Here is a 72089-nt window from a genome sequence, read left to right on the forward strand (position 1 = left end):
AGTACTTACCTCCACGTTCTGTGTCTGACTGTCCCCAGGCTTTGTTTATGATAGTATATTTGTCTGAATTAATAAGTGTTGGAAAGTCAGTGTTATTAACCCAGTTAGGAGTTTATGATCTTCACATTAAAACTGTCATGCAAATCTCCTCCTCCATGATCCATGCCTAGATCTGAGTCCCCCTTTTTATGACTCCCCCTTTTTTTGGATTGCAGCTATATCTTCTCCAGTATTTCCTACATACCAGAGATGTCAGCTACACTAAACCATCCTAAATCTGTGACCCAACAGCCAGTTCCTCCAGCAGGGAACCCTGGGTCATCCCTTAGCCTCAGGAAAACTGAATTATTCCTTGAATGCCATGGGATGCAGCAGAAGTACGCCCATCACTCTTTCAAATTATAAAATGCTACATGTCTGTGGGTAAGAGCTTTGCCTGTGGCAGTTCAAGAACACCTGTAGGATGTATGTATAATGGAAAGATCAGAGGTAATTCCTCCAGATTCCCCAGAATGCATCAGATGAGCTGTCTTTATGCAAAGGCAAGAGCCACAAATCATCCTGATAAAAATAGTTTCTGGCACACATGGGAATCAGAACATCTCTGTGATAATGTGCCACCCAGGTCCACAGCAGTGCTCCATTCCTATTGGGCAAACAGAAATCATTCTTCAGGGAGAAGACATCTCCTTTACAATGTTTTGCCAGGTGAAGGAAGATGTAATAAGTTCTTTGAAAGCCCATTGAATCGCCAAGGAATTAAAGAAAGTAGAGCTTTCTGTATGGTTACAAACTCTGTAGAGTTTTATGGTTGTTTTTTTTTTAACTGAGTGTAAAAGATGTGCTTAAATTGAGACAAAGACATTTCTTCACACAGCAAACCCACGTGGGACATAACTGCTTGCCTTCATAAACAAAGTGAGATGCAAAGGGCTCAAAGGAGTACGACAAGTTGTCATTCAAACAGTAAGATGAAACAGCCCTCCATTCAGCTGTTTCTCACTCTAAAAACTGTGGAAGAAATAAGTTCTTCAGCATGTCCACAACTTCTCAGATCCGCAGATTCCCTCTTATAGAGGGTGGCTGTGTCTTTATTTATAGCAGAAGTTGACTATAGCCTACTGCCATGTTCCTTCTGTCATGTGCTTCTGGAAGCTGGTCCCCACTGCCCTATCTGGAGACACACCCCTGCTGAGATGACAGCCAGGAGTCATTAAATCATACACCATGGTATTTCAGATGCATTTGCAGAAACTCTGACAGCTACCAAAGTTTTCAGCTCAGTTTGCAAATATGGGAGAGGGAGAATTTGCCTTTTCCCTTTTTAATATGACCCTTTACTTCTTCTCCCTTTAAATACTGTGTGTCTCACTTCTGGCTTAAATCAAAATAATTTCAGCATCCCACCTTTCTTGTTATCCAAACTGCACTGCATGAAAGAGCCTGTAGCGTTCTGCATTTTCTCTCTGTGGGAAAACCTCACCATTGGGCTATCACTGTTTTAACATGGGAGAGATCTGCTCTGCTCATGTCAGCTGAAAAGGTCAGTCCATCTAAGAAGTAAGTGCCTCCACAAGGTTATCTGTGTGTCCATCCCCATCAAAATTTAAGCCTTTAAATCACAGATTCTATATTTCTGTGGGTTTTTTTTTCTTTTTAAATTAATCTCTGACACTACCATTCAACTCTTCAGTGGATCTGAAACACAGCAGGTCAGTGTATGTATATTATTTTACACCAGGTGAAGAACTGACCCCCTGATTCTTCCCCCACTGACTTCTCATGTTGTAGTACCTGTGCTCACAAGATACCAAATGCACCTAAGAGTCCTTTAAGCAATAGTTTATACAACTCATATGAATAAAAATATTGCTTTTTATACCATTTAAGTCTTAAGCATTACTCCATATCCCTTCTTTGGAAGTGCTCTGGAGAGTGGCAGCAAGAAAACAAATGACACATGTTTTCGCTCTGCTGACCCAAATGGAAATTGATTTATGGCTCAGATGTACAGTCAAGACACCTCAAAACTCCCCTGACGTCTACAATGGACTAAAATCCTGATCTGACTTGAGCTGCTCATATTCAGCTGGAGGGTTAGGCTGCAGAGCTTATTCAGATCCTCATGCTGGATTCCCTCCAAACCCAGCTGACCTCTCTTTTTAAGGCTGGGTTGCAGCTGCAAACAGAATGTGCAGAGCCCTCTCTGAAAATAGTTGTCTTTGTTGTGACTCAGATGTTTAGATCTTTTTTCAGTAGCACCCTTATTTGATTGACTGATGTGCCTGAAAACTATTTCTGAATCTGGGTTATTTCTATTTCTGATGTAAGATTCTAGATGCTGTGTAATTGTTAAGTCCATTCTTTTATTTGATAATATTTTTTTAATCTAAAATTGGGACCAAACTGTTCTGTTGTGTAAAGTCTGTATTTGTGTCAGAAATATTGATGGTCACTACCAGACTAAGGGCGTCTTCCTCATGTATTAAATTACATTGCTTAGAAGCATAACAAGTCAACACCATGCTCTCCTGCACTGTTACTTAGAGATTTTTTTTAGGTCCCTTCTTCTTTTCCTGTTAGAAAAACACAAGGCTGTTCAGTAACTCTTTCCATCTCGGCTGACAAAGAAAGAAAGGATGATCTGAATTTGCCTGCTCTTACACATTGATGTCTTGATCAGCTTTGGGAAAGTTGGTCAAACTTTTTCATTCTCTTTAGAAATGCTGGATTCAAGAACGAAATATAAAATTGACCACAAAGGCTTGTAAAAATCATTGTGTATCAGTAAATACATGAAATTTCAACAATAATACATGGAGGTTCCTGAAGAAACTTTGATACTTAAAGATTAACAGCGTGGGAAGATCAGTGATATTTGCTATCCAAGAGCTCCTGAAGTCATGGAGGACTGCATGTGGACCTGGGTTCATGTACACGTGTGCACCTATTCATGAAACTTTGAAATAGCTATAAAGGCAGTTTCAATGGGCCTGCTTTAATTGGAAAAGAAAAGCTGGAAAGATCAAACTCAAAAATTACCCTCAACCACATGAGCTGACTAATCAAAATAATGTGCTGCATGAGCCTGAAAGTTGGAAGAAAAAAAAATAAATGTCTGGGTTTATACGCACCTTTTTTTGGCACTCAAAACACATCTCAGAGAAGCTACCTTTCACTCAGACACAGACACAGGTGCCATGTTAATAATTACTGTGCTTTCATAAAGATCATTTGGAACCAAGAGCAATTCAATTTTTAAAGAGTAGGTGGTGTTCCCCTTGTCAGAGCTTTACAGCACATGATTTTTTTATATTATCTCTGTATTCTCACAAGGATTAGCAAACATCCTTCTAAAGTAAAGATAAACACTTTGGTTTGTGTACACTGTGTTTATGTTGGAGTTGTACTTTTAGCTGTTGCTACAGAAACTGATGCTAAGATGTGGTAAATTTATTCTTTGAGAAATGAGTCTCCCTTCACACACATGCAAAGACAGGGGCTAGAAGAGAGAGAATTACATTATCTACAGTGATTAGAAAGATCAGTGTAAGTATTTTTTCATATTAAATAGACCATTACCTTTCTTGATACTTTTTTTCCAATAATTTTTAAGAGGGTAATTCTGGAAGATATGTTAAAGCAAGTTTTGAAGTGTAGTAGTTATTTATTTTTATTTTAATTAATATGAGTGCATGAATATTCTTTGTATTAGGCTTGCAGCAATGCCCAGCTGTTCCCTCAAGAAGCAGTGTCTTTGTTAGGCGCACTGTTGAAATTTATCATAATTTCCTGCTCCAAATATCTTGCAGTATAACATGATTAAAAAAGGACCAGAATACGGAAAGCCATTAGAGCAACAATAGGCATATAGTTAGTTCCTCTTCTTACCCTCAAAAATCAAGCAGAAAATAGCACAAGAGAAAAAAAAAGACTTGAATATGCGGATTTTTTGTGTGTGTGTCATAAACAAGGAGAAAGCCCTCAGGAATGTTAGAGGAGATACTATATTTTTTGCTTAATTTGTGTCTGTTTCTCAAAACCTAGAGGTATAGCCACTGTACTCAGCAACATCTCAAAATATGAGTTGACTAATTTCTTTGGGGCAAGGCAATGAGGTATGCAGTAAATGACTATACAAGGTTTCATTCATGAAGTAGCAGCTAACTCTTTAAGCCTAAGGTACTTCTCTTCAATTAAGGAAAGCTAGATTTCTTAATACAAGCTACAAGCTCCGCCACAGTGCATAATAGATCAACATGGCACACAGTAATTAGAACCTTGACTAAATAATGACAAGAGGTTATAGGATCTATTTCAGTCTCCAGTCCCATAGAGGAAATAATTATAAGATATTCTTTTACTCTTACTTTTCTGGAGGAATTTTTTTTCCAACAGTATCAGATGTTTATGTTACCTTTTATTTTTTGTGGTCTTACTTCACCAATTTTCATACCATTTAATGATCAAACAGAAAACTCACTTTTATCAACTTATAAATTTAAACATATCCCAAATAAAATGCAGACAAGCAACACCAGCATAGTAATTATCTAAAAAAAAATTCCTTGCACCCTGCTAGGAACAAAAATAGCCTTCATACAAATCTGTGAGTTAAGTAATAAAATCTGATGGGGTGGGGGTGGGGAGCTTGTTCTGCAGTGAGACAGACTACTGAATTGGAACATGGTGAAAAACTTACTCATCAAGAGCAAAGGAGATTAGAAGCATCTTTCATATTGACCAAGCCTACCTACATCCAGCCATAATAAATGTTTCAGTAGCAGAGACTGACCATAATAGTATTTTTGGAGGCTTAATGCCAAACCTGAAACAGGGTTCTGTAGGACTTTGTCCAATTTCTTAATTTAAAAAATGCAGCATTCATTTAAAATTATATTTTTAGCTGCAGCAGAACAGCTTTGTTGCACTGAACCATTTTTTTTTCCTAACTTTCCTAAATGCTTGATAAACTTCCAGGTTTATTAAAATAATTTTACAGAAGCATGAAGTGACTATAAATCTCCCTTCAACTCCTTGATAGAGGTTGCTTTAGTGTAGGTCTTCTACTTTGTGAAGTTCTACTCCAAGAAGTTGTTTGTTGGTTTAAAATGTAATTTTTGCCGTGCCATTAAGCACAGCTTACTCTCTTCTGCTTCGGGGCTAAACAAGGAGAGACCCCAACAGCACAATGGCCCCATAGTATGGACCAACCATTTCCTTCCCACTCCTTCTCCTTTCCTCCACCCTCAGCTTCTTGAGGAGAGGAGAGGATAAAGGAGCTGAGATTTTTCAGCCTAGAGCAGAGATGGCTTCAGCAGAACAGCATCTTCCCAGTGTCTACAGGGAGGTTAGCAGGGTGATGGAGACAGGTTCTTCAAAATAGTGCATGGTGGGAAGAAGAGACACCATGGACATGAGTTGTAACATGAGAGTTTCAGCTGGAATTTAAGGAGAAAAGTTTTCATTGTGAAAAGGCAGAGGCATAGGTTTCCCAGAGAGGGGGTAGAGTGTCCATCCTTGCTAGCTCCTACACGAGCACTGAAAATTTATCTGCCCTTACATAAGCGCTGTTTAAACTGAGTGCTGTGCAAAAGATTGCAAACCCTTCTAGATGAGGTGATTTTGGGGCAAAATGCATTCAACACTATGACTTCTCCTGGAAGTTCTCTCAGGGAGAAAAAAAAAAAGCATAAGAATAAGGAACACTTATGAGAGAATAAATAAGTACAACTCTAAAGTGGAATTTCTGGGTTTCCCATTACAGGTGAATGTGCATGTGATACTGAACTAGAGAAGCTGGCTCATTGCCACTTCCATGGTCTGTCTCTGGCTTGCAAAGCACCAGGCACATGTTCAAAACAGTTTTTCTTCATTCATGCTGTGACAAAAACTGAAGAGTAGGTGCATGGCAAGCAGAACACTGTGGACTTCCCTGGTTCTCCATCCTGACTAAATGGGAAGAACCTGACTGAGAGACATTCTGCCACCGTCTATATTATATTCACTCTCTTGGTTATTATCTCAGACTCTGCTTTATACCTCAGTCCTCACAACCAGGAGGCATTTCATGAGCATTGACTTTGAGAGATTTATGATGTTTCCAAGTACTTGCACCTTATTCAGCTCAGGGAAGCTAAAGAAGCCATATTTTGTTTGTAGAGGTTTTTTTAAATGTTGATAATCTGTAGGCTTATAACTAAATGAGATATCATCTTTCCAGATAGGCATAAAATTTACTTTTTTTCTGAATAATTTCTTCTTACAGGTAAAAAGAGATATTACTCAATAATAAAACATATAATTTACAATGAGTACACATTTCTCAGTCTTTTAATGTGGTAATATTATATTTTAAAGTGGAAATACACATCTCTGAGGACTCTAAGGACAATTTTTGTCCAACAATAACTTGAGTGGGAATGGGCACTATCGACTCATTATGTAGATAAGTCTTCAGGAAATATTGAAAAATCTCCATTAGAGAAGGGCTCTGAGTTTTACTTGCAGAGCTGTTTCCTGAGGTAGCTGCCTTAGGCACTGGGCTCGCTCCTTTTCCTATATGGAGCATTCGGCCTTCTAGTGAGTGCTTCATCAGGGATCTAAAACTTAAGGACTAGCAAAGTAGTCAATGAACCTTTGTTTCTGCAGTGGTTACTGTGATCTCATTCTGTACTTTGGAGCATCTGTCTGCTTTGCATCACTCTGCTGATACGTCCTTGAATGAATATGAGGATGAGGTTGAGCTCCCTCAACCAAATCTGGTCAGGAACTGCTAAATACCATGACGTTGAAAAAGCATGAGCTGGTCCACACTGCCAGAGATGCCATCATGTGAGCAGCCTCATGGCTGCTCATGGACACCTGGAGTCCATGACAGCACCATCTAAGAGGAATTTAAGCTGGCATGTAACCATCATTTGCCACCATGGGCCTCAGGCAAAGCAGCTGGGACACAGGTGAGTATGGAGACACTGCCATAAGCTGCATTTTCTCTTAAGTTGCGTTTTCCATTACCCTCCTCTCTTTCTCTCCCTAGAAGTCATTCATGCTAAGGCTAATGGCTAATGTTTCACCCATCAAGCCCAAAATTCGTATGAAAACCTGCTGAATCAGTGGCTCACACCACCACAGCTTATGGGACTGCTCTGTCCAGGGAAGAGACCACTGGTGACACCCACCTGCACACACCCACAGACCCTGAGGGCTCCCTGTTCTGGTGTTTTCTGCTAGTGACACCATCATTTACTATTGTACACTACAAATTGCTTTAAAAAGAGCAATGGTTAAGCAACACCTTAACATAAGTGTGGCTAGGGATGACTGAACAAAATGCTTTTCAAAGGATAAGAAGTATGCCAGTGCTTGCTTTTCCAAGCCACTGAGCCTGTTTATAGGAAACCTGAGGTGGATTTGCAGTAAGAAAACCAAGACGGAATATGATTCTTAGCCAAGTAAAAATGTATGAATAGCTTCCATGGGGGCTTAATGTAAGCTTTTTTATGAGAGTGCATAAAGTGGCAGGAGCAGATGAACACTTAAGAAACAAAGATCTCACTCACATTCTGATGTTCCTATTCATGAATGTCCAATTGAAAACAAAAATACTTCATGTAGGACAGTGTCTTAGACCATGAAGGGTTTTTTCAAATTTTCTTTAAGGAGTCAGGTTGCCTTCTTCAGTTTTTGCTGTAATAAAAGGTGACATTTTACATCATACTGCAGTAGCATCTAAAACTAATTTATTCCATTACCTCAACGTTTGCATGTTCTTACATTTTTAAGGAGCTAAAATATTTTTTTAAACCCAGTGAAAAAGAATTAAAATGGTGCAATTCTCAAGACAGAAAAACTGATCCTTTCATGTTATCCAGCCACACCAGTGACATGAATCTTACCTTTACATTTAGGTGACTATTGTGCCTATGATTTCTAAATAAAGGACCCTACTTTTATAACCTTCACAAGTGAAGTGTGACCTGCTTTTGTCCCTAGTTTTCAGTTCCTTGTGAGTGAGCTGAAATTCCTCAAGGGAAGAGCATTTTACCTGGGATAAGTTGAAGTAGGCCAGCAACAGTCAAGAAAACATCTGGCTAGACCCAGTAGTCAACAAACATTAGGTACTGCAATAGAATGGAATATGAAGAACATGTCACCCCTAATTTATGAGGACTGTTTTATCACCCATCTGTCTAAGCCAAGTCTCAGAGATACTCTCATAAGAATCTTTTGTAGCACCAGACTCTCCTTTGAGACCAACATTGTCATCTGCTGTCCGGGAGCTTCCACTCTATATATTACTGTGAGAGCCCTGGTTAGGCTGAGTGGAGGTGAGCGCCAGTTTCAACACTTAAATCACAGTTCTGTTCTGGGCTCTCCGTCCTACCCCTACAGGGAAAGACACAGGCCCTTGAAAGCCTGCAGAGGGCAAAACTATTTGCAGAATCAAGTGCTTAAATGTAAGTTCATCAGGTAACTGAAATACATATGCTGATGAAACAACAATGTTGATTGGCCTAAAAACCACCCTGTACCATACCTACTCAGTATTCTGGAAGTGTATTTTGGTTTCTCACACTCAATCAGGCTAAAGGGTGGCCTTTTGCACCCTCTTAAATGAGTTTGTTACTTCATTAACTTTACTAAGTGCAATAGGATAAGATTTCCAATGCAGATAGTATTTCATGGCTCTAGCAAATTGAAATTGCAACAAAATGGCAAATAAAACTCTATCTTGTGACAAGAAAAATATTAACTGGTATCATATCTGAACATTAGCATTTAAATGTATTACTGTCTTCATAAATGTTTCTCAGGTCTCTTGAGAGTTAAAATTGTGCTTGATATATCAGCATGGAACTACTTGAATATGTTTATCTTATGTTTCATACAATTATTATTTTATCTTTAAAAATACTGGAAGATGCTGTATGTAAACGCCAAAACAAAAAGCTCCATTATTTTTACTCCAAAATGGATATATTTGCCTTACCTGAAGGCCTGTGCGAAAAAGATGACAGAATACATGATTTTAGTTACTGATACCAATGATCAGCTATTATTCCTACTGGCATGTTCAGGCTTTTCTCTACGGTGGAGCAAAGCTGAAATGCGGTGACTGAAGACACAAACACAGCCCAAGTGCCTTGCATGTTGCTTCAGTAATTTAGTTTCCTCTTCTGCAAATCCCTTTCCATATATGCAGTGCAAGGATCCAGATGTCCCTGCTCTCTTCAGTGACACTCAGTGTGCAGCTCCCCAGGGAATGGCTATTCATAGCTCCCCATGCTGCTCACTGCAGAGACCTGACAATGATGCACTGATTGCCTTGAGGAAAACTGACAATTTAAAGCAAAACCACAGACACAGACAGACGCTTAGACACATGTGGGTAGCAGTGACATGGACAGAAACAGACTTGTCAGGATTCAAAGTTGGTGACAGACTTCAAAGGCTCAGTCTCACTGAATCATCAACACTGCACATACTGAAGCCTTTATTTAGCTGTTTTGGTGAAAGAATTAGCTCTTGCTTGATAATCATCTAAGATGCTAAACTTGTCCTCTGTAGTATTTTTTATTCTAAAGAAATTTAAGTGTGTTTGTTTGGATATGTTCATCTCCGAAGTGTCTCCTTGGCTTCTGAAGGCTGTCTACATGTTATTAACTGTGATCTGGAAAGTGTGGCTAGGCACAGTCCTGAGCTGGCAGTACTGATGAATTGTTTCCGCTAAGAGACCATTTCCATAGGTGCATTCTTCAGGGTTGTTTCCAGAGATTGTAGGAAGCATATGTGTGTTTCTCCATCCACCCAGGGGACCCGTTGTAACTCCCCCGATACCTCTGGTAAGAGCATGCAGGGAGCAGCTAGGACCATTTCAGGCCACCTTCTGTGACTTGGACTGCCTCAAAGAAGAAAGTCAGGATATGTAGCTATGTCCTGCTGCAGCTTGCAAGGCCTGTTCCTTGGCATGCACACATGCTGCAAACAACAGCAACTCTACCAAGGTTTCAAATACAGAATATGGAAATATTTCATTTTTGTACTGTCACTTTCCATGCAACTATTCTTTTTTTTGTCTGTGAAACCTTAAATGATTTAGAGAGGTTTCCTTTATTTGCATGTTTCCTTTGAGGGGTTTTTATCTTCTCTCATTGACTAACCAGGTTAAATGCCATGTTTCTATTGTGAAAACTTCTCTCTCTCTCTTTCCAAAACCAACATCCCAGTTTTTACAACATCCAAAAGTTGCAACCCCCACCACCAATAGCTTTTTATCCTCTTGCAATTGAGATGAATTTTATACTGAACTTGGAATTTTAAAAGGCAAAGTATTTTTTTAGGACATTCTTAGAACAAATGTACGGTGTTCAGTTGCTGCTTTATGGCCAATGCCAGTGTACAGGGCTAAAAGGTGACCTGTGACACATGGTTGTGGAGAGCAGCAGATATTATTTGCATCCATCCCTGGCCTCTCTCAGCTTTAGGGTTTGATAAGCAGGACCTAGATAGTCCTGCTTATAGTGTGTCCTGGTGTGTAGTATTGTGGTGTCACCAGACCACAGAGAATGGGCGTTGCTACTTCTCACTGTACAGACCAAAGTGATAAACCATAGTTATACCATGAATTAGGAAATTCAAATGCAAAAGCAGAAGTTTGAAAGAGTGTGAATTCCACTATAAATAGGTCCTAGTTTTCCTAGTTAATTTTCAGCTGTGGATATGTAAAGTGTTCTGAGTGTGAATTGTCTGCTAGCTTTTCTGATCAGTCAGAGCAGTGAGCCCTAATAACAGCTGAATTTAAAGTAGACAACCCTGAGGAAATTAGATAATAGATAAATAATATAGATAACTAGATAAATAATCTTGAGGTGGAACAACTGAAAATAAATGATAGCATAATCCAGGATCTACATTCTACAAGATATATCATATCTTCCTCTTCATTAATTTAAGAGAAGTCAGAAGTACAATACATTCCCTTTTATCCAAAATTTTTAGCCCAGGGCTTATAGTCTGAAAATATCCTGTGAACTTGCAAAAATTCTTGTTTGGGCAATTTCATTTCATTCTTTCGCGTTCTTTCCCTAACACTGCTGCAGAGTTTGGCTACAGGGAAAGAGCAGTCTCATTTGTGCTTCAGTGGTTTACCCATTACTTCCTTTGCCTTTGTACATTCCCATGCAGAATAGTAATCTCCAAAGAATCAGAATAGGTCCTCTCATCTCATTCATTCTGACTTTTCTCTGACTGCTGTGGTTTAGCACTCCCCTTCAGAGGCAGAGGTCAATTAAATGCAGTTTACAATCTCCATTTATAATTTCTAAAATTTGGGGTTTTTTTCTTTTTTAAATTCTTTGTTCTTTTCAGTATTCTTCCTTCTACTTTTCCATTTAGTGTTCATGTCTAATCTCACCCACCACTCTGATGACTTCAACCATCTTTTCATTACCAAGGGAGTCTCAGTTACTCACCTTTATATGCCATATTTGCTACTCTTTCTTTGTTTACCAAGAAAATCTGTGACTTGATCCTTACTCATGGCTGTTCTATGCTCTTGGCTTCCTGCTCATGGCTTCCATGCTTCTTCATGCCTAGCCTTTTGGTGTCATCTTTGACTTTTTAGTTTTCTTCAGAAAAACCTATTGCTATCTCCAGATTTACCCTAGTTCTTCTACAATCCTCACCCATGACTACCCTCTAGCCTGTTGGCCATGTGTTCCAGAAATGCTCTTCTGGATCATTGTCTTTCCTTTTGCTATTGCAGTCAGGGCTTCCTCCACTGACTTTCCATCCCTCAGGAACTGCCTTCTCTACCTGAGTGATGCTGCATTTCAAGCTATCTCTCACTTAATACATATTTATCCTGTGTGGGTTCTCCCCCTCTAATAAATATAGAGAAACTAATGGCCAGATATCCATGTCGTTTTGATCAAAACAACTGGTGTTTCCTGAATCTTGATGCAACAGTCCATGGTTTTAACACAATTTTATGCCATTATTACCTTCTTCCAACAGCTCTTGAGGAGCTGTTCTCCAGTTCCAAGCAGAAAACATGCAAAGTATGGTTTATATATACACCTAGGTGTACACAACACACAGGCCTCTGGAAGAGGCAGTTCAAAACTAAACCAAGCCACCTCTACAGCTCTCCCTAAAACTATTGCACAATTAAATGTTTAGGACTATGTCAGAATTTTATTAAGTACGGTATCAGACACTATAAACAAGAGATGGAAACTGAAGATAAAAAGCGCAACTTGGAGAACTTGTACAATCAGCTTGATAGAAAAAAAAATAAAATGGAGGTCTTACTTAAGCGCAGAAAGTATAAGGAAGAACATTTCCTCAAATTATCAGAAATGTTGAAAGACTTTTCATCAGCAAAGGATGAAAAAAATAGTGCCTAGTACCTCAAGAGGCCACACAGGTATCTCTGTATAGTAACCTACCTCCTCATTAGGAACAACCAGCAATGAAAAAGGAAACCAATGGCTGTATGCTGAAAATGTTGAATACAACTGCTCTGTCATTAAAAGAAAATGGAAATTTTGTCTGTGGAGCTATTGGCAAAATATGTAGCCACAAGTAGTCATATACTGAGGAAATTCTAACTTTTTCTGGCTATGTATTGTTCTATCTCTTATTTGCTTTCTGACCAGAATTGCTATGCTGATGAAGTGTGACAAAAGATCATGTTTCATGCAGGGAAACAAAAGGAATTCTTGATCATGTAGAGGAACGTCCCCTGAAGAACTTTTGGGTTGGATGGGATTCTAAGCAGCCTGACCTGATTGCAGGTGCCACTTCTCATTGGATTAGATGACCTTTGAGGGTCCCTGCCAACCCAGACCATTCTATGATCCTATGAATATTTTTCTGGGAGCGCCAGAGGCCCTGATTAAGTTAGGCTTAATTTTCTGAGTAGAAATTCAGTCAGTAAATATTTCACTGTAAATAGTAATTCCATTCTTATACTACTTGTAAGACCAGTGTGGTCCACTGGAACAAACAATAATGACCAAAGCTGCAACGTCTCCATGCTTGTTATCCTCCTCCCCATATTTCCACAAAATCTCTGACACACACCAATGTGACCAGACAGATTTTCACATATCTTTGAGAAAAGGATGCAAGATCAGATCTGTGAAATGTTGCTCAGTCCAAAGGAGATCTAACAATTAGCATATATAAGGCACTTCTTGAATGCATTCCTACTGTATAGTTGAAGTTTCTGTCCCATTTAAGTTACAGTATAATATAGACATGAAATATGCCCACAGTTGGTACATCTGAACTGGTATTACTCCAGATGAATATTGATTTCAGGACTTATTAAAAAATAGGTGATTATATGAACAATATCCCTACAACTTGTGAGTTTTAGTTGCCATTATAAAGACACTGTGTCTTTTAACAGTGCTGTATGAGACCCACTATTTGCTGAATGTGCTTGTTATGTAGGTCCACCAGGTCAGGTAAAGCCAAATGATTACTTTGACAACATTGTTGTTAGTCAAGAAGACAATGCTGATAAAGGAATGCTTTTGTGTCATTCATAGGAGGGAGAGAAAGAAAAACCAAAACAAAGTGGGGGAAAAAATCTCAAATTGACACAAACAACGCTTTGGGAGGCAAAGAGATGTGAATATTCCATAGAAAGCAAGATTCATTCAGCCCACATCTTGGAAAGGCTCATGTCTAAGTTGCTGAGAGCTGAAATTAAAGGAAATGTCAGATATCACTTCTCCTGTTGACTTGGAACAGCTGAATTGTACATCCCCATATCTGGGAAGGAGAAGCAGACAGGGAGCTTGAGATTAAGAAGAGTAGCAAGATGTCAAGGGAATAAAGAACATAGCTATGCACTGAGACAAAAATGTTAAGGACCACAGAGGCTCAGTGTACTGGGATTAACTGTTTCAGGTGGGTAGGAATTTAGCAAGAAAGAGCTCCACTAGACATGTGGTGGTATGGCTTTAAATTTCAGTCAACATAACTGAAGTATGTGCCTAACTACTTTCCCAAACAGGATTTAATTTTTTTTTAAATAAATGGTGATTTTACTAAATGTACCCACTCTTCTGGAAAATACACTTTACATTTCAATATTTTATCTTGACAAGAAAAATATTTGAGGGTTTAAAGAAAAGATTGGTCAACATCTGTGTGTGTTCACATTGTGTATTAATATGCATCAGTCAGATCAATGTTGCAGTGCTGTGCTAATGTCTGGAATTCATATTAAAATGGTGTCAGGAAGCCTGGAGTTGGAACAGTATTGATGGCAAATGGATATAGGTCATTTGGACCAGAAGACTCAGATTTGCCACGCTAGTAAAGCTAAGGGAAATCAATAAAGGAGCAATCATAAGAAAAAAAATCACACTACTAAAAAAAAGGAAGAAGAGTGCAAACTGAAGTACAGTTACTAAAATTAAGCTTCAGTTTTCTTACAATCATTCTTAATAATTTGAAATTTTTTTCAAGGTTTCACAGAAAGGAAAGTATTTGCAAACATCTCTTTGATCTCATTAACTGCAATGGATTTCAGTCTTGCTGGAAAACAAGTTGCAGAATAAAATTCCCATTCTGTCTCAGCACTCATTCCCTTCATCCTCCTGATCATTTCACTCCTTTAGAAATGCCTTCCAATCCAGAAATCTTTTTTGATTAGATCTGTTCCTACAGGATGCAGGACACAGGAGCTCTGATAGAGGGACCCAACACCTATCTGTCTGATATAATAGCACTGTACTTATTTTTAAAAAACAGGTACTGGTCAGGAGGTGGGCTGGAACAGGGTGTAGAAAAGAAAGTAGGAAATCAAGAAATATAAGCATCAAAATATAACAGCTTGTGTTAAGTGAGATTCACTCAGAGCCTGACAAACTGAATCTCATTTCTCACCATTCTTAATCAGCTCTTCACTCCTCTTCCTGATTCCACAGACTCCTTTACAATACAAAGCATTTCTGTTTATCAGTAACTTTAGTGAAGATCTTTTCATAAAACTTTTAGCGGAGTACAACTTTTGCTATAAGAAAGTCTGACAGATGTTTTACTAAAATCACCACCAAATATAGCTTCAGTGCCTCATCATTTTGTTTGTATTGGAAAAGGAAAACATTTAGCTTGACTCATAAGATGTATTTGGTTTGCATCTATTTTGCTTACCATATTTGCTGTTGCTCTGCTCAAGAGACTGAGTTGAGAGCTTTATATTCTTCTTCAGTTCACTGGAAGGCTTGCCTCATTAGAGGTTATGTATGGAGTCATCTAAACTACATTAGCCACCTTAAAGTTAAGACTTTAGCTTAGACTGGTTGTCTAAACTCACTCAATAGTCAAAATATGACCTCTTCCATGTACCCTAAATGCTGTCCCTATAAGTATATCCTGGAACTGATAGACCAAGACATCTGTTGTGTCTCTACCTATAGCAGCTTAAACTAGAGACAGCAGTTTTATCAGTTAAACTTAAATAACAAGCATGTCCACTATGAAAAGCCTAAGATAATATAGGGTCACTTAATTTGAAATATGATGTAGTAAACATTTTGTTGTATGTGTGCAATAGACAGTCAGGATACTCTAGTATTGCTGTAGCAGTGCTGTAAGGCTGAACTGAACACAGTATGGACTCCGCCTATTTAGTTAAAACAAAATCCACACTGCAAGAGCACATAGTGAGCACTAGCCATATCTACAGCAAACTGGAATCCAGGTAACACAGAAATAGTCACTGAAATTGCTCCAGATTTGAACAATGTCCTCAACTGCAGTTCCAAGCAGCCTGAACGGAGCCATGCCATGACAGCTGCACTGAGTAGGTGAGGGAAGACCCAAGGGCTGTTCAAGCAACATAGTCAAAAGAGCAAGAGTTGTACCTGTGAATGAAGCCAAATTTGTTATTTTCATATACACCTTCCTCTGACTTCATTTCTCTGGCCTTATTGTGTGATTCACATTAACTTCTAACAAGTATGACAGAACCACAATGTCCAAAGGTTTTGGTCAGAAGGCTGCTACGTATGGTCTCTACAGCTCTAACCGCATTGCCCTACAAAAGCATTAGTGGATTTTCTTGAGATGGAGGAAGAGACAGATATCTGTAATTAGTAAATAATATCAATTTAACTGGGTGAAGGGATGCTTGCTTCCATTATTTCATCTCATGCTTATAGGCTTTAAGACGGAGATGAAAGATGAATGTGACAGAACAGAAAGATCTTACAACAAGAAAGCAAAGCTGTTAACATAAACAGGATCTCTGCTCTAGAATACAAAGATCTACCATAATTGTCAAAGGTACTTGAGAAGCTGCATATGCTTCAATGCATCACAAACAGTTTAAATTATTCATGGGAGGGACAAAACAGTTCAGAAATGTGGGAGTGTCTTAGTTTACACCTAGAAGTCATTCTCCATCCAACACAAAGGCACACTTGATCAGCCTTTTTGCGGCAATCTCACTAGAAGTGGCTTTATGATTGAGCACATGCCAAAAGCTGTTTGTCCAGTTTTCTGCACATGCCAGTTGATGCAAAAAGAAGAGGACAAAGACTTTGCTACGTAAAAGGCAAGACATCATGGTATTACTGAAGAAAGCATCTGCCAGGCATGAACCAGGACTTTCAGAAGCAGGCTGTGTTCAACATCTCACAAGCCAGTATAGATCATATAGCAGTCAAAATACCATCAAAGACTCTAAAACAAATAAACATACACCTTACCTTCAGAAGATTTTCCTGTGGTTTCATTATCACCTACAACAGAGCCAATGTTTCAGGAGCAGAGAAGGATGACTAATTCATACGTCATGTTCTGCATGCTGTCGTAACCTGCCTGTCTTAACTGCAAGCACTTCCTTGAGAATGAAGCTAATGTTGTTATTTAGTACTAATATTATTCAATCTCTTGGCAGAGGCTTGCACAATCTGCTCTTATTTCAGTCACTCAACAAAGGCTTGAAAAAAGATGCAAGAGGAAGTAATTTACCCATTCACAGATTAAAACTGAAAGTGCCAACTTAACATATTTTGACATTTGCCAGGCAGGAGAGTTTGGTAGAGCATCAGAGAACCCCTGACTATACACGGGTTCTTAAGCACAGGGAAAGACACATATCCCAGCCTACTGCCTTTCAGGAGACCACCCACACTATCACTAACACATTTTGCTGACAGGTACTAGGGAAAAGGGCATTGTTAGGGCAATATCAAGATGCACCTTCCCCTAGGTTGGTTCTTCTCTCCCATAAGGAGTAAGAAAGGCTGCTGATTATTTGCCAGAGGACACTGAGACATAATAAAGGTGAGATTCAGGTGGCCAAGGGCAGATGTGAGCTAGCATTTCTCTGCAAGTGGATCTCTGATACCCACACTCAGTTGTAGACCTACCGCAGCCCTCTGGGTGACTAGAGAGGAATCACTTAGTATGGTATTCATCTTATCCAAATTTAGACTCCTGCAGTATAAACATCTACATAGAAGCAAGTCACCCTGTGCTCTTTTTTTAGTCAACAGATAGAAATAGATACTTCTAGGGTGCAATTAATCTCATCCTAAAGAAGACATCTTCCAGATGATTTATGCCTTAAAAGTACCTGGTTTTCCCTGACTATAAAGGGAGTCTGAGGTGATTTTTGCCATATGGACACCTCAGACATGAACAAATAATATATCTAGCAGAGCCATAAAGCCATTGATATTTCACACAGCCTGCAGTTAGTATAAATGTTTGGTCAATAATAACTCGAGCTGAACTCAGACAGTTGACCTAGAGGTGAATGGCTCTGTATTCCATTACTAAGTCTCTGAATCATCCAGTGTCTCTTTTCTTTTTAAGTAAAGTTTCTCCCTGGGTTTTAGATGTCACTTAATGGAATGTGGATATTAAATGTATGTAAATCCATAACATTTTTGGATAGAGCTGCATTCTGCTATGTCCCATTATAAACACAATCCCATCCTCCTCTTTGGAGCTGTCAGTCTGTCAGGCAGAGGAGCCTGTGGACTACCAAGGCAAATCCTTGTACTTTCAACAGACTGTTGTTGCCAAAATGAAAGTTCCCAATGAAAATAGTTTTTGTGTGGAGACTATCAGAGAGACCCTCTTAAGCCATGTTTTTTATATCCTGGGATGATAGGAATTCCTTTACCAAAAGTACTGCAGCTTGGTTTTTTCCTCAGGTTGTTAATTTCCATTTTATTCCTATCCTTATTCTCAGAATTCTCATTTTTTCATAGAAGTATCTTCTATCATTTTCACTTTTGTTTCACATTATTTTTCTGCACTTTTTTTTACATTTTTCATTGGAATTTCCACCTCAGTTATAAAATATTATCAGGGTTTTTTGTTGTTTCGTTTTTTTTTTAAGAATTCTTGTTGCACTTTTGCCTTCAACCTAGCAGTAAACTGCCGGGGCAGAATATCATTATTATTAATTTCAGTTTAAAGACATTAATGCACCTGTACCTTCACTTAATCTTCAAATGCCAGGCACTGTTACTTCCCAGGTGTCACTTAGTGGAATGTGGATAAAAATCTCTGTTAAATTCACAGTACCTGTGTGTTAAACTGCTTTGCAATTTAAACATAATTCTACTACAATACACAGCCTGCGTTTGTTAGCATGATCTAGATAACCATCTTCACCAGCATCCAACAAACAGATCCAGAATTCCATCTGGTCTGATGGCTCTTTCAATGACCCACTTCAGATGAAGAATTTTGCCATATTCAAGACACTTTTCAAGCCCAATTTTTTTTAAAGGAGTTGCACAACAGACCTTGCTTTTTGAAGCTTTCTCTGCACTTCCACTGGGAAGATTGTGTAGCCTAGACTGTGCATAGAACACAGTGTTTCTCTTCTTCTGAGGACCAGATGTTATCTGAAACATTACACAAAGAAATTATATAATCTCGTTTGTGCTGTAAGCTCCTATGTAAGTTTTAGGCAGAATGATATTATCAGTGACAGCAATTCTTCAAATGCAGATTCTTCAAATTCCTCAAATCCACATCTTCAGGGTTTTCAGCAATTGCCTGAATTAAACAGAAACCAGTATCTCAAGCAGGTTACTTCTGCAAACCAGAAGAGTACAATTGAAAAATGGTGCTTTGGAACTGCCCATCTCCAGGCATCTCTCTGAAGTGCAGAATTTTCCTAGAGAATTACTTCCAATTAGACATTATCTTCAATGGACCTGGAAGTCATATAAGAACTGTGATTTCCTGGCTAAAATACACCTCTAGATCTATTCTTAACAAATAGACTAATTCTTAGTTTCTCTCCATTTGTTTCTTCAGAGATACAGACACTTCCAGAACTAGAGCAAGTTTGAATTTTTCTGATGTAGTACTGACATTCATGTAATGCAAATCTTGGGGACTAGAGCAAGAATTATTTTTCCTTGCATTTGTATTTTAAGCATATTAAAGTCTCTAGGCAAGTTTCTACAGACACACCCAGATCCTCTTGCTGGACCAAACCTGTTCAAGCTGTGGTACTGATTCTTGCCCATCCTGTTGTGGTGAACTTCTCGCCCACCTCCCACACTCTGGCTCACTTTCTGGGGAAGGATGTGGAGCAACTGACTGGTCCATGCTGTGTGTCATCAGGATGTGGGAGTAGGAGTAACATCACACTGTGTAGCTCAGCCTCTCCACATGCAGTAGGATGGCTGCTGTCTCTCTGATATAATAACCCAGGAAATCAGGTTGTCTTGGCTCTATGCTCCCAGAACTATTTGTTTTCTTCGATTTACAGGCATTTAGAGTTTCTGTAGCTAAATCCAAATGCAAAGACCAATTACTCATGCTATTATATTCACCATAGTTGCCATAAAAATGCAAGTAAAACACATATCTGCATCTTTTTGAGATATAAATGACATTTTTGAAACTGGATAACTGCTCACCACCAATATTGGATACAAAGAGGAAAATGAACGAACTTTTCCCTGTCCCACATGTCCAAAACATGATACACCTGTCAGATTGTTTATTTTATTAGCATACTATAAATCCTAAAGAATAATAGGGAACGTGGGCCAGATCCCCACTGCTTTCAGCTGAGATGTGCCAGTTTGCCTCAGTGCAGGAGGTTCAAAAATACTTCATTTCCATTAACTTGCAAACCAGTGTTTCCTTATGGAAACATTCCCTATCTTATATAGTTACACACGGTCCAGGTGTAACCCATTTCCTATTTGCCCTTGAGCACTTCTGGAATGTGATAACATAACAGTTGACTATATTATCACCTTTTATTTCCCTCCATTTTGTCATTCCCTTACTGTTGCTCAGAAGACGAACCAGAAACTGTAGAGGTGAAGCTGTGCAATGAAAAAGCTTGAACACTTTCTACCTTCCATTTTTCCTTGCATTCCTCCTTCCACTTTTCCTCCCTGATTTCCTTCCTTCTAGATACTCATCCAGGAAGAGAAATACAGTTTTTATAATAGAAAATCTGGTATTGTACTAAGCTTTGAAGATCTACTAACATGAACACTATTTAAGTAGGGGTACATATGTATAAGTATAGGTACATATATATAAACACAATTGTTCATGCCTAAGAGTGACCAAGGAAATTTTTGCATTTGGCTTTTACAAATAGCTATGATTAATGTCACCATTTTTGAATGGCCTGCTTTTTTTTCTACTCTCATGTCCCCAGTCAAAAACACATCTGTGGACTTCAACAGAGATGCTTATCTGGATCAAAGCTGTTCACCTTACATGTTAGTTATCACAAGGGAACGTTTGCAAGAAACACAAAAGCAGTCTTTATTGCACCGAAATCTCCCACAGTTATTCTGCCAAAATCTAGTCTCTAGATTAAAAATAAAACGGAACAGATTAAAAATACAAAGTGTCCTTTGGATTATTTTTTATAAAAAGTGTTCTTCAAATTTTATATTTTATATTTTATATTTTATATTTTTTCTCATAGCAGATCATGTACTGATCCTGAATTGCCACATCATGGAGCAGACATGTCTTCCATTGCTGAATGCAGTTTTTCCCTGTCAGACACATCCAAAAAGAGATGACCTAGGAAAAGTGTAACATAAATTCACTCTGGAGACAACACTCCTGTTCATATTTTCAGTTTTGCTCTTCTTTTCTCAGAGCAGTTTGCAAAAGCTGAAATATTTTTATACACACTCAGAATGAATAATGTCCATCCTCATGCTGACAATGGAGAATGAAGATTGAATGGACAGAAGTTTACAAGCCAAGCTCACAAGAAAATTTTTTTAAATTCAGAATAAGAAATGAGAAATTAAAATATGCTATGCAGGTAAAGACTCTTCCACAGCAGTGTCTTACCATGGGCAAGAGAAGTGTCATTGCTTTAAGTGTCCAGTAACTGCTTTATTGGACATTTGTATTTCCAGAAGGCAATTTCTGACTTGCATTGCATATTAGCTAGGGCATTATGTTAAATCCTATGGCATGCAACTACTGACTTCTGAAAGGTTCCCCAAATTTATTCATTCTTTTCAACTGTGATGTTTCTGTAAGTGTGCACTTCGAAAGAAAAACTTTATTAAATCAATTCAAAATATGGTAATACTTCCAAAAGAGATCAGAGACTAAATTAGGCACACTTAAAATTTAGCAATTCTCATTACAAATCAATTTAGGGAAAGAAAAATTTAACCGATCCAAATTTCACAAATTCAAAATGTCTGAAATTAATTTAAATACCTTTGGTGTTTCTGAGATTTTATTAGAATCTCCAAATCATTTATGTTTCACATTTCTTTGTGATTAAATTATAGACACTATGTAATAATTTCATTTTGATTTACTAAACCAGTTGACATCATTGTAGGAAAGAAAAGCAGAAAGGCAATGAATTCATGAATGGAAAACGGTGCAATGTGGACAAAGGTTGACTTTCACTCAGCAGTTTGGGCATGGCACCTTCCTCAGTGGATGGCTGGATAAAAAAAACAAAAAAAAACAACAAAAGAAACAAACAAAACCCCAAAACAAAACAAAACCCCAAACAAACAAAACAAACAAAAAAACACTAAAAAACCCCAACCAAACAAAAACCAAAACACAATAACAAACAAACAAATAAAAACACAAATAAAAAACTTTATTTCCCAAATTCTGATAACTAATGTCATGTGGGTTTTTTTCCTTTACAGTCTTGGAAATTTGATGCCTGAAAAAGGGAAGTCTGAATATGCATTACTTTAAGCCAAGCAGAGTTCACCAAGTGCTCCAAACAGTCATAAAGAGTAATATATAGCCATATTAAAAGACTGATGGCAAATCTTCCTCAGCCTTACAAGCCGTACCTTCTGCTCTTCCTGTTGAGCTCTTCCAGGTTCTTTTCAATTTGCCTAAGACATTTCCAAAATGTCATTGCTCCAGTTTACATTGTCTTGGCTGCTAGGATAGATCCCAAGTATCCACCAAAGCCTCACTGGGCAGAAAGACTACTATATCTTGTATCTTCCTCACAGCAGCCTGATAGTGCTTCCCAGAATAAGATTTTCTGTTTCTGCATCACCCTCACATTTCTGACCCACCCCATATGACATCCATTCTCCGTTTCTACTGTATGTCTGCTCCATGGTCTTTTATGTTTCATCTCACTGATTTTGGATCATCTACCTAATTCATAAGGACACTTTAAATTCTGATCATGTACTACAAACTGCTCGTAATGTGTTCAGCAAATGTATCAAGTTCTTTTTTAAACTGAAAGTCAAGACTTCAGCAAGAAATGCTCTCTACCTTCCACTCCTGTAAGACTACACTTGGAGCCACACCTAACCAGCAAACTACTTATGCCTCTGAAAGCCTCTGAAGTTTTTGAAAGGAGCATTTCAAACAGGTGCTCAATCAGCTTAAGTTGACCACTCTAGGTGTATTTCCTCAGCTTTGCAGGAGACCTGTGTGGGATAAGCCTGTCTAAATCAGGGAGACATCCCATATACTGCTTTTCTCTTATTCTCTAAATCAAATGCTTTCAGAGAAGGAATTAATATTGATTTAACACAGTGTATTTTTTGCATGCTTAGGTGGGCTATTTTAATTTTTTGGATCTTCCTGCAATTTATTTATGGTTTCTTTAATGAATTAATTCAGAACATTTCCAGGAGCTCCTATAAGGGATTAATTATAACTTCCTGATTTTTTTCAGAAGAGCCATATTTGCATCTTTTCCTATTACTGTGAAGAGTCACAAATGGTTCAGAGATTACACAGGATTGTTTATCAGGTTTTGACTGTCAGAATACATCTATCTACTCTTTACCATGTTCTCTTCCTTTATTTTACCTGAGCTCATGTCTTCTCAATAAAGTTAGGCAGAACCAAACTTTAAATAGTTTAGACTTCTTTACACCATGTCGTCTTGCTCTCCTTTCCTGTTACATAGGATGTATACTGTTCTGTTACTATTTGAACAGAAACACCTTGAAAATATAACTCCAAGCAGGATTATAAGAAGATTTTTGGCAAGAAAAACTTTCTCGCCTGATTACCCTGTAAATATTCAGGAGAAATCTTTAGTAAACATTTAACCAGTGGTACAGCAGCAACAGCAGAGGCAGAATGTGGCCTTCAGCTGAGGCACCATCAGATCTGTGAGGCTGTTTTGAACAGAGGCATTTCTGAACCTGCCAGCAAAGTGAGTGATTTGCCACAAGATCAAGGAAGAGCAGCTCAGCATTTGACAGCATTCATTATTTGATGCTTCAAAATGATTTCTGCAGAGATTGAAGAGTTTTGAAAAACACTGAAAAGAGATTTTTCATTTTAGCCTCTGCTATTTATTGCAAGAGGTATGGGGAGACACAACTGTGTTGAGGAGAACCTTTGTGATATGTGTGTCCTGTTCTCAAGGCCTACATCAAAACATCAGCTGTTTAACAAGGACTTTAAAACATTTCCAATTAGTAGTAATCTTTACCTGTTATAATTCCCTTTTTTAAACACTTCATTCATCTCATTTCTGTTTCCTCCTGTATTTCACAGGCCTAATCAGATCATCAAAAGAAAGGAAGGTGACTCAGTTCCACTGTGGAAAGAACGAGCCCGTAGGGGCTTGCTAGGGGAGTCTGCATGTCCCCACAGTGCTGTGCCCATGTTAGCACAGAGATGCTCCTCACATCCCTGGGCACCCTGCTGTATCCCACCCTTCTCTCAGCAGGCAGCATCCTCACATACATAGAGCCAGAGCATTTCCTCCCAAGGTTTACTCTGCCAACCGCCTCTACATGTGCCCCGGGCCCTCCCTCATTCCCACTGGCAAGCCCTGCCAAACACTGCCTGGAGAAGGGACCTCCTTCTCCCGAACACAGACTAGGCATGGCACTTGGGGCTGGCACATGGCATCCCCACAGGACCACGTCCTGCTGGTGAGCAGCTGTGGCAAGGCCCATTGCCAGGTGTGGGAAGGCACATCACCCTTTTCAGAGGAGAAATAAAGTACTTTTGGCAGCAGGTTCCCCCGTGGTGACCAGCCCCATGTCCCTTCTGTGTGGCGGGCAGATGGTGGCCGTGCAGGCGCACAGCCAGCACCACAAGACCCCACAGCCCCAGCCCCATATGCCCCACTCAGCTGCTGTCACCCCTTGTCAGAGCAGGAGTCATTTTTCAAGTACCGTTAGCACAGGTGAGACAAATGCACCAAAGGACAAACTGAGTTTTTCTGCATTAGTAGCCACGAGGTCAGAAGCTCCTGAAGTGACAGAGATGGGTGACTCTGACTCGCTGCCTGGTGGCAAACAGCACTGAGGGTGTCATGGCTTTCTGTACAGATAAATGGTGCAACGGGGACGTACTAGGAGAAAGAGGAAATGGATTTGAGGTTTTCCTTAAGTGTAGATCACTTTAAAAATGTTTCCCTACAAATCTGCCGAGCTCAAACACTCCAAACTGTAAGCTTGAGCTCAAATGTGAGATGAAGCTGCTTTGCCAGTTCTTAACATAGCTCGACACCTGCGCCCTCCCTGCTGCTGCTGCTGCTGCTAAAGCCTGGAGTTACACAGTGCTGAGGTCTGGCATGGGAAAAGGAGGCTTGGACTGTACCAATTAATGCATGAGGGAGTACTCAAAAGAAGATAAAGTGGGCATGTAAGTCTCTACCCACTTACAGTCTAAAGCCAAAATAAAGACAGTGAGCCAAAGACCACCTTGAAGGCTGCTACATCCCCACAGCAACACCAGTATTGTGCTGGACTCCTGGGGGCCAGGTTGGCAGCCCAAGCAAACAGCTCGCCTCTTTTGTCCCTCTTGTTAGCAGGAAAGTGAGCACCACATTATAGGGCCTCATCTTGTGGGACTGATCACAGGTCACCTCTCAAGCAGAGAGGGACACTGCTGGGGAAGTGTCTTTGTCTTGCTCATGGCATATCTGCTAGGATGGAGCAAAGCCATGTCTACTGCCTGGGCATGTGGGAACAGAGCTCGCCACTGCAAGGTCTGAACATGAGCTGGAGCAGGTCAGGAGTGAGCAGCAAGCAAAGGAGATAAGGGCATGACAAGACTGGCAGATTTGGATCATCTGGGCTACAGGGTACAAGGGTGTGTCCAGAAGCTGGAGCTACAGTTGGAGCTATTGTTCTAGAGTTGTTTAGAAAAGGTATACTTCGGGACTCCTGGAAACTAAGTAAAAAATTGAAAAGGCGTTTCTTTTTCATTTTAAGTAATTGAACATGGATTATGCTTAGAGACACCTATTCTGGAAATCAAAAAGAGATTTTAGGAGCCATGCTACCAGTACTAACAGCCTGACCTAGAGCAAGGTAGCCACAGAAAGAGTCAAGATGTTTTCCCAGGCCACTCACATTGACTCAGACGTGGTTTTCTCAGTAATATGAGCAAAGGCTTCTGTAACATTTTCAGGCATAACCTTTGCTCTTACCCTTAATGCCCCTTGTCCAAATGAGGCCACACTGGTCATCAGTACTCAGGATCACATAAAATAAAGCCATAAAAGGGAGCTATGATTTTTTGCACACATTCATTACACCATTTTAACATCTAGAATATGGATACAAAAATCACCATTTTTTCTTTAGTCAATTGTCCAGCTTTGGTGATCTAGGATTTCCTAAAACTTGTTCATAAGGGTTTTATTTTCACCTTAAGTTGTGCTAGTTACATTTAATCTAATTTTAATGTAGATAAGCTAATAGAGCTTTGATCATGTAAATCCTCTTGGAAAAAGACTAATTTTAAGGTTCCAGAAAACTGTTGACATGCTATGGTCATGAATTAGCCCATGAATTTGTTAGAGAATGGCACTAATAATGCCAGGGTCATGGACTTGATCCCTGTACAGCCCATTCTCTGAGGAGAGGATCCTTCCAACTCAGACTTTTCTGTGATTTTCTCTCAAGGCTATAATACAAAGCAAGGTGCATTAGCTAAGTGTAATCTTAGGTTTAGAAGTCATTCCTCAAGCCTTCAAGAGATGTGAATCAGTGAGTTTTCTAACTGTGAAAAATGGTTTTCATAGATCACTGGCTTTATGGATGGGATTTAAGATGCAAGGCAGATGGATGGGATATTTGACCTCCCTTATTCCCTTCTAAATTTGACTGGACTCTGTTAGGGCACTGCATATGTGTTGGTGCTACCTCTTAGACACTGATACTATTCCCAGAGGGGCTCTTGCTTGGCATGTCAAACAAGATAATGTGATTACATATTTCTTTCACTGAGTGAAGGTGGTTTTCAAGTCAAAGGCGAAGAAAGCTGTAGATTTTCAAAGTCAAGGTCATGTGTCTGATATTCTATCTACTGTGTAAGTTAGTTGGTAAACTCAGCATATATTTATGAAAAAAAATATATAGATTATTACCTATTGCTCTTAAAATATATCTGAAAGTGTTTTGAAACTTCATGGTTGATAAGTAAGATATCTTTTCTGCTAAGGCATATCAGATGCCTTTGCTATATATACACTTTCATTCTACAGTAAGATAGAAGGAAAAATCTATTTGTAGTTCAAAGAATATCCTGAATATCCTAAATATCCTATGTTCTCTCATGTAGCTACTGAGTCTCTTCTGAGCTGTTTTTTGGGTTGCTTTGTTGGTTTTTTTTGTTTGTTTGGTTGGTTTTTTTTTTTGTTGTTGTTGTTATTGTTTGTTTTGGTTTGGGTTTTTTGGGTTTTTTTTTGTTTTTAGGGTTTTGGTTTGGGGTTTTTTTGGGGCTTTTTTTTGTTTTTTTTTGTTTTGTTTTGGGTTTTGGTTTTTGTTTTTGTTTTGTTTTGTTTTGTTTTGTTTTGTTTTGTTTTTTTGTTTTTTTTTTTTCTTTTTTTGTTATTTGGCAAAAAACAAAACAGAAGTTATTTGAAAGTGAGTCACTTTGGTGGAAATTAATGGTTTAGGTCTGAGTCTCCTGAATAAAATCTTGCTGTATAGGTATGTGCAAACTCATTCATCCCAGCAATCTGGAACATTAAAGACTTGATTTTCTGGTAATCCTGGGATTCAAAGGCGCTGCACCAAATAAATATTTTCAAGCATAACAATATTATGAAGACTCTCAAAAGCCGCTTAAATAGTTATATTTTTTAACTCTGTATGCTCATTGCGCAGTTTTGTGTGTTCATGAATAACTCACAAAGAAGAAACAAAAAGATTATTCCTGCTCATAAAGCTTGACGTGTGCAATCAAGAAACAGAAAGACCACACCATTAAGCTGGCCAACCATGTGGCACAAGCAGTAATCAAACCATAGTGAATATTCAGAGAAGTGATTTTTCCATTAGCCCACAAGCGAAAAAAAATGCAACAGCGGTATTTAAAGATTTGGAAAAGTCAGTTAGTTTACTGACAATTTATAAACAGGAAAAAATAGGGTGATATCTTAATTTATCAACTAAATTGTTACCTTCAAAGAATGTCACCTAGCCATTTGTTCAGCCCGTCATATCTTTGAAGCACAGACTACTGGTACTGTGCCCCTTCCCAGGCCTGAGGACACCTGAGACCACAAAATAGCCACTGTTCTCTCTGTCTGTAAGTGGAAGGATCTGTTACTGCTCAGGGTCCTCTTGGATTCCTGCCTCACCAAAGAAGCTTGAAACCAAACAATGCTCTTTAGATTTGGAGAACTTGATCCTTGAGCACATGGTGCAGCAGCCCCTGTCGGTACCTGTCCCCCTTCAGGCAGCCAATAATGCTCTGCTGGCTTAAGAATCTTTGTGTGAGTTTTGCCAAGTGGCTTGAGATCACTGGATGGAACAGACTGTGCAAGTATAATAGACTGTCTTTCAAATTGTTACTTGTGGGTGTCATAACAATGCTGAATTGATCATTAGACGAATAAACTTTTACCTGCAAATCGTGGAATACAAGAGAATCAGTTTAATTAAAATGAAGGTGAGTGACTGATGCTTAACTGATGTATCAATAGAGTAAATTGTGTTTAATGGAGATGTATTTGACCTTTCATAATTTATAAAGTAGCATATAGATATTAAAATGTAGAGGAAGTTTTAAACTTCAGTGTATGAAAAGGGATTTCAGTAATTACAAGTTTAAAGCTATGAATATAATTTTAATTTAAAAGTTCTTTTTATGCTGAATTTAGATATATTGAAAGATTTCTTTTTAATAAAACATCCTTTTTGATCAGAAATTCCTGGAGAATTTAAGATGATTGTCTGTTTACTTGGATGTCAGATGTAAGGCTGAGTCTTCTAAACACTTAGGCATGTGCCGAACTTGACATCAGCAAGACCACCCCTGTGCATGAAGCTAACTATGTGCAAAGATATTTGTAGGACTGGCATCTAGCAGTCTCTTGTAAACTCCAATCTCATCCTTTGGAAAGGTTTTCATCTCAAGTGGAAAAAAGGAGTTGAAGGTGGAGAGCAGTGATGTGAAAGAACAGCATAATGTTATTCTTGCATAATTTGAAACAAATACAAATAACAGAGTATTTTCTATTTTTTTTCCTCTTTATATCGTCAGGGTAGGTATCAGCTGTAACTCTGAGAGTTGCTTTGGGATCATCTCATGACCTTGGCCCATTGGCACAGATTTTGGTGCTGTTCTGAAGCCACTGAGGACTTGAATCTTCTTTCCAAACTAGCCAAGGAAGGATTCCCACTGAAATTAACAGCATCTGAAGAACAGATAAACCAAGTAAGGAAAGAATTATATCCACACATACCAGATTAAAGATTTGTGGCCACTTCTAGGCAGAAGTTAAATAAGAAACAGAGCTGTGATGGGCTGTGTGGAATGCTCAGTAACTCTCACAAATTGAAATCTACCTTGGAGAGAATGAACTGGCAAGGGTTTTAAGAACTTTTCCCTAAAAAGTTGTTCATGACAGACTTATTACTCATCTGAGAGCTCTTTGCCCCTCTAAAGTGGAATGACTCTTAGACTTTTCATGTACTTCCCCCACAGAAGATCTTCTTAACACAATAATTGCAAATTCAGTAATTTCCCTTTATCACTCCTTTTAAGTTTCAGTTTCTCCTTTTTGCATTCAGGGCCCTGTAGAACTTCACAGGTCTGTTGGCATGTTCCCATTCTCCCTAGTTGCTCTGTCAAAGATGTCAGCTTTTGGATAGCTTAATTTCTCTTCCAAATGCTCTGTGTCCTCTAGGCTGCTCCCTGCACACACAGGGCAACTTCCTAATCTTGGTGCCTCAGGAAGTGAGACCTTCCTGCTCAGCACAGAAGGCTGTCTCCCATCTCCACTACATGCAGGATAAACCTAACAACTTGCACAGCTAGTCCTCATCTATATTTAGATGTACAGTGTCATCCCAGTTTTTCTAAAACCTAGATTTCCATTTTCCAGCAGTACATGTATCATCATCAAACACAAGAATGACAATCACAGAGTAACATAGATTCACACATATGCACAAAGCAGACATACTGAGTAATTTTTTAGGTGAATTATTTCAATTTGGTATCAGCAGCTCCTTTGCCTCCTCTGAATTTTCAAATTTTTCCAAAGATGTACACAGTCACTAGTGAAAGATCAGAGTACTGGCACTGGCAAGGAAGGAGCATCTCTTTGCAATGTTCAGAGCGTGCAGAGCACATTTGTGTACCAGCAAAACTGCTTCTCACTCCATCCTCGGTTTTACCCTTTCATATGCATTGTCTTGCACAGAAACCCACAATACATTCATAAAGAGTGGCCACACCTCAGCTTTTCACAGCAACGGCCTCCTGTTCCCTTCTCTCCTGTTCTTGGACTACTAATCCTAAATTCCAGCAGGCACCATCTGGAAAATTTTTCCCAGGATGCTGAGTTCTAGCTGTTATGATTAACATGTTACACCTCTGGACTTCTCAGGGTACAGGAAATCTGATACATGAAAGCAAAATGGTTATTAGAATGTCATTTACCAAGTCATAATTTCATTTAAGGTATATATGGGAGAGTCCTCTCATATCATTCCCAGTCAGATATAATGGAGCACTGTTACACTTGGCATTTTCATGAGCCACATTTTAAACAGAGCCAGTTACCTCTCACTCTTTTTCCAAAAAGAAGCACAAAACAAGCAGGTATTAAAAGAAAAACATAAGAGACTTGGAAAGCCTCTGTGGTTCATAAAGACAGAGGAGATGAAGCAGAAAAATATGAGAAAAACTTTCAGAGAAACAGTGACCATGATATGGAAGAGAAATTTTGGAAAATTTTGACCAAAATCCTAAGTGACAAAATATTGAAAGTGACAGAGAAATCGAGACTGAATGTACACAGTCCTTTTTATTTTTTACCTAGCTATAAATATTCTATAGTCGAATTTTATGTCATTTCCAAAACCGTGCATGTTTGTTTCAGCTATGGTACACCTCTGCAGTGATGATCAGGTGCCCAGTTGATCATCTGCTCTGGGGAAGAGCATCTTTATTTAGGCTATTGTGATAACTCAGTTACCTGTAGAAAAACTATTAGTGATTGACAGCGGATAGTAGATTCATTTGAATCTGTTTTGCAAATGACATTCCCAAATAGGTTTGCAGATACACTGTATTTAGCTATCTAATAATCTTGTGTTTCTTGGGACTAGATTACACTTAAGCACATTGTTTCTTAGGAGTCAGGTAAGAAAACCTTCTTCATAACTTAGACATGGTTTAAAAGACAAAACAGAATACTAAATAAGAATTTTGCTATAACAATAGCCTATAAAATGTGATTTCTTGTATTTGCATTTATCAAACACCACTGTTAGCAGCCAAATAAAGAATTTGACCTCTATCAAAATGTTTGGTTTATGCTGAGTTTAAATAATTTATTTCAGACACCTGGAATCTGTTGGTAGCAATTCATAAGGCTCATGAGTCACTGTTGATATTTTAATGGTGTGTGGGTTTTTTGGTTTATTCACTCTGTTCCCTTTGCCATGTACAGTGTATTTTCTTGTTCAGTTTTCAGAAAGAGTAAATCCTTGGAAATTAAATGCTTTTGATTTTTTAGCTTAAAGAATAAAGCAGTTATTGTCATTTCAAAATGACCAGAAAATAAAGTTCAAAATAAATACTAAGACTGTTCATAATAAAGAAGGCAGTATTATCCCAGTCCCAGAGGAATGTCCCTCCTTCAGGCCTCACAGATCTAGGTCCAAACTGGAAACCACACTAGCTGAATTTGTGAGGCAAGGACTGCATAGAGGTAATGAGAGTCACCACATAACAGAAAAGAAACAGCTTAGAAAACTGCAGCACTGGGGCATTAACATGATTCTCAGCTGTACAGCCAGATTTTCATTTGATGTCTACTGGAAAAGTTGCAGTGCAGCTAAGCTGACTTATCCTCACTGAAGATCTCTTGCTTTAGAGCGCTGGGCTACCCTGGTGACTTACAGCTACATCCTTATACATATAGGAGGATTTGTTCTACACAAGTTATTGACGGATATTTCATTAACATAAGAAAGAAAGATATGTTGATCTATTGGATGTAACCTCTAAAGTCTGGCTCAGAGTGGTTACTGGAATTCCTGGGGTTTTTTTGTGCTTCATGTCCATTCTACTCAACAGTTGCTACTCTTGCAGAGGAAAAGAGCACAGTCTTGCCATAACATTACCTTCCTTAGCACAGAAGTCAGGAAGGAGACTTTGGACTCCTATAGAACCTCTTACAAGAGTTGCTGTGTACAGTAATCCTTTTCAAGAACTGTTTTCTTACATCTGAAAGTGAATCACACTGCTCATGTCCTGACTGTTTGGACTAGCTTGGCGCACAAATATTTGAGTGGGAGTCTTGTGGGTATAAATGCTCAGGAAAATTCACTTGAGTAACTGGAGGACAAGTTGTGCTACAAAGATATACAGATGCATGTTGGGCTTCTAAACCTGTGAAATGTGAACAACTCATGCCCTGAATGCTACTTCCAAAAGAGGAAGTCAAGTTTTTTCAGGTTGACTTTTTACTTTCTGTCAAAAGGAAAAGCCTCTTCTTAACAGCTGGATCCCCTGACCAAGGACCTGGAAAACCTCAAGCACCATCTCTGCCTATATGAGCCCAGGGCCTGACAGAAAGCTAGAAGATACTGCTGCCACCACTGGGACAGTATGCTTCCCTCTCCACACTGATAGTGTCCAAATAAATTTGAGGCATTGGTGGCCTGGAGATGGTACATGTGAGGAGGATCCTCTTTATGAGGATCTCTACTCATATCTATGAGTCTAAGAGGAAACTTCTGATGTAGAAACATCAATGACCAAAACGACGGAGATTTTTTCATTCACTAAAAAGTGTTTTCTGTCCCTCCAAATCAAGTGCATGTCAGATCATTCAGATATTTCACTGGCTGACCAGTCCAAATCTTTTCAGCCACGCTGATCGCTGCAGTTGGTCATCAGGTGGTGCATTAGAGCTGTCACCTCCTGAAGCCTTTCTATCATTTGTGCTGTCCCAGCACAGTCCTACGGCCTTTCCTTTGGGGAACATGGCTAGAGCCTCTTTGGCTCTGGGAGGTCCTGTGACATTCTAGACACAGTCCAAATAGAGACTACCTTAGCAGCTAGAAGGAGGAACAGGAGAATACTCTCTAAGTCTTTACTGAAAACAATATCATGAATGTCTATTACTATAGCTCCAAGAGTGCTCACAAAGTGCTAAAATAATAATATTCATTCCTGGAGAAAGGGCAACAACCACTTGTTCCTGTAACTCCCTCCCTGGAGCAGCTATTCCAGTCATCCATATACCTTGATTGTATATCTTTCAATTATTTGCATTATTTGGTTTAGATTTCTCTGATATGACTTGGTATTTGCAGGCTGAATTTCTGAAAATAATGTTTTAATCAGGGAAACATGCAGGACATCTTCACTGTAGTTCAACCATTTGTCAAGGAACAGAGTTCTAGACCAATGTGCTTCAAATATTTGATAAGGCAGTGTAACACACTCCACTTCAAAGTAGTACATCAGTAGATCTCAAAACTTGTCTTTTCAGGTAGCTTTTACCCCAGTGGACTGCCTGAGGATATAAAATAATGATCTTGCACTCACCCAGTGAGCCAGGATGCCCAGCTGGGACAGCCCACTTGTCCTCAATACTACCCTACTTCTCCAAGGCTTGACTGATTGTTTATCTTGGAGGAGAAGTGCTAGCTGGATTGTGTAAGACATTGTAAAAGCTCTATCAGCTAATTTTTTGGAGTTTCATTTTCTGATAAAAAGTTATGTTTTGGGCTGGCAACTCCCATAAGCCAGAGCCGGGAGTGCACGCAATTTTCCCTCTGTCTCTGCCCAACATGCCATGGGTGAGAAGCTCTCCCATTACACTGCCTGGGTGACACCACCCATCTGCTATGTCTATCTGCCAAGTGTGTAAAACAAGGTTATTTCATGTATCTTAACACCGATAATAAGTTCAAGTGGGTGATGGTGTGGGGGAAGCTGTTTTCAGTTTGTGGCTGTTAAGAAGTGGTTTTGGGCTAATTCATCCAGCCTGGGATCTTCCTCTCAGTCCAGCTGGTAGTACACTCAGGTGCAAGAGGAGCCTGTAGCCCTGTGCCTGGGTGCTGGTCCTGAAAGCCCCCAAGTGCATCACAGCATTGTGAAATCTTGGGCCAAGCAAAGTGCCTCCTTCATTTTTCTGAGATTAGCAGATCTCTTGGGAATGAAGGGAATCTGGAATATCCCAGTAGCACCTTCTATGGTATAAACGTGAGAATGCCTTCTTGCATTTGAAAGCTGAGGTATTTGTGAAGATACATTTTTATGCCTTGCTATGTCAGAGAAAAATGCTTTGATCAAAACAGTTCCTTCTTTATTTTTTCCCCATTTAAAATAGCGCAGTGTATAAAAAAGGCAAAAATATCTGCTGGTTCTGGTCTTTGTGTTAAACTTTAGATCTAGAAACTATTGTGGGTTAGGGAAAAGTATATAAGTAGAGATGGCTCGCTGGGGTACTAACAGTGTAAAAGACAGATAAAAAATGCAGAGATAATTGCTTTCAGCCTCCTTTTCTGGAACTACTCATCCTTCCCAGGGCTGCACAGAATACAGCTGCACAGCACTGAGAATTTTAGCTGCAATTTTTTTAATCTTTGAAGACATCAGTGCCACATGAGGACTGCCCATACATGTCATTTCAAAAAATACACACATTCTCTGCTTCCTGGAAAAAAGGTGTAGTGAAGAAGGTGCCCTTGGTTGGGACTCAGCAGAGGAACCAGTTTCAAGCAGTCAGAGACATTCTGCTTGATTTGAGACTAAATGCTTCATAACCCTTATCTCTAATTTACCCATATATTTAATGGTGGACACCAAATGCTTCCCCAACCATGGGTACTGCAAGAGTAATTTTGTTTTTACTTTTGAATCACTCAGAGATTTATAGGGATGGGACCATATAGATACAAAGAGTACAGCTGGGCTAGCCATATGCTAGAACATGTGATTCAAAACTGTCTCTATGTAACGATTCAAAACCGCAAAAACAGTTTCCAAGACAGTGCAAATAAGAGTTCCACATCCTTCAAGGAAAACCCAAATACTGTGAAAAATAGAGATGGTTCTAGTTCCAGGAAGTGAATTTACTATTCCTCCAAACTAATTTAAGATATATATGTAATTCAAATATTTTTGAGATAATTATGTATTTTCCTTCCCACTTCTTAAGGGTGATAAATTAAACAATTCCAGTTACCTACTGAAAGATATTTATTTTTCTGCCTGTCCTCATGATACTAGAACTTCTTCCACTCCAAAGAAGGATAAAAAATGTAAAATAAAATTATTACCCATTTCTGTAAGTCTTCATCATGATGGTTTTGGATACACTGTAAAGAACTTATTATTCACCCTATGAAATTCATGCTAACATTTTCTTATGCAAACTCTGACACTTATGCTCGGTGCTTATCGTGGCATTTGTTTTTCATGCACCACGGGATAGCTTTGATATTTGAATATTGAAATTGTATTTTCTTTTCTGATTTGCAGATATCTGCCACCTTGCTATAGGTAAAAGCTAAAAATATGCCTATTTGTTATTTAAAAAGTTAGAATTGATGTTTAGGATAATCTTCAGTATGTAGGTATGGATGAGAACATCTGCAGGAGCCTTGTTCATCAAGCAGTGGGTCAGACAAAAGTACAATATTGGCAGGGCTCAAAAGATCTGGTATATGCCAATATGACATAATATTTATTCTATAGTACTCTTTAGTAGTGACTGTAAGAGCCTTATGACTCACAATGGAAGCAAAGAATCATGAAGCATTTAACAGTTTAAACAGTTGAACAAAGTCCTTGAGAGCCCTTAACATATCCACATTGGGCTACAAGCAAACAGCAAGGAAACAACACTAGCAAAACTTCAAGTGGAAAAAAAAAATCAGAAGTCGCTCACATTTGTCGTTATTACAACAGTATCCTTTTACTCCATTGAAAAAATCATATCCATTACTACTGGGATAAAATTGACCTACCTTCAATGACTTTAACATATAGTGACAGATGTCACACTGTGGTTATTCCTTGGCTTTCCTATAAGAACACATACATTTTGCAATTTGGCAAGTAGTTTCCACAAAGGCAAAAAAAGCAAAGAATTCAGGGAATAAGCCCATTTGGAATATAAAGGAATGCATCATAATCTCATCTACTTTCAGTCTAGCTCATTATAAATGAGTCACTATCTAAAGCAGCACCACACCAGCATGCAGCAGGTATACCAGGTGCTTCCAGAAGGGAAAGACTGGATGTAACATGAAAAGGTGGCTAAAGCAACTTTTATTTCAGTTTCAGGACTTTCCACTAAGCTATAATTAGAAGTGTCAACTGCTAACAAAACCAATCTTAGCACAAAATTTCTCCATGGAAACAAAGAAGCGCGGCAAAGAAGATGTCAAAAAATTGAGAGATTTTCTTGAGCTTGGGAGCAATAATTAGATTAATAGGAGCTTCTCTATACAGTGGAAAAAAAAAAAGATATGAAAGTCAGCTTTGATGGCCAAACAGGGAACAACAAGATGTGAGCACTGCTCCTACCACAGAAGTTTGTGTTTCTGAGTCCTCATTTCTGTTAACAATATAGATGTCCCTGGAGAGAGAGGGGCACTCATAGGGAATTATTATTTTCCATATCTGGAGAAAATGGGGAAGAAGCGTCTCTCTTCTTTTTTTTTTTTTTTTTTTTTCTTTTTCTACCTTCTGATGATCTAACAGGAAACATGTGAGACTGGGAAATTTTGCTCCTTGCAAGGCTCAGACATCCAAGGGCAGGAGTTTGTCTCAGTGTCTGAGTCACCAACACTTGGAAGACACAAAATACTGTTTTTCCTCTCCCTTTTCCTTAGTTGCTATTTTTTAACCTTTTTCTCCTTCTCCAAATTATTTCTTTCCTCCCTTCCTGGCCTTTTCTTGTTCTATCTTTGCCCATATCTTTCCCTATAAAAGTTATGGGAAGTTCCACTATAAGCATTTGCCACACAGATGTCTTATTATTTAAGCTGGGACACTAAAATTTTACACAGAAAATCTGGAGGTACAGATTGTGCCTGCATATCTTTCCCTGCCACACTCAATGCGCAGATGTCTGCCAGTGCTAACCATTACTTTGTTTCAGAGATTGCCTTCCCTTTCAAATCTTGCTGAAAAAGAAAATTTTCCAGAAAAAAACAGCATGTCACCTGGAAGCAAAGAGGTCATGCTGAGCTGATGATAGCTGAAACTTGGGCTTCACTTGACTTGGGCAAAAGTAAAGCAGGATTTTCGGCCCTGGTTTGTGTCCATGTGTAACCTCCCTCCGCACCAATACATCAATCTGGTTAAATTCTACTTCACTCCTCCTGGCACACTGGTCACAGCAGTTTATGAAATGCTTGAGGCTGAAGGGTTTTCTTTGACAGGGAATCAAACCAGGTCAAGCCTAATAACACTAAATCCTGGCCCACAGACCATCAGGAGAGGTGTATTTCTAATAGGAAATCTACTAATAAGCAGATGCAATTACTAGATGTACTGAGAAGAAAGCAAAGGGTATAAATCTCCCTGGCAAAACAGTAGGCTTACAATAGGTGCTACATGCTTTGATCAAATTAAAAATTTTATTACACTTTAATTAAGACCAGGAATTTATGACTGGCATGCAAAACTATTGACATTTCCTTTTTGCTCCAATCCACACTAGTAGTTTTAATCCACACCTGTACTTTTAAGTCTAATTTGACCTTTGTTCACAGAGTACCAGTCATTCAGTGAATCTCATGATTATGCTTTCCTGGAAGGAGATAAAACTAGCTGTATTTAGACTTATTTCAAAACTGTGAATGTCAGACTCCATGAGCCAGGAGAATGTACTGAATGTGTTTAAAAGGTTTTTGTCAGACCCTACCATCAGCCCAACATTGTTTTGTGCCTTCCATCTCTGAGAGCAAAGAAATTTCATGAAGTAAATGAATTTTGTGTAACTCATACAACTGGAAACATGCCAGAAAACAAATAATATATTTAGCCAATGTTGAGAAGTTATTTCAAGTGGTTTATGTGTTTCTGAAAAAAATAACTCAAAAAAGGCAATTTTAAGAAACCATTAACTTGAGTGAACTAATTAGAAACAGATCACATGATGATAAATGAAGTAGTTTGATCTGTTGATTGGACTGCTAGCCTGTGAGTATGTAGAGTGACCCTACAGATAATTGTATCAGTACCTGTGCTAATAGGGGTTTATAGAGATCAAAGCTGTGCAATAGTCCCCGACCCTTAAACCTCTGCATTGTACTAAGATTAAGTTAGTAAGTACACATCAGCTAATTTAAAGCAGTGTTATTACAATGTTGCCTTTATGAAATAAAGAGGTTTTGAAAGCTTTGAAATTTGGCAGCCAACCTTAACTCTGACCTGGTCCTGCTTCTCTCATTCCACTGAATATGATGGACAGTGAGAGAAGAGGGGATATTCTAGCACTTTAAAGTTTTGATGTTTCTATCTGCAAGTGACTTTACAAACTTTTCACAAAGCTCCTCCAGACTACTTCAGAAATCATGCCATAATGATATATGTGAACGGCCTTACAAAGTTAAAATTTAGAAAATCCAGTTTTCACTCCTGTTAACTCTATTCCCATCCTTTTTATAGCAGCCCCACTCCACTTTGCTAAAAGCAAAGGTTTTCAGGTGGGACTTCTCAGATCTCCAGGACACCTCTCAAATCTGCACTTGTTTTCTGTGCCTTTTTCTCCAGTGCAAGTATTTTTGTAATACTCACACCACGATTTTGTTAATTTCTTTTGCCATTCACCTGGGTAAAACAATATCTTGAAGGTGCTTAGCAGAAACCACTACATCTTATGGTCGTTGGTGGCATCAATAACTCCTCCTTAAGGCACTGATGTTGGAATGTCACACTGCAGTTCTGTGAGACCACCATGACTTTTTTTCCTAGGCATTTCTGGAGCTTGATCAAATATGGTGGCTGCATGGAAGTTATTTCATTTTGCAGAGATGACCTGTGCTCAACACTGATGCAGACTTTCTTCTCAGAAAATATTTGAAAAATAGTGATCTGAAAAATTCTCTCCCTTGCTTTTAAGTAATTTTCTTGAAAGTTAAAAAGTGCGTATAACTCATCAAAGCTGATGCCAATTCTCAAAGTGATCTAGACAACTACAGCAGACATCACTGGAAACAATAACCTTACACAGACTTAAGATTTAGTTAATAGTAACAATATAACAGGAAAACAAGACTCAACAATCCAACAAAGCACCCATTCTAAAAGGAGGAAAGATTTATTTCCAGTACTCCCAGCCTCCAGCATAAACCAGTCCATATCTCCAAGATAGACCAAGAGTTCATAACGAAGGAATTCTACCAGACGTTGAAGAAAGTATTTTTACTTTTATCACAGAATCATTCTGTGTGCCAACTAGTGCTGAGGCATGAAGTGTCCCTGTGCCAATGACTGCATCACATCTCTCAGCACCAGTTTCAGTTGTTAAATCTCCCCCTGTTAAAAACTGCACTCTGTTTACAACTGTAATTTTTTTCCACCTTTAGCACCCAGCCAATGAGTCTTGGCAGGAGCAGGAAAAAATTTTAAAAAGGCTTCAGTAATTTAGAATACTATATTCTAAATCAGGTGTGCTTGTTATCATGGACCGAGTCACGGCCTCAGAGACCACATAAGTGGATATACGTTGCAAGGATTGACTGTTCAAAGGGAGAATTATGTTAACCTTTGGGTCTCCCTGCATTTTGAGAAATTATTGTCCATGTAAGTAGAAAATGGACATGGAGACCAAGTCACAACAAAGTCCTGAAACTCGCCCTCCAGGCACAATATTAATTTGTCCATGATGGGGATGAAGGCTAACCTCAGTGCCCTGAAGGCACTGTCTCTGTGGGGGGCACAGCCCTGCTCTGAGCTCTGGTGACCACATTCTTTACAGATAGAAAAATGGTTTTTACCACATCTGTTATAATGCTAGTATATAAATGTGCACAATAGTCAGTCGTTATACTGATGCACTAAAAGAGGGTAAAATATTTGTTTCCTCTGCTCCCTCTTCTACCAGCCCAAGAGCAGGTATGGACAGCCAGAATGTTCTTAGAATATAACTATTCTTACTTTCTACATGTTGCTGTCACTTATAGCCCCTCTGTTCTGACTGGTACCTGGAAGGGTGGCCTTCTCCTTTAGAGGCCCAGACTGAATTTACACCATCTGCTTAATCCTGGGTGGGGATTATATCCAGCACATCAAAGAGAAGAATCAAGCCAGTAATGTCTTCCACAGGACAGCCCTGCAGTTGGAAATCCTGCTAGCCACAGGAGGGCTGGAGCTGCACACAACCTCAAAACAGCTTCTCATAACACCATGAAGCAATTAACTACTTGAACCTCTCCCGTTTTCCTCTCCTCAGAATACATCTTGCATAAACTGGAAAGTACAAATAAAGTCTACTTTATGATTAAAGGGAGGATTAAAATAAAGTTCTTTACAAAAGCAGATATTCTATTTATCTACATGTATTAAATATGACATTTTCAAAGAAAACAACCGGAGCACTAGAAGAAGAATAACATCGATAACACCTGCACCAGAGAGTTTAAAATCAGTTCATATGCCACTATAGTGAACATAGTTTGTTTTCTATTATTTCTTAAATATGATGATAACCAATTTAGGGATTGACATAAACCCCATATTGTATTATTCTGAGGCTTTGTTAAGAGCAAAGAATGTGTGACCAAATCAAAGGCTTCACTAAAGCTAATAAACACAGCTTCAGTCATATATGTGGCCTTTATCCACAGCTTGATTAATATAACATTTAACCTAGAACAAGGCTGAGGTTATGGAGAGCTTTAAACAGAAACCAGATTTGAAATAGGGAAGGGTGAGGGGAGTAATAAGTTTAGATTAATAAAGCAATTGATCTTTCCACATACCAAACATTTGGAAATGTTAGTTAATGGCATTAAAGCAGTTGAAAACCTGTGATCACATAAATCCAAGAAAACACCACCTTTCTGGTACACAAAGAGTCTTCCAAATTGTTCAGAGTTTCAGCAAGCACTGAGACATATTGAAGGAATCATGAGAGAAAATGATTGCAGATTTGAACTGTAAAAAGGGATTTTATCCATCCGTCTCTTCAAAGGGTAATTAATTGTTTTCAGTACTTTATTTAAATGTGTAATTTCAAAAGAGGAAAAGTTGATTATTGATTTAAAAAAAAAACCAAACTACAACAAATTAGATTAACTTGACTTCTCCAAGGTCAGAAGGTTCTAAATCTGTTAACAGGCCAGGTAATGATTATTTAATGCCCTAACTATTTGTTATGTCTGTTACAATTTAACCCAAATCTTTAATTCATTAAAATGAGTTGTTCTAGCTCTGCTAAAAAGTCCTTTCATTCCTTTCCAAGTGCTCTCAGATTCCTCAGCCCTTTCTAACATGTTAATCTAAATAAAACACAATTTTTGCTTTTCTCAACTCGTCTTCATCTCCATTTCAAAGTTGAGTGTAGTACCTGGATCAGCAACATATCTGTTACGTCTCTTATTTTTGCTCCTTCTTTTCTCCTTACTGAGATACTTCAACCTCTCATGGGTCATTCAAGGATAACAGTTCCCTGCTTTAAACTGACTAGTTCTTTAAAATCTGAACTGACTGGGGATGATGATCATCCAGAAGTTAAGTAGTTGTCTCCATAGTGAGTAGCCAGTATGCCAACTAACTCGAGGTTGTAGAGTGGCCATGTGATAGTAAAGCAAAGATTTTCCCACTAAAACAGCAGCTCCCAAAATTAACATATGAAAAATTGCTTCCAGTAGAAAATTTCTGTCCTTCAGATACAGGTGAAGTTAGCAGGAGGCTTTAAAATAAGTCAATCTAAGAAATTTGTGCTAGATAGCTGGGAGTGGATGGCATTTGCCAAAAAGCTTGAATGTAACCTTTAAGGAATAATGAACTACTAGGCCAAAGGGAGATCCTGAGAATGTACAGGCAACAGAGGAAAAACATAACAGGAGTGGGGCAGCTATGGCCTTTAGAAGGCCAAAACAGGTATCTTCATCCTCAAGTGCCCTCTTCATTTGCAGGTACCTGAAGACACCCAAGAAGGGATAAGTTTACTTGTGTGTGCAATGCAAATACTGCATCCAGTCACTCACAGGCTTTTGCATAACCTGAACGGCTTTTTAAAAATGGGCATTTGTAAATCCCACTGACTAGTTTATGAAAATTTGTTTAAAATCCTAACTCAGATGCAATTAAATGGGTAATAACAGTCAAAGAATTCACATGGGACTTATACATTATAACATCCGTTCAAATTTGGTGACCTGGCTGGAGGTATAATTTGCGGGATTGTTTTGTTTTTGGGGTCCTTCTGCCACTAATCACTGATCTATTTGCTACTCAAGAAAAGAGTAACTGAAGAAAGGCAAAGTCTATGCTTTCAGTCAAATCCAAATCTCACTGGACAGATTTCATTGCTAATGGGAGCCAGCATACATAGTTCTCCGATAAAATATTAAAAATTTATTAAAAGCATCTCCTCAGAGTTGAAAGCAGAAAATATTTAATCAATCCTGACAATCAAAGGATGATCTAGTGGAAACTTACACACGATTCATTCCAGCAAAGAAAAGATGGGTGGGTGAGTCCTCTTAACTTGCACTGATTTATTTCATATGTTTTTCTACATGCGCGGCTCCCTTCGGGTTTCTCATTGTACCTGCTGACACACTGGTACACAGATAATCCCAAATTATTTTCTTTATTCTCCTCTTCAAGATAAAAAAGCAAACCCAGGAAGTTCAAATGAACATGCCAGTATTCACATACACTTTCGTCCCAGATTTGGATGAAAAAATGGAATAATACAGCTTTGGGGAAATGGGAAGGGGAATGAAAATAAACAGTTAAAGTAGATACGAAAATGTTGGAATATTCAATTCGAACTTTTCAATGTAAACTGACTCTTCCTCATTTTTGAGACACATTAAGTGTGAGAGTACTTCAGGAATTTTCCAGGGTTTCTCAGATCCCACATCATCCAGTGCTTCATATGTTTATACACAGAAGGTTACAATAAATTCAAAGTACCACAGAAGACAGGTGTAAGTTTGTCCAAACCTTTGCTAGACATCTGAAAAGTACTCCTCTGATCATCTAACATTTTACTCAGTACCTGGCAGTGTCCACTTGTTTTCTCTCTGGTTTTCTTCTCCTAGAAGTTTTTTCTTTTCTCCTGTTGTTTCCTAATCAACTTTCCCTGTCTTTCCCATTATTATTCCTCCCAAAGTATCCTGTTTGCCACCTGAAGAGGTGAGCCTGTAGCCACCCCATGAACTGTATGTTTGAAAGGACAAAATAAATGGCAACGATGGAATGACCTGGGTCTACAGGACATTATGAAGACTCCCACCAAGTCTTTCCTTTATTATGCACTTGTAGAGTTGCTCAAGGCATCTCTGATCATATCAGTTCCCAATGCCGTTTGTGTTCCAGCCATCCTACACAGAGAATGACAGCTTCAACAGGATTAAGTCTTAAATAAAAATCAAAAATCCTATTTCACATATTGCTTATATAGAGATGTATATAATTTAGTCTGAGAAAGAGCTTTAAGGTACAGTTATAAAAATGCATGGGGTGTGTGAATGTTCATAAAGAAAAAATCTAAATTAGAAAAAAAATAAATTATATATTCAGAGGAAAAAATTAACATGCAATGATGAAAAGCCCTACAAAATTCTGCACATGGGAATAATCATGGTGACAGGGGAAGTAGGAGGGTATTCTTTGAGAAATAGTGTGCTAATGGTAGTTAAAGTCTCACTGAAGACATGATGTATCAAATAGCATCCTAAAGGTTTTATGTTCAATCACCATACCTCAACTTTGTTATTTGCTGGCTTATGAATGACTAAATAGGCAAGCTTAACACCTTATAGACTACTCTAATGCTATTTTGAAAGTCTATTTATAATAGACTTGGCACTGTCATGCAACACTCTACTAATGTTGTGTGCTAGCCTGTTTACAGAGATGTTTTTTGTATGACTACACTGGCCTAACTCACCAAGCGTCAGCCTGGAAAAAACCCTAATACTTACAAATCTTTAGGAGGTTCAGCCAGAACTGATAACTTTGATGATGGTTCCATCTCTGGCTCAGTCTGAGAGCAATCAAGGACCTGCAGCCATCCAAGGACAGAAACAAAGGATGCTAGCAACATTTCATAAGAGTTCTTCCAGAGAGAGTGAGCTATTGCTTGGGAGAAACAACGGAGGAGCAGAAAATCTTTGGCACATCTCAGTTTCAGCCTGCTAGCCAACAAGTTTGGTGTGACTGAAGAGCACTAGGTAAGTCAGACAGGAGGAAAATCCACTGTTTGATTTTTATTTCCTTAGGCTACTACCTTTGTGACTACTACTAAACAGCTAATAGTGAAGCTTCCCTTAAACAGGTTCTGTGTCAGAAAGTCCTGCTGCAGAGTGGCAACCTGCTCCACCATCCCACATGCCACAGCAGCAGGTTGGACTCACAGGAACAAAAATGATGTTTTAAGATAACAGTGAATGCAATTACATTGTAAAAGCAAAGAGTCACATAAACCCTGAGTGTGTTGTAAAGTAGCTGCTGTATATTTTGTTTTCTCCTGCTTCTAACCCAGACTCTCTCATCTGACTGAAATAAAGCTGTGCAATGGGATGCACTTGTAAAACAGCAAGTTTTAGTCAGAAAATCTCTGTCTGCGCTTCACTGCTGAAACCTGAGCACATTTGCCTCTCTGACTACCTAGCTGGGAATATAAATCACAGAATAGAAGTGGCATATGTTGAGGTTCACACATAGAACTCATTTTGTGGCCACAAGTATGTGGGCATATATTTGGCAGGTGTAAATTGACAGACTCTAAAAATTGTAGGCAGGCCCTTTTATTTATCAGCTTCCATGCCATGCATGGGCTACTTGGGAGCTGCCTCCTGCCCAACCCCCTTGCAGCTCAGCTGAGGTGTGTCACATCTTTTGTCTCCCCTCCTGTGCAGAAGACACAAGATTGCAACTCCTCAACACAGAGCTGGAGCTGACCATTTTTCCAAAAACAGACCTCCCAGACAGAGTCCTGTTTTCAGAAAATGTCTTTTTTTCCCTCCTCTTGCACACAGACAGCTATAGGTAAGTAATGAAAGAGCCTTGGCAGGACACACAGATAATTAAATATTTCATCATTCTTCTGATTTCAAAGCTCAAAACAAGAAGAGGTTACAGAGGGTTTTATGTAAAATACTTCAGATGGAGTCTAGCTGTATAAGAAAATACTGGGATGGATCCAGATACAGATGTGCTATCTACCCAGAAACTATTTGGCAAGTCAGTGAACTGTGATATTGTAAGAAAGTCTGGGCTTCAGTACAAGTTCTCAAAAGAGTGCCTGTTGGCTGAGCTATCATAGTAAAGCTGTTTATTGGCAGAGAAGTTATATGGGAAGCTGAAACGAAGACCCTGCTTCTTTTCCCACTGTGATTTTTTTTCTCACCACAATTAATTTATTATAGGTGGTTCAGTCCAGACCTTCTGCATAGTGGTTGAGGGACAAAGTCTAGACATAATTTATTGGCCAGTGCCTGGTGAAAACAGAGTTGCAGAATGCACGTTTTCCCTCTCTTTCTCTTTTTTCTTCTGCCAGACACATCAAGTGCGCTGTATGCTAATTATCTGGTATGTGAGACCTAAAGGAGCAAGGGAGGTTTTCCTTTGCTAGAGCTGTCCTCTGTCATATCACAATATTTTTTCATCATGTTAAACAGTAAATATCAAACTAAACAATAACAGCAGTAAAACTTTGTTTCCTTGGCATGTTTTTATCTGTCTTTCACATGAGCCCATAAAAACAAGCTGAGGTTTTCATCAGGTCCCTCCATTTCACAATTTCTGTTAGCTGGCTAGATGCTTTTTATAACCACTATACACATTGACAAACTACAGAGCAGTTATATCCAAGATCACAAGACATCAATGGCAAATTCAAGAACAGAAACCCAAAAATCTACCTCTCTTATACAAGAGAAAATATGGTATTGCAGAGGAATATCAGAGTAGTGAAAAGCATGTGGTACAGAAACAAGTCAGGAACAGCATAAGCTTGTCAGGTGGAAGGTCCATTTCCCATCTTCAGAATGGTTTACAAATTTTGATTTGTTAATTTGCTAAACAATCCTGAAAAGAAGGCCCAGTACAGGTTTGTGCTAAATGGGAAGACAGCTGGGACAGAGAGTCTGCTCTGGATGTGCCAGTCAAATCAGCAGCAGATGGAATTAGAACTAAGCTTTACTGCATCCCAGGGACATATTGCAGCAGATGAGATAATTCTGCTTGCTGTGGGGACAGAAAGGCCCTCTGGGACTGTGAAGCCTTGTCCCCCCACCTGCCACCAACATAGAGGTCCATGCCAGGTCCTGATTCACTCTGAGCTCTGGGGATATGGCGGAGATCAACAGGATGGGTGCCATAGCCTGACTCCAGTCTGGAAGTGAATTCAACATCATTCCCTGGAATGCATATGCCTGGTTAGTCCACAGGCAACAGAGCTCTGAGTCTGAGCAGTGATGTCTGCTGCTTTTACTCCTAGGCCAAGCAGGCACTGAGGCTCTCAATGCAAGTGTGCAGGGAGCACACGATGCTCCACCAAACCTCAACCTCACCGGCGGTGATGGTACTTGAGAAAGGAAAGGCCCCATTTGACCTCCAGGATGTGGTGGGTTTGCATGGCTGCCAGTCAGGAAAGGTCTGTTCCTTTGTGAAATGGCTGTGTGTGTTGTACAAGCTACTGCAAACTGGTAAAGATTGCTGTGATCAGGCTGGTTCATGGTATGGGCAAGTAATTTCATTTTATATAAGAGTAAGAAGGACCCATGCTGCTCCCACTTCATGACAAGAACACTTTCAAAGGCTCCCAGCTCAGTTTGCCCCCAGGACTGACATTGGCACCTTGTCCCTCTCTCCATCCACCTGCTCCAAGCTTCTCTCACCTGTTCGGCAGCTCTGCCAATAGGTCTAAGCTCCTATTGCATACCTCCTGCCCAGCCACTGGCAGGGAGCCATCCTTTTCTGCCTTTTCAGTCCTCATTCTCGTCTCAAGTGGGATCACTGCACTGGAAAAAATACTATGGGGCCACTTTCAGCTGTTTCTAATTCTCACCCATGCAGAAACTCAGCATTAATTTGGTGTAAGAATCACTTGAGCAGTAACTTGTGTGGCAGTAATCTAGGATTTTTCATGTGGTTCTTTGACAAATTTGATGCTGAGATGTCATTAGCATGTTTGTGAATAAAAAATCCGGTGAATTTTTTTAAAAGCTATCTCTCTGGGAGCAGAATAATAGAGACCTTTATAAAAATATGCACTCAAGTCTGAATGGTGATACTGAAAACAGTAAAAGTAGCTATTCCAAATAAAACAAAAGAGTTTTTCCTAGAAAACTTTCATAAGGATCTATAATACTAACACATAGTAGATGTAGTAAAAGATGACCTGAAGGAAATAAGAGTGAAGAATTTTGAATCTGCACCACAGATGATATTCCCCCAACACTCTAGGACTCATTCAGATTATTAACCTTTTTGCAGCTGCTCGATCACCTCATGCCTAATTCTTTCATACAGGATTCAGAGAAAGGAAAGTGGGCTGCAAAAAGCGTGGGAAAGAAAAGCCCTAGAATTAAGATGATCCAGAAAATCACTTTATCAGAGAAAAGTTCATTGAGTTTTCTAAATTATTCAGGATAATTAAGAACAAAGGCTGTGTATAATTGGAAAAAAATATCTGACTCAGCAAGCAACAAAGAGTGGTGAAATTTAGTCTAGAAAATATAAAGTGAAGCATATCTAAAAGGTAATAATTATTACAATGAAAAAGAAGGGTATTGGGGTCATCATAGATGGCTCATGAAAACATCAGATCACTTCTCATCAGCAGTCAAAAGCCCTCAGAATTTTAAAAGAGAAAAACCAAAATGGACAACATCATTATGCTGCTGTAGAAGTTCTTTGTCTGCCCAAAGCCAGGAATACTGTATGACCTGTCTGTATCCTTGGCTTTGTAGCTGATTTCATGCTAATCAACCCAGCCTCAGAGTACAATCCTGTGTAATTCAGAGGGCTTCTCTCTCATGTGCTACCTGAAGCTCCTAGCTGAGCTCCAGAATTATGAAAATTGCATCCAGTTTCCTCAAAGTTTAATTAACACATGTTTCTTCAATAAATGTTCATTTTCTATTTCAAAAACAAATCTCTGAAAGCTGAAAAGGATTTAGATCTTTGGACAGGATTTCAGATCTATTTATTTCTTCACTCTACCCATCATAGTAACATGTACTTCACATTTATACTGAAGGAATGAAATATCACTTTTAGCAACAGTTTTTTACAATTATTATTGTTATATCTATTGTCAGGAAACTTCAAGTCACTTGCAGTTTTCCATTTCTAGTTTTCATATCTTCATCACTGCTACCAAACACCTCATCTGACTCATAATTAATAAGCAGACATGGCTATTTTTCCTAGTCACTCTCACTTTTTGTTGGGTGATGAAATCTTTTGTGATTTCAGACGCCTGCCCAGTCACCAGGTTCAGAAGGTTCATGAAATGTTATCCTTATCACTTGATTTCAATTGATCTAGCACAACACCAAATACTTTCATACTGATCACTGGAAATAATGAAGACATACTTAACAGATTTTTTGAGACATTCCACCATGAGCCTTTATGTTCAGGAAAGCCTGGTCCTGCCCAACCTTAGGGATACCTAAGAGATGCATTCTTGTGTTTCCAGTCCTGCTGAGAGCTCTCCAGAATAACCAAATGGACCTTCTGTAATCTAAAAGGGTATAATCATCTGATTGTGATGAACAATCTTAACTAAGGTACCAGGAGAAATTTTACTAAAGACTTTTGGAAAAACAGAGGCTTTGGCAATTTGCCACACTCATACTAAAGGGACTTCATTACATGATTTTATAATTAAGGAGAAAACATCAAAACATATCGTCACATTCAAGTAAAAAATAATGGCTTGTATTGAAAAGCATCTGTTTCAATTTAACTGCAGATGTGAACTCTTAATACAAACCATGAATATTATCGTTGGTGTTTTTGCTTTAGCTCACTTTGTATCACAGAAAACTTAAATGATTCAGGCATCTTTTAATTAAGTTGATCCTAATCCAATTAGGCAGAAAAATTCTGATATGGTAGAGGAATTATTATACTATATAGGCCTTTCAAGTACAAAAATCTCCTAATTTCTCTTGAAATACAGGCAGTTTTTGTATGCGCAGTATATAAGCTGTATGAATCAACTTTGGGTTGATTCAGCTCTTACAAATACCCATTCTGTATCTCTCTTGTTTCTGGAGTTATTTCATATACAATCCAGCATCAAAACTGTAGCAGAGCATTTGATATTCCCCCATCAACAATTTGCAAGAAAACAAGGAAAAACACTCTAGTCCTTCACCAATGCCAATGTTCATGGTCAATGGGAAAGAGAAAACACATGCAAGAAAGACAATATCAGTCACAAATTAGAAATATGGACAAATTCACAAGGGCACAGAGAATGTAGCAAAAGGGCAAAATTCAGTTGGCCCGGTGCTTTTACTGGCCTGTGACAAATCTGCAAAGTAGCTTGAGAGAACATAAGGAGAAAATATGTTTTATTGGATCAATAGGACTTCATGCAGCAGTGCCTGTGCATGGAAAAGTGTCTATCTGGGGCACTGCTTTTTCTCCTGTGTGATGTTTCCAAAACAGTACTATTTTTACACACTCCAAAGTCCCAGAAAAATGCTCAGAAGAATAAAAGCACATTAAAGGGTATTCAACTGCAAGGATACATCAGCTACCAGCAAGGCAGGTTTCCTCTTGATGAACTTCTTGTCAATATGATAGAAAAAACAAACAGGCTGGGTATGTATCTGCAAAATCTTTTAATTAGTTCTCAAAATTAGGTGAACAGGATTTTCCTAGGAAATAATACATTTTTAATTAATGCTATTAATTAGCATTTACTTAAAGAAATCTTTTTTCCCTGATTTTTTTTTCCTAAATCAAATAGAATTCAAGTGGGTTTTTTCTTTTCCTTCTAACAGATAAGTAAGCATTCTTATTTTTGAAAAAAGTTGATGTTTTTAAAATAGTATTTATAAGGTGATGTGTTTAGCTTGTAGATATTTCTAAGTTACTTCTGCTGAAGGCAGCATAGAAAATGATAGACAAAAGATAACCTAATTACTTCTGTCACAACCACTGTGTATTAACGCAGCTATTAACTGAAACATTTTTAACACCTGGTAAACAGCAATTTCCTGCTAATTTATTCCAGGCTAAGGTGGTAGCTTGTAAAATGCTGAAATGTAGGCAACATCTGACAAGGTTTCATAAACTATAACACTTTGCGCGTTGGAAGGTGGATTGCTTGGTTCATCACTGACAGAGTAGAAATTGTTTCCCTCTACACTTCAAATGGCAGGGCTAGGATGCAAATAAAAATGTTGATCTGAGGCTTCCAAAAGCTTACTGTGAGAATTTTTCTAGATGTTATACAGTGAAATAATTTCTGCTGATCTCTGCATTTTTAAAGTTTATATCATCACATTGCTTGTCTGCAGCCAAAATAAAAAGCCCAGACATAATGAGATGTGTTTCTTAAGCACTGTGTTAGAAATTTACTTTTTTTTTAAGTAAAAAAGGTTTTTCCACATGTGAAAATGCTTAAACAAAAATTTAATGACTGGATCCAGAAAGTTCCCTTTAGGCCACAAAAAATTGCTTTAATCTGTGAATGTGACTTGCATCCATCAGAAGACAAAGCTCCTCAGTCAACAGTATAGTTAGCTTAAAATGTGGCTTTATATTTGTTCTGCTTTAAAGGTGCTTGTCTCTGTCCTGAGAGGCAAAATTATAGCCTCTCTTTCTGCTTAAAGAAGTGGTGGCTGAACAAAGGTGTTTATTGGTGGAGCATTCATTCATTTAACATGTTCAACCAGCCACACTATATCCATGTGGCAAAGTGAGTCTGCAAATAGCAAAAGCACAAATTTAAATCTCTTTTACCAATATGATCTGAAATGCTTCACAGAGATAATTGTGGGAAAGGAAGTGCATATTCAAAAATTTTGAAAATCAAGGGTTTAATAATTCTGTTTAACAGTACTGTAGGGTCAGAAGTTCCCATGATGAATGCAAGGCAATCGAGGCCAGATGTCTTTCAGGGATGTAGTGATGAGTACAAACTCAGCCAGCTTGAAGTTCCAGAATGAGTGGTAAGGAATGAAGAAATCCAAGGTATTCAGTTGGCCTGGTTATATAAAACTATGCCACAGACATTCTTAAGCATTTCAGAATCTAGTGCAAATAACATCATTCATTCAAAAAGATGGTTTTGATGTAAAATATGCACTGACCAAGCAGAATGAGCTCTTTAACTTACCAGACTTGTTCTAAACCCTTATTTATTTTTATGTCAGCATGCTAACAATTGCGTGTTTAGGTAGCGCTGCAGCTTTGAAAATTTCTACTATTACTTAATAAGATTATAGGTTTCTTGATTTCATAAACATAACAAGAAAAAAAATACCCCAAAAGGAAATTATGACTGTTCCCACCCTTTTCCTTAACATGTGGAATTTCCACCCTCCTCTGCCCCTCAACTGTGCCAAATGCTGAAATATCTGGTTTCATTGCTGAGGAAGAGACTAGGGAGAAAAATGTGGCTTTGAAGAAGGAGAAATAATCTCTTGGAGTGGAGATGAAGCAGATTTTGACCACAGATGTTCCCACAGAGAGGTCTCTATCTTGCAGGGAAATTCAAGGACTGGATGGCAACAATGTGTGGGGTTTCAGCTGAGAGGTTCATCAGAAGAAATATAAGGATAAAGGAATAGGAGTAAAAACAATTTCCTTGAACCCTCTGTTCTTTTCATGCCAATAATCACTTTGAGGTGTTTATGCAGATTGATTACATTAAGCAAGCAGCACTCAGCTTTGCATTGTCCATGAAACAGAGTTTTTGATATGAGACAAGCCCACCACCAATAGAGAGTCCTTCATGCAGGCAAAACTTGATGGCAATGAATTGCTTTTTACTTGGTCCTACTCAATAAAGTACGTGTATCTGTGATCCTAGTAAAGGTCATAATGAATATCTTCCCAAACTAAGATGGGAGTACACAGTAAAATTTTGTCCTTTTTGTTTGTACTTTTTTGTATATACTCATTACAACATTTTCTGTTATAATGACAGTGACAAAGGAGCTTCAAAGCAGTGATGTGAACACTTTAAAACTCACACACACTAAATAAAGTGCACCAAGTGTAATGGTTGACACTAAAATCTTACCTAAGGTCACCTTCTGTTCCCAGTTAATGAAAAGTGGTCCTACATGATAAGATAAACCAGAAAACTGCTAAGTCTTCACACATGTAAAACCTCTTAGTCTCAATATGTGCTCCTCCAGAGGAGCTTTACTTCAGCAAAGACAGCAGCATTGAGCCTAACACCTTGGTCAGAATCTACAAAGGAAAAGAAAAGCTTTTTCTACTTACAGTTTCTATCAGCTGCACTGGCAATAAATTCCCCATCATAAGGTGATCCTATAATCCTACATAATAAATCTTTTACAGAGTTTAATCTCCATCATGAAAACCATTCATATGCAAGGATTGACCTTCTGCCAGTCTTTAAAGAAATAAAAGTTATGTACTGTAAAATCAAGCTACCTCAAGCTAAAACTAGCAATAATTCTCTAGTTTTTATCTTTTTCTTCTGAAAGCACATGATTATTGTGTGATGGGTCCTTTTAGCATTGTCAAATTAGCTTTCTTTTTCCTCTAGGTGTCATTACAGTGAATTAGAGCAAAACAACATGCTAAAGTGGTCTGTTTTTCAGTGGTTTGACTATTTCTTAGCAATTGCATACTTAGTTCATTTGCAGCATAGCTCTAATGCTGAAAACACAAGGCTTTCCTAACGCAGAAATGACAGATTCCCATATTAAAATGGCTAAGGGGTTAAAACATGCTGTTCCTCTGGCATCACCCACAGGTTAAGTTAGCAACAAAGCTAAAAAGCTCTCAGTCTGGTATATGGCTTCTCTAATGTGAGTGTCACATAGTTTAGAAAACGACAAAAGCTGGAAATATAGCCAATCTTTTCCCATTTTCTTATTCATTAAAAGATTGCAGAAAGAGTTGAAACCCTCATGTTCTCCAAAGTGCTTCCTCCAAGGAATGCCATAAAGAAAAACCACTGAAACACATGAATTTATTTTCTTCTTTTTTTTTTTGTTCTTCCCAATACTATCATTTGATGTGTGTTATGACCTTCAAATTATAAGCTTGCCAGAAAAGGACCAAGAGCCATTTCACAGCACCAGCATTACAACATGCAGGAGGAAATCATTGGTAGGCATTTTACCTCATTAAATCTTGCCATGGTCCCTCTACCTAAATCTTAATTCCTTTTTGATAACGCAGTACTGATCCAAGAAAGCCAAATACCTTGTACAAATGTTAGTTCCAAACTATTGCTGGGTATGAGCCAGCAGTGCCCTGGCAGCCAGGAGGGCCAACCCTGTCCTGGGGGCAACAGGCACAGCATGGCCAGCTGGGCAAGGGAGGGGATTGTCCTGCTCTGCTCTGCTCTGGGGTGGCCTCACCTCCAGTGCTGGGGGCAGTTCTGGGTGCCACCACATAAAAAAGACTTTAAACTATGGGAGAGGGTCCCAAGGAGGTGAAGGGTCTGGAGGGGAAGCTGTATGAGGAGTGGCTGAAGTCACTTGGTGTATTCAGTCTGGAGAAGATGAAACTGAGGGGGGACCTCATTGCAGTTACAACATTCTTACAAGGGGAAGTGGAGAGGCAGACAATGAACTCCTCACTCTGATAACTTGTGACAGGACCTGAGGAAATGGCCTGAAGATGAATCGGGGTGGTTTAGGTTGGATATTAGGAAAAAGGGTGGTTGGGCACTGGAGCGGGGTCCTGATGGAGGTGGTCAGAGCACCAAGCCTGACAGAGTTCAAGAAGCATTTGGACAGTGCTCTCAGGCACTTGGTGTGATTCTTGTGATTGTCCTGTGTAGGGCCAGAAGCTGGACTTGGCGATCCTGGTGAATTCCTTCCAGCTCATCTTGTTCTATCATACTATGAAAAATTTCATTATCATACTGATTCTCTCTTTCAGGTTAGGTCCATTCTCCTATCTGTGAAGCCTCTTAATAACTGGTGATTATTTAATGCCCCCATAAATATTATGTATAAAAAATAAAAAATAATTCTTTTTTTTTAAATCAAAATAGCACTAAATACTTCTAAGTTCTCATCACTTCTTTGTCACACTCTACTTCCTATAGTCATCACATTAAAACATATCTGAAAGATGTCAGTGAGACCTCAGTGTTCTGAGTGTTCTTCTAAGAACCCTCTGCATTAAACACATCATCCCTACTGAGCCAACAGCTCAGCTGGGTCTGTGATCAAATAAGCAACTTCTAAGCAGCACCTGTTAGCCTGGAGTGGGAATATTTGTACCGGTCTTTACACTGCAGTTTTTCTAATATTAGTACTATAAGGCAATTTACTATGCAGTGCAAATATCTGGTAGTCTATTACTCCAGGATTGATGCTCACAGCATCAACTTTCTCCTGACAGGAGAATTCTGAATACAACAGAGTACAGAAAGAAAGAAGGATAGGTACAATGTGGTCAAGTCTACTTTAAAAGGAAGTACGATGAAAGTGTTCAGGAGAGGTCATAGCAACTGATATACATCTGGCTTGTGAATTTGAATTTGAGCATTTCCACATTGCCTGACAGCTGGGACATGTGTCACTTAGTTCCTGCTCAAAGATACTGGATTGGGAAAATTTATCCTGTAAGAAGGGAGCAGAACATAAGCAGAATTCTCTTAACAGATGTAACCATCACTGATTAAACTAAAAGTTACTAGAGAACCATAATAAGATGCCATTAAATAGTCATTGACTCATTTCCCAAAGAGGGATGAAAATTGAAAGGATTACCATGTGCCATTAATTTTGACAATATCAGAGGGGCCTCATAAGAATGAAAAATTACTACGCTGGGTAATTTTTACAAATATTAAATCAGATTAATTCTGAATCTTGAGATTCAAACAAAAGAACAAAGTAATGTAGATTAAAATGGTATTTTCTTGAATTGAATTCTGAGAGCAGAGGAGACATAATTTGTTGTTACCCCCAGAAGGTAACTACCTGATTGAGACCATGAACACCAATATGTCAATAATTAGGGGAACCAACACTGACTTTGATTTACATATATGTAGACCAGCTTCTTGACTGGCATAATAATCAACATATCTCTGTTCAAGTCAGTGCTATCAAGCTGTATTGATTTATGGCCACTGGAGACTGAGATGATATAGGCAATAGGTATGTTTGGAAGGCATTATTTTGAAGAAACTATTATGATGAGGCCAAATTCTTCATCCCTTACTCAGATGCAAAGTCACAATGGGACTGAGAGTAAGAAGAGAAAAAGCCCATCTTCTGGAGGTTATGTCTGAGAACTGAACATAAATTATGATGCAGCTTAACAATAATCACATTTGAGCTGCATAGGTACACATTTAAAATGCTGTGGGATAGACAATTTTAGAATCAGTGGGGTTTGAAACACAAGTATGCCTGAGCTGAGAAGATAAGAAACCGATCCAAGGCATAGATGCTAACATTGTTCTCCCTCTCTTACTCGACAGCTGCTTGTCGGAGGATCTGTCATATGGAAAATATGTGAATAGGATGAAACATCTGTTAATGTATCACTGCTCCCACCCAGCTCCTTAAAAGCAAAAGCTGTAGGCTCGTTACTATTTTCAGTAGTGCCCAGACACTTGTTCTGGTCATTGTAGCGCAGGGATGGTGATGTCTCGGCGCTGCCTGCCTGCCTGGGGCCAGAGTGGCAGTGCATTGTGGCCATCTCAGGCATGTGGGGAAGCACAAAGACAAGGTCTTAAAGTAGCATGTAATCCTAAAAAGTGCCATTCCAGAGGAGTTCCATTCAGCAATACTTAGCATGAGGAGACCTAATTGAACCAGAAGCTAGTTTAGTTTGCAGTGTGCTCTAGTTAGAGAGATAATTACTAGCCCAGCTGCTTCTGTTACTTCTTTTCACCTTACTAGGCAGCCACTTCCCCGATCTCTTGCATGTTGACAGCATGGCATTCAAACCTGCTGGAGACACTGAAAAATTATTCCTGGCATTAGTTATTATTATTTTGTTTCTTTACTGGAGAAACTGTGAGAGTTTCAGTAAGATAGATGTAATTAAGAAAAAAACAAGGACCATTTCTTTTCAGAGAGAAAAAGGGAATGAAGAGACCAAATGATCGTGGGTTTTGACTTTGTCAATAGTCAGACAGTTTCATAAACTCAATAAAATGTTCTCCCTTCTCCTTGAAGCCTATGAAATATATACCCCTGTTCAGAAGCAGCTATCTTGCATCAGACTGAGAGTGCAATGAGAAACTTGTATCAATTCAACTGAGGATTATTTTTCTACTGACAGGAAAGGTACTTGGTTTCATTTCAAAATCCAATACCAAGTAAATTCTCATTTGTCTGGTTTTTTTCCCCCATCTGCAAATGCAGCAGTAGGTAAGTTTAACCACATTAGGAAATTTTAACTTTCAACCTGAAGATGAGAAGACAATCTGTCTCAGATGCTGCCATGGGCTTCTATCTCGAGCTGACACATTTATTCTTGGCCTTTTACACCATGCTTGAGAATGCCATGAAGGAGCTGAGTTATAAATGTTAGTTTTGATGGAATATGGCACTGTAAATAAACATGCCAATACACTCTGTAAGTTTGTCATCCTCTTTCATCTTCTCACTTCTCATCCTCTCCACCTGATAACCCTTGGCACCTGCTGACAGCAAGTCCATAAAATAGAATAGGCATCAGACAGGCATGCATGAAAATGGCCCATGAATACTATCTAATAAGAAGAGAATTCAGAAATCATAACATCATGAGAAAAAAAAAAAAAGCAAAAACTCTGAAAAGAAAAGAACAGTTGATGTTCACTGCAAAATTTTGTGGTGCCCAAAAGTTGTACCTTTCTTTAAAGAAGAGACCACATATTAACAAGAAGAGAGAATCACACAAAATGTTCATGATCATCATCATCATATTGGCCAGTGACAGATTCCTTTTAAAGAGCAGAATTCATTGTGCTACTCCCACAGTAAAATGGGTGTAGAGGCAAATCTCATACAATGACAAAGGTGGAAAAAACATAGTAAATCTGCATTTCAGTGCCTTTTGTTTTTACTGCCTTGGATGTTGCCTTTTGCAGAGCCATAAAAGCATGGAAAAACCTACCAAACAAGCCAATGCTCTTCTTTAACCCTTTGGCAGTGGGCAAGGAGTGTCTGGAAATCTTGAATTTGAGCATCAAGGCTATCAAAGCAAAATAAACAAAAAAAACGGCTCACAACTCTCAAAGTCTGGCAAGAGAAGCAGAGAACATAAAAGCTGTGAAAATGAAGCTAGCTAGGCAAAAATACAGAAAAGGATTGGCACTAGAAAATATTAGCTCACTGACTGATTTTTGAGCAAAGTTGTTGGTTTTTCTAAAAAGGATGCAATGTTTCTTCTTTGAAAAGTGGTATTTAAAGCAGAAATTGAAGAATTCATCTGATTACTAAGTAAATAGCAATAAGCTAGACTTCATAAGCTATTTTAATTATCATGTTCCCCAATTCTAGTCAAAGAAACAGTTCCAAATAAAGTGATGTGACAAAGTGTTTCTGACTATTATAAGGTCATTTTCCCAAGCTTGAAAATCCAGGATTCAAATAGCTTAACTCCATGTTTTCAGAAAAAGGAGAGATAAAAGTAATCTGTATTTAGACACTGTTATGAGTAAACACAAAATCAGCTGTTGAACTCCTTTTGGCTGTGACATAAAATCATAAAAATGGTCCAATTACTCAAATGGAATCAATATAAATATATCAAATAAAATTAGCAGACATTTTGGTGTGCTACTGCTTATATTTACATATTCATAATATCACTAAGTGTACGCACAAACTTTTACATGTGCATGGGTGCATGAGCACTCTTGCGTATAGATAAGTTTCTTGATTTTACCAAGATATTTTGCATGCCCGTATTGCCATAGAATCTTAGAATGGTTTGGATTGGAAGGAACCGTAGAGATCATCTATCTCCAACATCCCTTCCTTGGGCTGAGGCACCTTTCACTAGACTAGATGCTCAAAGTCCAATCTCACCTGGCCCGGTACACTTCCATGGATGGGACATTCAAAACTTCTCTCGTCCTTTCCCTGTGGTTTCTATTCTAGGAATTTTTCTCCTCATCTCCCTTAGGCTGATGGGAGTTGATGCAAGATATCATAGCTGATGGACACGCAGCATTCAAATAGCAAGCACTCAGTGCATGGGCAGTATTCATTGCACCTCCAAGCTTGGCTGTGTCCTTAGCAGGAGAACTCTGGCTATGCACATGGTACTTTGGGAACCCCAGAGCTCCAGTGAGCACCTCTGCCCTCTTTCCTTCATTCGGAGCACACAAATGCAAATTGCAGCAAAAGGGGTTGACTTTGCTAAACAGGTAACTGCCCAGAAGGAAGATGTTTGCTAGAAAAAAAGATTGAAGCTTAGGTCAGGCACCCACCTGCTGCACTGCTGCCCTCATTTCTGAGCTAGCACACACCTTGTGCTAGCTTTGTTACCTTTGTCCTCCATCCACAACTTCTCCAGCTGTCACCCTGGGTGAAATGGGATGCAATTGCTGCCCTTCAAATCAACCTCATCCCTTTCTAAGTGCTTCTGGTGAGCTCAAAAACACTTCATGGGATGTGGACCCTTGGCAAATGGCTGTGTCCAGGACCTCTTGGTCTATCCCTGCACTGCTGGTGGACACAGTGTGTGGTGAAGAGAGTAAGTGACAGCACCCACATTTCCTATGGAGGAGCTTTGTGGCACAGAGGGCACTGGGTTGCTACCAAAGGTAATCAGGCTGGGGAGCTTTTCTAAATCTACCTTCAGGATAAAATTAAGTATTTCAAAACGCTCAAACTGCAGTTCACTGTTCATGAAATGAGGATAGCAAGTGCATGATTACTTGAAAGGGCTGCTATGAGATTTAACACATGAAGATTTGAGAGGAGGTCAAATATGAGGACAGAAATCCCCAAATAGGGACTATTTTCATAAGAATGCTGAGGCAAAATTTCTAATGCTCATAGAAATTATTATCTTCCAGATCTTCAATATCTTCTTTCAATGCTTTTTCTGTCCAGTGAAAAAAAAATGTTTGCTCATACTTCCGGATGCTGCATTTCTTCCTTTTTCCCAGGCATAAGAGTAGAAATCTTTAGTTCTGTGTTTTATGTATGTGTTACTAAAAACAGAAGAAAATAGGTTACAGAAACTGTGACTAGAAGACCTGCAGGTGTGTGCCCTATGATCAGAGACAGAGCAGATGAGAGGTCAGGAAATTGCTGGTTTCAAATTTGAAGAGGCTGCATAATAAATTGCAGCTAAAATTAAACCATCTCTCCTCCTGGAAAAAAAAAAAATAAAAAGTATTTGTTACACCTGCAAATCAACTTGATTGTTTATGTTACCTAGATTGATTTTGAGCTATGTGATTCCTCCTTGAAATTACATTTACATTAAAGAATATACAATTACCATGTGCTTTTTAATTCTTTTATCTTTCTGTCATGATAACTACTGCAGTTGCTGTAGACACTGAAAGACTAAATAAGAGTCACAATGCTGTTTAAAGGAGCTGCACAAAATTCAGATATAGCTGTCAAAAAAATATTTCCAATCCAGCAAGAAAACAAAGAACTTGATGGTGTCAGGAAAGCTAAGCCTCAGACGCAGTTGAGACTTGTAATGGATGACAAAGCTTTTTTTAAAAAGCATGGTTTCATGATTGGGTGCAGCATCTAGTGATTAGTGGGTTGCATTAAATTTGGAGACCAGCAGAAGTGAAGTAATGCAGGGAGCAATCCTGGGATCTGTACTGTTTAATCAAACCTGGAGGAGGCATCATGAACATCATGCTTACGGCCCAGACAAGTGCATGAACATGAGCACTGAGCCTTCCCTTTAAACAGGATGGTACATATTTTCAAGGCACATGACCTCAAAAGAGCGGTCCTTCCTTGTTTCAAGTACTTTGTCCTGTGTCTCATACTATCATCTTCCCAGCCTGATCCAACCCTTATCCTCTCCTCAACCTGTCCCAGTCTTCCCTGTTCCCCATGTCATCTTTTCTGCTTTTGCATTCTTTTCCCCTGGTCCCAAGCCGCCTCTTGTCACTGTTCTAGCCAGGCTGTCCCTTAAACATCCATATTTGCTGCTCTCTCTAAGTTTTGGAGCTACAGCCAGGAGAGCGTTGAGAGGACAAGACGGGCAGGTTCTGGGTTTACCCTCTTGTCTCCTAGAAGGCACAATAATTTGTCCCAGGGGCAGCCCCACACAGATGTTGCAGTTTCAGCCTGGCCCACACTTGATGCGTACGCATCCCTCAGAGATGTTTGTGCTGATCACGGAAATGGGGTTTCTCAGAGGCTCTGACTTTGGTTTTCTCAAGGATAGCAATAGTCGCTCATTTTTATTCTCATTTTCAAAACTTCACAGATAAAAAAAATTGGCCAAAACTTGGATCACAGTAGACCTACTTAATGAAAAGGCTGCATAATATTTAATCTGCATTAGGTGAACACTAAGATATCCCTGATATCACTTTTTGAGCAACTTTAACTTGAAGCAGGAAAAGAAACCTAAAGTAACAGCCAAGGTGGAAATTAATCTATTTTATCAGTTTACAGCCAATGGCAACTGAAGAGGATAGGGGCAATGGAAAGCAGACTTGACTCTAGCTGTCATTTCCACTTCTTACTAAGCCAAAGATACAACGAGTTCAGTGACCTCTGTACACAATATTCCTCTTAAAGAAAGCTCATTTGGGCAGAAAGCACACCTCTTCTTCCCTAATAAAGGATAGCACAGAGTGGTGCAGTAATGCAGCACAAAGACAATTGATAATTGTTAAAAATAAATTGAGAAGTTGATCCTAAATATCAGTGGAACAGTCAAATGATCTCCAGGAGCAAGAGAGCAATATGTTCCTTCTCTACCTATTAAATGAAAAAGTAATAGAAAAAGGGCTGTACTCTCAAATCTAGATACAATTTGTACATACATCCATCTTTATCCAAGAATAAATTATGCTTATTAAGGCTATCCAGTGATGTTACCATATTCCACCAGCTTTCAAGGCCAGCCTTTTAAGAGAATTCCTAGAAAAACATATAATTTTTATCAAGATTTGAGATTTGTTCATTTAGCATCAATGAAGTATGAAATATACTGTCTGCCAAACCTGCCAGTCTAGGCAGATTTCCAGATTATTCTGCTTTAGTACTCTTTTCTCTTTAGTGATGATATGAAATAAAAATAACATTGGGGATTTCATTTTGTTTTACTTATTTTTCCTAGCATATGCTTTGTTTTTAATGGTCTTGCTTAGTATCATACTCTCCAGAAGATCCAGAAGTAACACAGCCAAAGGCAGCTGAAATTATCCAATACACAGTATGTAGGAAAACACAGCAGTATGAATCTTTTCTTCTACTTTCTACATTTTGCATCATGATTCAAGTTCACGTGCAAATAATGACACTTAGAATCCTATTACTTGTTTGTGCCTTTAATTCAGGAAGTGAGATAAATAAGTGGTATCAGCTGGGCCAGCAATTAACTTTACATTGAATTGCAGTTTCAAAAATAGACCTGAAGTAGACTGTCTTAAAAAGGCTGCTCCCAGAATAGCCCTATACCATGTGCATTCCTGAATGCATTGTTGAAGTACATGCAGCCAATGAACATTTTCTAATATGCATAGGATATTATTGTGGAGTGGACACATACTGGTTATTATGGAAGAGCACTCAAAAAGGCAGGAGGGGACTCAGGGGCTTGCAACATGAGTGGCTATCCAACACCTTCAGTCTCTGGTCATATCTGCATGGCAGCCTGTGGTGCTGTACATAAACACACAGGCTTGCTAAGCATTAAAAGGTTTTTCTACAGTCAAACTGGTGCAGAAACACCACAACCCACTCCAGTTCCAGAAAGGGAAATATATCCAAATATATATTTCAGTTGACCCTGCTCTGAACAAATGGTTTGGACTAGACAATCTCCAGAGGTGCCTTCATACCTCAGGTATTCTATTGATAGCTGGCATGGGGCAAATGTCAATGCTATCCATCTCCTCATTAAAATTCCAAGACATCACTACTTCAAAAAACCTCAGCCTGAGTAACTGGAAGAGGAGCTGGGGAGAGGATAGATGTAAGTGCAATGCCTGAATAGAGAGATCAACAAAACAAAACCAAACCAAACAAAACAAAAAAGGAAAGAAATTTGAAATAGAAGAGCTGGATAGTGGCACAGGCAGCTGTTCTAGAAGAAAGCTAAACCCTTTTTTAGCAGTCACGCTTTCTCTGAGAGAACTGGAAAAAAATAGTCATTGTGAATAAAGTATCTGAAGGCATCAGCTGTTTTTTTCTGTCAGTGAATCACTGCCAAGCATCTACTTAATTGTGAGAATTTGCCATTAATTGTTCCATAATTTATGCAAATCTATTTTCATCCCCACAGTAATCTATTTTCATACCCACAGAATACTAGCTATTAGTTATTTATGATTAGTAGTCAGCTAGCTCTGGGTCATGACTAAAACCCTTCAAGCAGGAGAAAACAAACAATTTAGGAATAATAAGCATTACATATTATTTCTTTCCGTATGGTACTATACCTGTTTCTAGGGTGAACACATAGTGAAAGTCATCAGTCGCTGAATAGATACGATCAAAAATTTAAAAACATATTTGCTAATAGCAAATAGGAAAGGTTTCTGTGTAGCAAAGAGTTATAGCATATGCCAGAACAGACATTCTAGACTGGTGCAAAATCAACATCATTCTAGTGACAGCAATGGGGTCACCGAGGTTTCATTGATTTATACAACACATAAGTCTGGACTTTATTTCTTCTTTCTTGTTTTCTTCCCATTGTTCAACTTGCTTCATTGCAGAGGATGATTAGAAAGAAAGACTTAGGAAGAATGCTAGAAGTAGCAGGCACCTGGAGAGATGAGATCCAAATTGACTAAAACATGAGCAGGTATTTACAGATATGTAGAGGAAAGAGAAGTCAGGTTCTGGTAATGTTTCTGTGATTGTGGCATGAACTTAGAGATAATGGAGATGAAGGATGGAAAAGAATGTCTGGAGTCAGTAATGTCTCCATTATGCAGTAATTTGATACTAACCTATAGCTGAAAAAAATTTTTTAAAATCTTAAAAAATTTAATTAAGGAAAAGACTTTAAAAAAAAAATTTAATTAAGGAAGAGAAATAGACTCATCGAAATATTTTACCCAGAGCAGATTTAAAAGTTTTCTTCACCAGATTTACTCTGGTGTTGATTTTGGCTAATATTTTTTATGTTATTTTTGATCATTAATTAGGTATATGACTGCCTTTTTTTTCCCACTGCCTGGCTTTATTACCACAAAAACAAAACTAAGTATTTTTCTAGAAGTATTGGATGGCCAGGACATGTGAAACCCTTTCCTGGATTTTCCCAGTTCAGAAGAACCATGTGATGGGAAGAAGCAAGCTTGCCTGAATCTGTAAAGAAAAGGATACTGTCTACTTTTATGTACCAGTGATAGACCCAAAGGATCACAACACTTGCTTCACCCACCAACTCTGCCTATGAACAGACGTGCACCAGTATATTCATACACACATGTTTTTTACTTCACACTAGGCAAATCTGAAACAAGGAAAGGCTAGGTTTGATTTGTAAAATTCTTCAAACCACAAAATTACAGAAAACACATGGTAAAGAAGAAAAGCAGAAATTTCAGGGGAAAAAAAAACAAACTTCAAACCCAGTTTCTTATGTTAAAAAAACCCACCAAAAAGCCATGCTCAGGAACCCACTGTTTAATAAATTGATACTAGACATATATACAAATTTACTGTCTGAACTAAATTTAACATACACCAATGCTAATGAGCAGTAATTTACATTGACAGCTTTTCAAAACAGGTCATTTTCCCTGATCCAATATAAAATTTTCAAGAATACACCGCAGCTGTTTTTAAATCTACACTGGAAGTTCCTGACGAGGGAAAAAGAAATAGGAACAGATAAAAATGACTGTAGATAGGGAAAGGCCTGGTCCCATCCAGTCTTTTTTCTTCTACTTCTCCCTGTGACTTTATACTCCACAGTAGAGGAATGAGGCATAGCACAAGCCTGAAATCTGGTTCCACACATCAGGAGAATTGCTGGAGCTTGGGCTTTGCTGGACAGTAAAATTAAACACAGAGCAAGAGAAAATCTGGATAGAGCAAGCAAAACACTCATAAACAAAACCAGTAGCCGGTTTAGCATGGAACAGAGAAGACATATGAAAAATTTTCCCTTTGCATGGCCCGAAGGGGCAAAACTAGGAAATGCTTTAAGTGAACCAGGCACAAATTCATCCCTGATGTAGTCTGATAGGAACAGCTCTGCTCACAGGAGCTGTAAGATCCTGATCTTCTCCCACTGCATTTTCACAGTTCCTCATGACTTAATGTTGGTTCAATTGCATGATAAATCTCCTTGCAAAGATACAGGGCTAAAGGCCAGCCAAGGCCCATGGAGGAGTGTGTCACTCCTGTCCTAATTAATTCAGGCAGAAGGAACATGATCAAAGAAGTGCTGACACTCAATCAGAAGTGAGACAATATGTTCATGAGTAATAAGCACCGTCACATTTTCAGGATGTGCCAACACTTCTACTGAAGTACATACTGGAAAAAGGGGAGGAAGGCCAGAAAGACAATTGCAAAACATATGTGACAGAGGCCCAACAAAAATAAATAGCTCCCCAGCCAAAAAATAACCCTCCTTGACTCCCCCATGCACTGCAGACAAAGCACCAGGCACACTAAAGCTGTTTGACCTCGCAGAACAGCTGAGTGCAGGAGACTCAGCTGGTTGCAAACCTGTAGGTACCATACGGTCATTCACAAGCTGCATGGCAAAATCCTTGCCCAACACAGATGAAAACAATTCAGTATGTGAGTTAAACGCTGCAGAGGTCTAAAGGACAAGGACAAGGCTGGCAAAGGATTGGCCCTTTTGGAAAACAAAAACACAAAAGCACAAGTCATCTTTCCAATCTGCCAGTCCAAGGCATTGGAAAACTGTCTTACCTCATTGGGGTGGAGTAGGGACATGTCTCCAGGTCTTCACTATCCCAGGCTTGTCCTGCTTTTTTGATAGCAAGGTCAAAAAAATATTCATTGACAACAGGATTGCGAAATTTTCTCCTTGATGTTCTCCCCAAAAAGCTGTAGCACCCAAGCTCAGACACAAACAGAGAGCTAAGGTTTCTAAGGAAAAACTTCAAGACCTGTACATGTCCAGGCCTGCTCAAATCTGCTCACTGACAGTGCTGAAGAATGCATGTGCCATGTATCACCAATAAAAGTATTAAATATTTAATTATTTCTCCTAATAGTGTAGGTTCCTCAAGCAAAACCCTTACCATCTGCTATAAATGCCTGTCCTTATCAACTAAATGACTCTTACTTTAGCCATTTCTTCCAATAAAATCTAATTTTCTTCATCAGTTGGACATTTTTCGTGATGTTATTGTATTCTTTCAACATGGTATTGTTGCCACTACATGGTAAATACTAAAAATCATACCATTACCATTTCCTGTGTTTTTTATAAAAAAGAATTTAAAATATCTTCCAGAATACATCATATTTTTCAAAGATCAGTCCCCACAGACCTTTAAAGAGGTGATGTATTTGCATTTATAGTATTGTCCCACAAAGATATTTCTGGTCATGAGAACTTCAATCAAGCAGAAAATGTCATAAAGAAATAAGGTTCACAAAAGTTAAAAAATTTTCCCCAGAAATCAGGTGCACAATAGTCAACATAATTATAATGTGCCTGGAGTTGCAACAGTCGCCCATTTTGTGTCTATTAAATAAAACCTCTGGCTTAGACAGTAGCTGCATGTACCTGACCCAGAAATGTCTGGATTCTATGGCCTGAGATGGCCTGGAGAGTGTCTCTCCCTGTCCAAAAGCTTTTTGAACCATGTGGGGTGCTGTGAGTGGAAAGGTTACTGTAAAGGGCAAATATATTATGAGCTTGCTCCCTGGAAAGATATTTGGAATATCCCCTCCATGCCTGTGCACATCATTTAAATTTTTTTGTTATAGACAGGTTGTTGTTTCCTGGCTCTGCCTAATGAATTAGAAGCACAACTGAGGAAGAATTTGGTGCCACTTGTTCTCTACAAAAATGATGAGATCAAGGAGAAAAGAAGTTACCAGAGAAAATGCATAAGAAAAGGAGCCTGGCATGGAATGTCTGTGAGCTCCTGCCTCATCTCCAGACAAGGAAAGCGTGTGGCTTTTTTTTATAAAGTACATTCAGATAAGATTGGGAGTTTTTATTACTGAAAATCCTTATTATAGGCTTTTCCATTTCTCTGTCTGGCAAAATAATCAAGAAAATGTTGTGCTTTCAACACCTGCAGCTCCAAGTACAAGTCAAAGTATAAGTCATTGCTTGTAATGTTTTACAATCCTCTATTATTTTACCACTTTTATATGCCAGCTACATCATGCCGCACACACGCCTTGTTTTCCACAGGTTCAGTGAAATGCATTTCTATTCAAGTTTTTAAGATGATGTCAGCAGCTAAGGTCATCTCCACAATATCAAAGTAATTTGGATATGTGATGGATATAAATGGTCAACATTTTCAAGTATCCAAACACTTTTTTGAAGTTGGTGAAACCATGTTCTATTGAAGTTCTATTCATGTCTTCAACACAGACTAACAGGAGCTGCGGACACTCAGCAAGCCTTAATATAAAGGAAGCTAAAGTTAATGTTGTCTTTTCACAAATATGCCTGCAGGTATGTGCAAGCAAATTATGAATTCTGGAATTTTAGAAAAGACAGAAGTAAAAAGAAAATGTGTTTTAAACAGATACATCTAATGTGAAGTGCTTGAGTTTTGTTATTGGAACTTCTTAATGTCTTAAAAACATTTTCAATGGAATCTTTGGAGAGACATCTATTTATTCAATTGAAAAATCAAAATATTTGGGGCAGTATTGATCTCACTTAGCCGTGGAAATCTCCATTTACATACCTAAGCCTGAGCAAGTCACTGTAGGCTCCTCTGAAGCAAATACTGAGAAATAAATTACTTCTGAGGTGATACTATCTTTTGTCCTTTTTTTGTTATTGTTGCTACTCTTATTTTTCCTGTAAAATAAGAGAATTCTATTTTGAAAGTACTTAGTTCTCTGGAGCAACATGGTGCAACAGCCTTATACTGTAACTACACTGCGGGGAAGGAAAGGAGATTGGCTCCTTTGCAGTCCAAGGACTAAGGAGGGAAGGCATCCCTGGAGATCCCCTAGTCCAACCTCTTCTCACAGCAGAGCCACCTCCTAGGTACAGGAGACAGCTTGAATAAATCTATGAACCTTTTGGGACACCAGTATGATCCAGGTGTCAGGCAGGGAGAGCAGTGTCTCAACCAGCACTGTTGTGTTTCACACATGGCAAGAGAGCAACAGCAGGAGTGAAGCTATCAGGAAGTTTCAAGTGGCAGAATAGCTCCCTTGACCAGAAACACAAATATTCAAAAACAATGAAAAAGACATAAAAACATAAAAAGGGGTGGGGTGCGTGGGGAGGTGACAGGAAAGGATTCAAAAAAGTAATGTCATCCTATGTAATGACTTGGTAGGAAAATGTTTTCACACTTCAGCCCACTGAAACTAGACTGACACTCCACCCTGTGTAATGTCTGTATTTTAACCACAGATAATTGAAATGGAACACCCCAGCCTTTACTTACCCTGCCTAATGAATGTTATCATGTGGAAAAGGTAAATCAATAACAGCTGAGATCAAACATACCAATCTCCTTTCCAGTGCACAATGCTCTCATTTATATAAATCTTTACAACCTGACTGCCCTTCTCGTTTAAACGCAGCAAGTGAAACATTGCCCGGTACAAAAGACCTTCTCTCTCAAGAATTCTCCATGCTCTTTGAAAGGGTAGCCCAAGTGAATTGCTGGAATGGCCATTGAAAGGGCTACTCATTAGCTATGACTGTCCTTGGGAATTAGCCAGGCGTGAGGTAACAAGACCACTAAGCGCTGTTGGTATTGGCAGCAAAGGCAAGGTTCATCATAGTACCTCTTGTCTAGACTAGGGATGTAAAAGGAAATAGAAAACAATTCTTTGACTATATGCGCTTGATGGTCTGTTCCTTTTTTCTATAGAAAAAAACTGTAAGGCATTTGGAATTTTTCATTTTTATTTGGGAAAGAAAAATTTGGAAACCATAGTGACTCATGCTGGAAAGTGTCTGACTGGCATGGAATAGCCAGCTAGCTCCAGAAAGTTAAAGCTGTTAGGAAGAGTTTGAGCAAGGCATGTGAATTCAGATTTTAATGTGATTTAACTCTTAGTATCCTTATAATTCATTTTGCTTTATTCACTATGAAAATAACAGGGAAGTCCCTAACCTGAAGAAACCTGATACATACCGAGAGGTTCACATACCCTGGGAATAAGAATTTCATCTTTAGGAACCTGTACAGGTCCATTCCCAAATGCATTGCATGTCTCCTTTCAGATCATTCTGCCATACAGGAATCCTGGAGGAAAAGGTCAGATCAAATCCCGAACTCTGTCTCATTTGGGTGGCTGCAAAAGAAATGCTTTAATCTGCAGAGCATCCTGGCACTGTGGTATCCCTGTCTGAATTGAGAGCCACACACCCTTTTCACACAATTGCTTCACATTTCCAGCTGCTGCACATTGTTCCCTGGCCAGTTCAGGTTCCATCACACAGCGGCTGGCTAACCCAAAGCTATAGCCTGAAGGAAAATTTACAGTCTTTTCTCAGGACTTTCCCCAGAAGCTGAATCACACCTCTTTGGGGAACTTTTTTTCTGTCCAGTGGCAGCTACTGTGAGCTTTACCATAACTCTCACACTTCTTTGCCTCCTTTCCTTCATCAGAGTGCTGACATCCTCTGCCTGCAACCACCCTAATTTCTTTTGGGAAGGGTAGGCACTAAGTTTGCTCAATCACTAAATCTATCCTGCCTCTTAGCTGTCACCATTTACCCGTTGACTCCTCTCCTAGTAATAAGTCCAAATGAAAAATTGACCATCTATTCCTTAGGATCTTTTTAGTATCCCTACCAATTCAGGTAATTGAGAAGGTAATTGAGGAGGCATTGTGATGCCCCCTTCTTTATCATCACCTCCTTAGAGACATCTTGTCTTCTGTTTCCATGAGTGTGTTTTGTTCCCCACTTTCTCTTTGAGTGTGTGGTGCCCACGTGTCCTTCATTGCACTGACAAGTGCAGAAGTGGATCTTCCCTTATCTGTCTTTCATTCCAAATAAAATTTGATGTCCTTGCAGGCAGGTATTTTATGTCCTTAGAAACATGACTGATATGACTCCAGCACTTTCACCTAAACTTACCTATCATTATGGCTTTAGATCACATCACACTGGCAATTTTGACATATGACAGTGCAATTTTGACTCCACATACACACAACTCCAAAGACTTTTTTGGATTTTTTATCATTCTCACATTCCCCTGCTTCAGTCCCCAAGTACCATTCAGGCATGGAGGCTAGGCTCACTATGCTGAACACTTACAGTATTGGACTTACTAAAGCAGGATGATGTGCTGTCTTCAGCCTGATTCTTGGACCTCTCTGCTTTTCTCATCTTTGATTGTCACCTTCTCAGTGAACTGGCATCTTTATGTCCTATCCATTCCGGGGCCTCAAAACTCAGGCAGTGCTTTATATTTTCAGATATATGGAGCAGACACATAAACTACGAGGAGTACCAGATACCAAGCATTCTTTCATGGAGAAACACCACACAGATGGGGACAAAATGGGCATCTACACTCACCTCTTGCCTCCATCTCACTCTTCAATTACTATCTGAGCTGGTATAGTGTTTCTTAAAATCAAGGGCCCTTCCTCTCCAAGTTCACCCTGCTCTGCCAGCTTAATTGCTAAGTAACTCTCCAATCACAAAACTTCTCTCAACTCAGTGGTCTTCAATGTCCTGTTTCAAACTTCTCTTTATCATCTCTTTTCCAGCTTCCAGATTTTCTTGTCATGTAAGTGGTGATCTCATGAGGTGCTCTGCAAGACTGCCTGTCACTAAATTGCTTCCCCAGATTCAAATTTGGGCTGGATCACAATGAGTTCTTTGCACATAGGCAAATAAACCAGCCAGATATAAAAATGTCTTGAAACACTCATCGAGATTTGAATCTGACATAAAGATTACCAATAGAAGAGAAAGTGCACACAAAGTCTGGTGTTCAACAAGGACATGGACATTTTCTATGTGAAGCAGAATTGACAAGTCATCAAAATCAGCAAAGAACTTTGAAAAGCAGGAGTCCTCCTTCACATGGCTGTTTTATGAAAAGGGATGGCAGAACAGAGAGGTAATACTTTTGGCAATGACAGGACAAGAGCTGGAATAAAGGCAAGAATAGAGAAGCAGAGGAAAAACTTGTGCATCTGCAACCAAGAAATCCTAGTCTGGCTCTCAACTTGCATGTTAACAACTGCTGTGCCAGACATATTAATGCTTCCCAATTGTTTGGTTTTCACTTAGGGCTTTGCACATGATTGAATCATTGAGTGACTGTGTCTTGGCCTTATATTTCCAAGATATATTGCATTCCTTTTACATATATATTACACATCCTACTCAGGGTTTGGTGTTATATTCAATATGCAATCTACATTTAGGAAGCATTCCTTTAGATTCACCCAAGAGAAGTGCTATCCCCATCTGGTGTCCTGATCATCCTTACGTGAAAAATTCATCTGTCTTTTAATCTGCTCTGAAACTAGTCTTCATCTGATACTTTGGAGTGTTCAGAACATTACTTTCTCTCATGTGTCTCATTTCTGATTCTTTCTGGACTAGAGCCAGAAGTCTTACAGGAAAGCATCTATACATGAGAATAAAAGCCCATTTTAAAAGGTTGGAATAATCTGAATCAGGTATATGATCTAAAGTCAAAGCCTCTGCCCAGCAGCTTTACTATTTACATTTGATCACATCAACACCGTAGATTTGATTTGCATAAATAATTTTCATTCTCCTTAGTACCTATAGAAATTACAGTAATGTAGCTCACTGATCCAGGATTGCTCACTGGTTGTTGTCAGGTTAGCTGAAGACAAAAAAAAAGATATAATTCGCTGATATTCCATAAAGTTTTCCATTCACTTTTCTCTGTTTAATCAGGTTAACATTTGGAATGCAGCAAAGGTATTGTTCACATCCTGAACCCTGAGTGCTAAGCTGTGTGTGCAAATACAAACAGCATGTTCGTTCTAAAAGAATCTGTACTTGCAAGTGTTTTTTAAATTTTTAATTTTTTTAAATTTTTTTTTAATTTGCTATCACAAGCAGGGGTCTAGATTTCAGTGAAGTGAAGTTTACCAGACACATACTTACCTGCTGAAATGAGATGAGAAACAAATTGTTGTGGAGAAATAAATTTTGACAGTCAAGATTAAGAAAGCCTTGTTTTGCAGTGATCAAACTGCAAGAGAGCTGGGCTGTGCTTCTCTTTACCAAATATTATTTCAGTTTTCTAGCTAATCACAGGAGTTTGCTCAGAATTGAAACAAGAGTAGGCATACACTGTATCTTGTGTAAATGACATTATCACTGGGATTATTATTAAAGGCTGTGTTTGTAAACTGATATACATAGAAATGAGCTTAGTGTAGCTCTATTGAGTATAAGTTATTTGCCACAAGTCTTTACTTTTTGTGTTTCATGAGTGACTTCTCCATCTTAATTCCATTCTAACTAATTGGTGTAATGCT

Source organism: Camarhynchus parvulus, chromosome 1, assembly GCF_901933205.1.
Source record: "Camarhynchus parvulus chromosome 1, STF_HiC, whole genome shotgun sequence".
Lineage (NCBI taxonomy): Eukaryota > Metazoa > Chordata > Aves > Passeriformes > Thraupidae > Camarhynchus > Camarhynchus parvulus.